Raw genomic sequence first — 72,089 nt, 5'->3', positions numbered from 1 at the left:
GGTCAAACAGGAGATGGCAAGAGTGAATGTCGACATTTTAGGAATCAGCAAACTAAAATGGACTGGAGTGGGTGAATTAAACTCAGATGACCATTATATCTACTACTGTGGGCAAGAATCCCTTAGAAGAAATGGAGTAGCCATTGTAGTCAACAAAAGAGTCCAAAATGCAGTACTTGGATGCAATCTCAAAAATGATAGAATGATCTCTGTTCATTTCTAAGGCAAACCATTCAATATTACAGTAATCCAAGTCTAGACTCCTGCCAGAAATGCTGAAGAAGCTGAAGTTGAATGGTTCTATGAAGATCTACAAGACCTTCCAGAATTAACACCCTAAAAAGATGACCTTTTCATTACAGGGGACTGGAATGCAAAAGTAGGAAGTCAAGAAACACCTGGAGTAACAGGCAAATTTGGCCTTGGAGTACAGAATGAAGCAGGGCAAAGGCTAATAGAGTTCTGCCAAGAGAATGCACTGGTCATAGCAAACACCCTCTTCCAACAACACAAGAGAAGACTCTACACATGGACATCACCAGATGGTCAACACTGAAATCAGATTGATTATATTCTTTGCAGCCAAAGATGGAGAAGCTCTATACAGTCAGCAAAAACAAAATCAGGAGCTGACTGTGGCTCAGATCATGAACTCCTTATTGCCAAATTCAGACTTACATTGAAGAAAGTAGGGAAAACCACTAGACCATTCAGATATGACCTAAATCAAAGTTCAGTACACTGTTTATATTTTGAAGTTGATTTATAGGCACATAGCTTCTGAAACAAATCAGAATGAATATCAGCTTTATATTTCATTTCTAGCTCTACCACCTCTGTTAGACCTGAGCCTCAAGGATGCCAAGTTCTTCCCAGTGGTGATGTAGATGTGAATCTTCCCAAACGCAGGTCCAAGCTTTTCTACTGCCTGCCACTTGGCCACTGAAGGCTGGTAGCTGTAGTTGACTCTCTCAGTTCCACTAGCAAAATCTTCTACATTTAGGTCTTCCCCAGACCTGTATTCTGGAGCAAGTATCTTAAGTTTGCTTCCTGCTTGGATTAGTGTTATTTCAAGGTTTGAAAGACATTGCTTCCCTGACTCCAAATCTCCAAGGAGATTTCTGAGAATCTCCTTGTTTTGTTCTAATAGTGTCACCTCATGAGAAGTAATCCCTCTTCTGGTTTGATCAGCTTTCTCAAATATGAATCAATAGTAACAAGGTGTCTGCATTTATAATAAGAACTGTTCTAGCCTCCATGAAAAATTTAGCATATAATTGAGAAAGAATGTATAACTAATAAATGTATGTATTTAATGGACATGAATTTGAGCAAACTCTGGGAGACAGCAAAGGTAAGGGAAGCCTGGTGTGCTGTGGTCCATGAGGTCACAAAGAGTAAGACACAACTTAGCGAATAAACAACAACAACAAAAAGCTATCTATTGAAAAGCAGAGGACTTTGCTGACAAAGGTCCGTATAGTCAAAGCTATGGTTTTTCCAGTAGTCACATATAGTTGTGAGAGTTGGACCGTAAAGCAGCCTGAGCACTGAAGAATTGATGCTTTTGAACTATGGTGTTAGATAAGACTCTTGAGAGTCCCTGGGACTGCAAAGAGGTCAAATCATTCAATCCTAATGGAGATCAACCCTGAATATTCATTGGATGGATTGATGTTGAAGCTGAAGCTCCAATACTTTGGCCACCTGCTGTGAAAAACTGACTCATTGGAAAAGACCCTGATGCTGGGAAAGATTGAGGACAAGAGAAAAAGTGGGGGTGGGGTGGGGGGACAGTGGATTAGATGATTGGATGGCACCACTGACTCAATGGACAATGGAGTTAGAGCAAACTCAAGGAGGTAGTGAAAGACAGGGAAGCCTGGCATGCTGCAGTTCATAGGGTCACAAAGAGTCAGACATGACTTAGTGATTGAACAGTAACATTTACCAAATATTTATTATGTAATTCAGATAGATGTTGAGGATACTATGGTTGGCGAGAAAGAGAGAAACAAACCAAAACCATGATCTCCAGGCTCATGAAGCTTGCAGTCAGAGAATCATATAAGAATTGAATCACAAGGGAATTCCCTGGTAGTCCAGTAGTTAAGACTCTGCACTTCCACTGGGTTCAATCCCTGGTTGGGGAACTAAGATCCCGTAAGCTGCATAATGTAGCCAAAACAACCCCCCAAAAACCATAATCACAAATTTGAGCAGTGATGTTAAAGAGCACACAAGTATGTTGAGAGCATGAAGGTGGATCTGACCAATCCAGCGGCGGGAAAGTAGTGGTAAGGCCAGCTGCCCTAACACCGTCCCTTCCTTACAGTGCTTTTTCTGAGTTTGGTTGGAACCAGGGAGTCTAGGGTTTTCAAACTCTGGTTCAGTGCCATTTTCCACTCCATCATGTGAACTTGACCCTCATTTTCTTATCTAAATGTAAGAGGCTGGTCTAGCAGAACTCTGAAGTCCCCTCTAACTGCCATGTCCTTAATGGTCCTCTTTCTTACGGAGACATGTGGTCACTTGCCATTAGCATTACCTCCATCCAACTCCATCCATTCAACACAGACTTATTGAGCTACTATTATGTGCAAGGCACAATACCAGGGCTGGAAACACAGCAGAACACAAACATTATACTGTCTGCCCTTGCGGGAGTGGCCAGACCTGGAATACCAGTTTGGGTTAATATCGTCTTCCTCTTGTTTCTTTGGCCAAATTGATGCATTTAGAATTTATATATTGTGAACTAAACAAAACTGGGAACTCCTGATGTTTCCTGAAGGGCCCAGGGCACCGGTTTACATTTTCCCACTATGTACCATGCCCTTGGTGATTCCCTACCTCTTTGGTGTTGATGCCCTGTGTACTTAAAGGCTTGTAAGCTGAAAGGCATAAATGGTACTAGGACCACTCATTCAGTAAAAGGACGTCCATAGCACAGTGGCCTTGTACTCCCAAGACATTTGCAGAACTTTGGTTGCAGTCCTGGATGGACGTGGGAAATCATACAGTTTTGGGTACAGAGTAGACATTCAATAACCTCCCACTGATTTAGTGTGAAGAATATTGTCCCAATCTGAGATGTCCTGTAGTGAGCAACACGGTGAGACAGACCTGATGATGGGTCTGTCTTTGGGGAAATTGCATTCTGTTAGGACCATGAGGCCATATCCCAGTAATTATATTATTGTATTCAGGGAGGACTTCTTTTTTTTAAGTTAATTTATTTATTTTTAATTGAGGATAATTGCTTCACAATACTGTGTTTTTTCAGCCAAACCTTAACGTGAATCAGCCATAGGTATACCTATTCCCTTCCCTCTTAAACCTCCCTCCCAACTCCCTCCCCATCCCACCCCTCTGGGTTTTTACAGAGCCCCTGTTTGAGTTTCATGAGCCATACAGCAAATTCCCATTGGCTATCTATTTTACTTACAGTAGTGTAAATATTTCCATGGTACTCTCTCGATACATCCCACTCTCTCCTTCCTCCCTCACTCTGTGTCCTTAAGTCTGTCCTCTATGCCTGTGTCTCCATTGCTGCCCTGCAAATAGGTTCATCAGTACTGTCTCTCTAGATTCCGTATATCTGCATTAATATATGATATTTGTTTTTTTTTTCTTTCTGACTTACTTCACTCTGTATAATAGGTTCTAGGCTCATCCACTTCATTAGAACTATCTGAAATGTGTTCCTTTATATGGCTGAGTAATACTTCATTGTATATATGTACCACAACTTCTTTATCCATTCATCTGTCAGTGGACAGATAGATTGCATCCATAGATTGCTTCCAATCTAGATAGATTGCTTTCATGTCCTAGCTATTGTAAACCGTACTGCAAAGAACACTGGCGTACGTGTGTCTTTTTCAGTTTTGGTTTCCTCAGGGTATATGCCTAATAGTGAGATTGCTGGCTCATATGGTGTTAGGAGGACTTCTTGATGGGCAAACACACTGAACTGGGAACTCAGAGCTGATATAGTCCATTCATTTCTGGCTGGATGATTAGGAAATGATTCTTGGACCATGTGTTAAAATATAAGAGGAATATTAGAAAATATTATAGAAACAAAAGAGGTCTCTTTCCAGAGGGGAGTTTCCTCCAGGTCTCTGACCTCATTATCTTGCAGTTGAAACAATGAAAAGTCAAGTTAACTCAGAAGGAGGAGGAGCTCCGTCAACCCTGGGAGGGGTGGGTCTCTTCCACCAGTGGGGGTCTCTCCCACTTGTTTTCTATGTGTTCTGCAGGGATGAGGGCAGTCTGTGCCATGGGCAACAAAATGAAAAAGAGGGCCCCAGGGTGGTTCTGTGAGGGTCTTTGACATTTTGAGCGTCTTTTAGTTAGAGGCATGGAAGATGGGACTTCATTAAGCCCAAATAGCTTTAAAAATGAATTTTTAATTAAATGTTACGCTAACAGAACTAAGAAAGAAACATCTTTCTTTTTCCAAGTCTCCACTCTTTGTCCACACCTGTCCCCCCTCCCAGGGCGCCTCCACCAGCCCTTGCAACATGCCAGGCTGGGCACCAGGCACGTCTTTCTTAGATGAAATCCAGGCTGCCAGGTCACCCCGCCTACCACTGTCCCCCGAGCCGGAGGCCCCACCCTGGCCTCTCCTGGGAGATACAAAGGGCTTCTGTGACTCAGGCTGGAGTTCACAATCCTCCTCTTTCTTTCTAACAACGCAGAGTGAGGCCGTGGGGCGCATCTCGTGGTGGTAACCCTGCCTCTCTCACTCTGTCACGAACGGCACGGAGCTTTTCACTCCTCGGTCCCTGGGGCCACCCCTCTAGATCTCCATACTTATTCACTCCTGTATAGACATTTTTGCAGGAATTTCAGGGATCCCTGTTTGTTTCCAGCTGAAGAGGAGGGAAGCGGGATCAGGGCTGGTTTGGAGGGGAACTAGTACTTATAAAATAGTTATGAAACACCTGTACCGGGTATGGTGTGAGCTATTTTGCATATAGATTTCACACAGATTCTCACGGAGGTCTTTGAAGGAGGTGTTCTTAATCTAGTTTTATACGAGTGACCGAGGCTCAGTGAAGTCAGGAAACTTGTTCAGGATCATGCTATTGTTCAGTAGTTGTTTCAAGATTTGAGTCTAAAACGGGCTGATGCCAAAAGCCTTTGGTTTTTCTGTTACAATTCTTTGCTTAGGGTTTGAATTTACTGGCTCTGCTTTTACTGGATCAAAAGAGTTGAGAAATGTCGCCTCCTGCTCCTTCCTGTCTCCCATCCCCAAGCATTCTAGCGTGCTCATATCAAAATCCCTCTTCACCTTGGACACGTGTGTGGTCTGGTTTTGGAGACACTGGGGGCATCAGAGGACAGAGTTCTAGTCCAGCCTCTGTCACTAGCTGGGCCACTTTTTCCAGTCTCTAGACCTTAATTCCTCCACCTATAAAAGGCCACAGCTTAGTGGTTAAGCACACAGACACAGAACAGACGTCTGGTTTGAATTTCAGCTCTGTTGCTCATCAGCTGCACGACTTTGAACAAATAGCTTGATTTTTCTGTGTTTCACTTTCTCACACCTGAAACAAAGGTCCTAATAGTATCTACCGTATGGGATTGGGCTGAGAGTGAAAGAAACTCTTAGAGAGTATCCAGCATAAGCATTTTACAAGTACTGCTATGACTATTATTGTTCTTAGATGTACAAATTTCCAAAACAACACAGAATTGAAAGCTGAGTGCCACCACCTTGGATTTTTCTTCTCTCCTTTTTCACTTGTGTGTGTGTGTGTGTGTGTGTGTGTGATAGAGAAATGGAAAAGCTGAAGCTAGATGGTGGGCTTTATTCATCTCTCTGCAGAGCTGGCTTAGCACAGGGCCTGGCTTAGTAGGTACGGCTCTAAAGGAACAGAGCAGGGAGTATAGGGAATGACGAGTTCCTGAGCTGTGAAAATCCAGCGGAGCCTTGGCCAGCTCTGTCCAATAGAAATATAATGCGAGTCACATTTGTGGTTTTCAGTTTTCCAATAACCACACTTAAGCAAATAAGAAACGTGCAGAATGAATTTTAGTTGTTTTTTAAAGTCTAAAATGTCTAAGGTACTATTTCAACAACCAATGTGAAAAAATATTAGTGAGATATCTTATATTCCTTTTTTATTTTTTAAAATAATTTTATTTTTTATTTTTGGCTGGTCTGAGTCTTTACTGCTGCTCTGGCTTTTCTCTAAGTTGCAGCAAGCAGGGCCAGTTGCATGCGGTGTGCAGGCTTCTCATTGCAGCGGCTTCCCTCGTGGAGCACAGACTCTAGGGCACTCGGGCTTCAGGAGCTGGGGCATGTGGACTCATTATTTGTGGTTTCCGGGCCCTAGAGCACAGGCTCAGTAGTTGAGGCACATGGGCTTAGCTGCTGTGCGGCATGTGGGCTCTTCCTGGATCAGGGATTGAACCTGTGTCTCCTGCACCGGCAGGTGGATTCTTTACCACTGAGCCACCAGGGAAGCCCCTCACATTCTTTTTTTGTTCATGCTAAGTCTTTGAATCCAAGTATGTATGTTACAGTGAGAACACATCTCAGTTCAAATTAGCCATATCTAGAGTGCTCAGTAGCTTCATGTGGCAGGTAGCTCCTATAGTAAACAGCCTAGACCCAAACCCTGGGGAGCTTCTCTCTGCTAAACCAGCCAGGACATATTTGCTTCCTGGATGTCTGGAGTGGAAGGAGGGTAAGAGGGAAGTCATTCTTCCTGGGCACCAGGCAGGGGACGAGAGTCCTCCTGAGGCCAGGGCCGCCTCCTTCTATCCCAAATCGGCATCATTGTACTCTTTCATGGAGATCACAGTCTCCCTCTGGACCTTCCCCTAGAATCTACAACTCCCAGGCATGTTTATTTCTCCTGAGCCATGAGTATAAAATGTGCACACCAGAGAATGCGCCTGGTCATCCCCGCTGTGGCAGCCCTGCATATGGCTCTGTGACTCTGTCCTTGCCCTCCCTTTTGCTGTTAATTCTTTCAATGTGATGAAAATATTCTATGTGGGAGAAAAAATGGGGTGGCGAATGATGCCAATTTATGGTTCTGGCAGTGAAAGTAAAATGTATGTGATGGGTTCAAAGCAAATTCTTCATACTAAGATGGCGATTTTACAGGAAAAACTGCATCACATATGGGTGTTCACACATTTCAGGATTCAAGAGTGGCTGTTGTGTGTGCAGGATGCTGAGTTTTCACCCTGTGAGTGAGTCTTCTGGAACTGCCAGCATCACAGGGAAGCTGTTTCCTGCTTTCCATAGTGGACACTGCTGTGCCTGGCTGCTTGGCATACCTCTTTCTTTCTTTGGTAACAGTCCCTCAGTTTTCCTTCTAGGATCATCCCTACCCTACTGTAACACGAGCTTGACCATCATTTTCTCTCTTCTGGCATGCTGACTTTTTAAGGCAGTGATGTAAGGATGGAAAACAATTGGAGCCATTTCAATGCATAACAGGTGCCTTTGAGTTGTGCCTCCTTCCAGCATGGCTTTCATCTTGGGGTCTGCTTGTCCAGTTTTTCCTTTTATTCTCCGAGCAATTTCACAGCCTTCCAATAGATTCCATTTCCCTCTCTTTTAAGTTGGCTGGTATCTGTTTCTGTTGTTGGTTGCCAAATGTACACCTTGAGCCACAGGTGGGCTGTAATCTGGCCCAGGATCTGCAGCCAAGGGGAGCAAACAGAAAAGGAAAAGGGGAGAGGAGAGATTGAGTGGTCAGACCAGAGATTCCGTTTTGAGCCTCCAGGGATGGCAATGGTGGGATCACTGTTCACAGAGCGTTTTCTCACCTCTTACTTCTTTCTTTTCATATCCTGGGCAAGTACAATCCCCATGTTCTGAAGTGGTGCAGACTAGCTGTGGTTCAGAGGGGCAGAGAAAGCCCTCTATTCACATCTTATGGTGCTGCTGCCTTCTAGTCCTAAAAAAGAAGTCAGAGAGATGGGCACTGTTGGGCTACATTTCTTTAATCTAGTCCTTTAGAATCTGAGGACTTTTTCTTTTCTCTTTTTTTAAAAGATTGTAAGGCATCTTCAAACAACCCAATCAAAAAGTGGGCAGAAGACCTAAACAAACGTATCTCAAAGGAGACATACAGATGACCCATAAACACATGAAAAGGTGCTCAATTTTGCTCTTTAATAGAGAAATGCAAATAGAAACTACAGTGGGATCACCTCACACCAGTCAGAATGGCCATCATAAAAAAAAAAAAAATCTACAAACAATAAATGCTGGAGAGGTTATGGAGAGAAGGGAACCCTCTAGCATTGTTGATATTGTTGATAGGAAATGTAAATTGATACAGCCACTGTGGAAGGCAATATGGAGATTCCTTTAAAATGTAGGAATAAAACTACCATATGACCCAACAATCCCACTATTGGGCATATACCCTGAGAAAAACATATTGAAAGAGATACGTACCCCAATGTTCATTTCAGCACTATTTACAATAGCTAGGACATGGAAGCAACGTAGATGTCCACTGACAGATAAATAGATAAAGAAGTTGTGGTACGTGTATACAAAGGAATATTACTTAGCCATAAAAAAGGAACATATCTGAATCATTTCTAATGAGTTGGATGAACCTAGAGCCTATTATACAGAGTGAAGTAAGTCAAAAAGAAAAAAACAAATATTGTGTATTAATGCATGTATATGGAATCTAGAAAGATGGCACTGATGAACCTATTTGCAGGGCAGAAACAGAAACACAGACAGAGAACAGGCTTATGGACATGGATGGGTGAGGGAGGAAGGAGAGGGTGAGACTAATGAAGAGAGTAGATGGAAGCATACATTATCAAATGTAAAATAGATAGCCAGGAGGAATTTGCTATATGACTCAAGTAGCTTGGCACTCCATGACAACACAGAGGGGTGGGATGGGGTGGGAGGCGGGAGGGAGGGAGGTTCAAGAAGGAGGGGACATACGTATACCTATGGGTGATTCACACTGGTGTATGACAGAAACCAACAAACATTGTAAAGCAATTATCCTTCAATTAAAAATAAGGAATTAAAAAGAAAAAAGAATTGCAAGACATCTTAGAGAGAACTCCAGAGAGGGACAATGAATTACTGTGGAAGCTTGGGCAGAGCTGACCTGGATCTGCCCTTTGAGCTCTTTAATGGAAGGTTCTCGATCTCTTCATTACTCTCAGTGTGGTCCCTGAACCATCAGTGTCAGAGCCACCTCGGAGCATCTTAGAAATGCAGAATTTCAGGCCCATTCTGGACCAACTGAATTGGAATCTGCATTTCATCAGATTGATTCCAGGTGTTTCTGTGCATGTGGAAGTTTCAGAAGCATTTCATATCCCTCATGTGATGTTGTTCTTCCGTGTTCCTGAAGGAAACAGGAAGTTGATAAATCAAGGTCCAGCTTCTAGTCCCTCTGAGATGCTCTCCCTCCTTCGGAGCTCCTATAGTTTCCCTTGTGGCTCAGCTGGTGAAGAATCCAACTGCAATGCAGGAGACCCTGGTTTGATTCCTGGGTCAGGAAGATCTGCTAGAGAAGGGATAGGCTACCCACTCTAGTGTTCTTGGGTTTCCCATGTATCTCAGCTGGTAGAGAATTTGCCTGCAATGTGGGAGACCTGGGTTCAATCCCTGGGTTGGGAAGATCCCCTGGAGAAGGGAAAGGCTACCCACTCCAGTATTCTGGCCTGGAGAATTCCATGGACTGTATAGTCCACGGAGTCACAAAGAGTCAGACACGACTGAGCTACTTTCACTTTTGGGAATGGTCCCTGCAAATTGTGAAATACAAGCTCTTTATATGTCTTTTCGATAAAAACCACCTGCATGTTAGACCTAAGACTTTATAACTGGTTAATTACAGAGATACTTGCTTGCTGCTAATGGAAGAAATAAACATGATCCTAATCAGTGAGTTTATTAATCCATCCTCAGTCCTTTTCATTGACATCCTTGCTCAGATTATATTTTTCACAACATATTGTATTAGGAGTTGGATTCATGGATTTATTTCACAAGAAACAAGGGCTGGTGTATCCTGATGGGATCCTTCTGCCCCTCACTTGGGGATGACTTGGCTCCTGCTCCCAGGAGTTCACAGTCTCATTGGAGAGATAAGATCATCCTCAATGCCTTTATTTTATGAGAGAACAAAATAAGCCACAGGGAGATGTAGCACTTCCTGATCTCAAGGCCTGACCTGTGCAAAGGGATGGGAGAGATTGGAGGCTCTAGGTCACGATGGGAATCCAGAACTCTCTGGGGAGCGAGGGGTACTTGGGAATCCACAGGTGTGCTATCCGGAGACTAAGGCAGGAAGCAGGGTCATGAGTTGGGCCAGATGACACAATGATGTTTAAAACGCCAGTAGAAAGGGAGAGAGGTGTGGGTGGCCAACTCAATTCAAGGTCTATAGCTTATAGTATTTTATATTCTGACAAGCCCCCTGTATGGTTAATATTATGTCCAATGTTTTATAAATGAGGAAGATGGAAAATCTACCTAAGATCACCTGCCTGGTAGAATTATTGCCCATCTGCTTTAGCCTACCCACAAGCTGCCCAGAGAGGCCTGGGCAGGCTTGGTCCCTGACGTCAGGCTTGGTTCCAGCAATGGTAAAGCTGGGCCTGAGGAAGAGATGAGATGGCCCCAGCAGCAGGAGCAGATGGGTGCAAAGGCTTGAAATAAGGCAGGATTGAGAGATGGATCAAGATCACAATGTGGGAGGAGTTAGAGCTGACGGCACCCAGACTTGTCAGGGTTCAGTCCTGAACCTTCCCCCGGGGCTGTGCTTCGTGGAGAGAATTGTCACTTGACCACTTCTGGGACCCTGAGCTGAGGGCAGGTATGGCTGCTGGGCTCAAGTCAGGGAGAAGCCTCACGCTGGGACTGAGGGATGGCTGGAGAGGGAGGGCAGCTTGGGGGCCCGGAAGTGAAGAGAGGTTCTCTTGAAGCTCAATAACCAGCTTCCTCACACATCAGCCTGTGAGGTGGACAGGCCTGGTGACCAGGACCTGGTACTCCTAGAGGTTTGGTTCTTCCCCTGGGAGAGCCTGGGAGGGCCTGGTGCATGAAGACTCAGATTGCAGAGCCAGGCTGTGCCGTCCTCTGGCTGACCCTGACAGCTGAGCCCCAGGCCTTGTTGTCTGACTTGCAGCGACTACCCTGGGGCGCACAGAGTTCCCTTCCAGCTGCAGCTGCTGGGCCTTCATTTCCTCACACGGCCCTGAGCAGTTCTCCAGAACTTCCTGTTTGCCTGCGGTGCACAGACCCAGCCGGCCCCAGCCGGGGTGATCTGGCCAGGCCCGAGGAGAGAGGTGGGAGTCAGCCCGGTTCTCTCCTAGCTCCTCTGGGCTCTCTCCACCCACACATACATCCTCAAGGACCACTCCCACAAGACCCCGACACCAATGGAGCCGAGGCCCCGAATCCAAGTTAGCTCACCAAAAGGTCAAGGTGACCCACAGGGCTTGTGGTCAAAATCTTTAATTTTTTTTTTTTTTAATTTTTTTAATTTTTGACTTTCCAAAAAGGCCACGTTAAGTGATGACCTAAGGACATGGCGTTCCAGAGAAAACTGGAGAGAGGAACAAATTCCCGTCGGTGAGGGAGATGGAGAAAAAGCACACGGGGGTGAGGTCTTGGAGTGTCACAAGCCCCCCGTGCCCGTCCCCTCTGGGCGCCTGCCTCGTGGGGGCTGGGCCGGCAGGAGCTGTCAACAGGCAGCCAGAATGAACGTTCCTGGAGGGCAGCGACTAAGTCAACACCAGAGCTGGAAAACGTCCAGCCTGCGGGCCTGGAAAATGTTCTTGCTGCAAAACAGAGTTTTCCGGGTGACTGCCAATCCTTCCGCACCTGTCTAAGAGGGCAAAGAGAAGTCACCAGGCAAGGGTCTAGCCGCCCTGACCAGCCTTGAGCTGTTGAGTTCTGCCTGCCCGTCCTAATCACCAGTTAACATTGTCTTAGAACATTTTGTGTGGGAATAGTACTGTCCTGCCAATGACATGAGCACATGCTTTTTTAAAAAAAAAAATTTTTTTTTTAAATCTATTTTTTGGCTAGGCTGGTCTTCGTTGTTGCTTGCAGGCTTTCTCTAGTTGTGGCAAGTGGGGACTACTCTCTACTTGGGGAGCATGGACTTTGCACTGTGGTGGCTTCTCTTGTTGTGAACTCTAGAGCTGAGCTCATGAACTCAGAAGTTGTGAACTCATGGACTCTATCTAGAGCACTTGAGCTTCAGGCTTCAGTAGTTGCGGCTCATGGGCTCCGTAGTTGAGGTGCGTGGGTCTTGTTGCATGTGGAATCTTCCCAGGCCAGGGGTCGAACCTGTGTTGCCTGCATTGGCAGGCAGATTCTTAACCACTGAACCACCAGGGAAATCCTGAACACAAGCTTTTGAGTCGAGGGTGCAGGAAACCTGAGCAACGTGGTTTGAGGGTCTCTCTACTGGTCACTTCTGAAGGGCCTTTGTGACAAGAAATGAGAGAAGGCAGATGGGATGTTAAGGTGACAGGCTATTAGAAGTCTAATGAAGAGATTTTGCATCCCAGGCTGTGCCAGCTGTCACCGTTGGTTTTTCAGAGCTATTCTTCAGCATCCTCTGCCCCTGGATGGCCTGCATCATGTGGGGTCCTTAACCTGCTGCCTTTTGGTTGAGAAAGAGAAACATTAGGGTACCACTGAGATGAGCAGTGGCTGTGCCCCTCCCCAATACTGTCTTTACCCAGAGGTCCATCTGCCACCCTCTTGACCAAATACACAGCTTTGGATCTCACAGGGTTCCTGCAACACTGTTCCATCCCTTTGCCTCTGCAGAGCCATCATTGCCAGGCTCTAGAGGTCTTGTCTCTGTGAATCCTCTTCATCTGAGTGAAGTCTCTTCATTTGAGTTCCTTCCAGGATCTGCTTTCCTGAAAGGATCCTGATGGACCTGGGAATAATATTTCATGGTTAACATGGGAAACAATATTCCTGTATAAGAAATAATGTTTCTTGAGGGAAGCACATTTCACACTGCTTTGTGGTTCTATTGACTCTTCCCTAGGTTGTCTCTGCACAGCTTGGAAATCAGAAAGATGGCAGAGAAAAGGCAAAACGGGGAGCACGGAGCGAGGGCTGAGCTATGCGTGAAAGCATTTGAAGGCTCCCAGGACACAGTCTGAGCAGGGAGTGGCATGGGCAAAAATTGGGGAGAAGAAGTTGGGAAGGCATGCAGGTTATCAGAGAGCCAGCGGAAGAGACAAAGATGTGTGGTCCCGACCGTGTTGCATGAGGTCCCACAAAAAGCCTCCTGACTTCAGGGTCTGCCTCGGCACAGAGGAATTCCTGGCCTGAGGTCACTCTTGCCTGAGCAGCCTGCTGGGCAGGCGGGGATATAAAGGCTTCGCTATTTCGGCCCCATGTGGGAATTCTAACTGGCTGCACTCCCTGATGGCTGATGAATGAGAAGAATTTATTGCCAGAGCAGCAAAAGCTTGACATTAAAATAACTGGATTTTGTGTGTTTGCAAGGAGCTTTTGGCGTTCTTTACATGGAGGCAGAGGAGCTCCCAAAGGACCCAAGAGAATGTGAGAACTGCTCAATTCTGATTAGGGATTTCAGTTGAGCTTTGTGGGGTCAAGCTGTGGACAAACATCTATTTGGGAATCATCTGAGTCTGAGTCTGGTTTGAAAAACAGGGACAAAGGAATATTTAAGAGGTAAAACTGTAGAAGAGGAGGGTTGTGAAGGGAGTATTTTTTTCTATTCCCTCTTTACAAAAATGGAAACTGAAAACATTTGGAGGGAAACACAAGTTTAATGAATTTTGAAGAGTCTGGATGCCTGATGCTAACTTAGCTCAGAAGCAGTGTGAGCATTCTCTAGGGCTAGGAGGAAAGCAGGGCAACCTGGAGCATCTTTACTCTTGTTCTGACCTAGGTTTTTCTCATCCTTTCCTGCTACACTGCTAGAATCTGACCCACAGGTGCAGTACTTATTCCCATCCCCACATCCCAGTACCTACACCTCCATGTGGCTCTAAGTAGATGGTCTCATTGAAAATGTGTGGAGCTCTGCAGAAAAGGAGGCTCTCTTTTCTTTTCTTTGTCCCCTGGCCTGGTCCCTCATCTCACAGCACCCTGCCCCTTGCCCCGATCCATGTAGGAAACTTCATGAATGACCTCATGCTCCTCTCATTCCTTCCGGCTTATATCCTCTCCTGGTTGCTTCCCCAGAATCCAAGTGGGTGGCTTGGTTCTGTGGGTGGCTTGGTTTAATGAGTCTCAGTTCCTCTCTGTGCTGCCCTGGTACTGCCTCAGAGGCAACAGGAAGCACTCATTAAGAAAAATATTGCCCCCTCCTGAGCAGTGGATGCTGAGAGGAGGTGTCAGATCCCTGGCCGGAGATGAACCCAAAGTCAAGGTAAAGTGAGGGTGACAGTGAAGGACAGTTCTTCCTTGTGAGTAAGGTCCATCCAGAATGAGTTTCATTTATGACATCAGAGTCACACCATCTGTCTTGAATTTAATCTTCCTTGCCATACTACTTCCGATCTTGTCCATTTAAAACTCATCCTAGCCCATCTCAGACCCACATTGTCCTCTGCCTAGAACGTGTCCCCATCTTTAAACAACTGCTGGTCATGCCCACACAATCAGATTAGAAGCACTGAGGGAGAAAGTTTATCTCATGGTTTGAATTTAGGAGATCATGGTTTTAAGCCTCTTGACAAAACCAGCTTGCCACCTTTGGTTCATAACTGGCACTCTGATGGAGAGGAAGACAGTACATTGAGACCACTAAGACCTATATATGGTGATGGTGCATGGTCAGAGTGCACACAGATGAGAGAGTTGTTAAATACAAATTACAATGTATCATCCAAACCACATTTAATAGTTTCATAGATTTCCTACCTGCTAATTCTTCCCCCTAAGCCTGCCCAGCTCAGGAACCCATTTTCCAACCAAAAGATCAAATGACACTGAAATTCAGCTTTCAAAATTTTTATTGAGATGTTGGGGAGAAACAGCCAACATATACATTCCTCATTTTGTCATGATTGGCCTTTTATCCACATGATAAGTTCTTCTCTGGCTTTGGTCTAACTTCAGGTCTCCTTGGCAGTCCCCCTTCTGTTCCGTTGCTGCCTGGTGTCGTTCAAAGTCCACCAGGGCAGAGCCCACTGGTGGAGTCACACGTGGGAGCGGAAATTGCGATTGGCTGTAGGGAAAGGACAAGTATGCAACAGGAACACCAGTTAGAACATTCACTGAAGATTCATGAACCCCATTCATCCTCTTCCTGCCCAGATGGGAACCTAGTTGAGAACGAAATTCTCAGGCTGAGGTTCCAGGGTCCTGTGAGAGCTAACTCCAAGAAGAAAGGCCCTCAGGACAACAATGTCCCCCCTGTTTGACTGCTCTCCCTCTTATCCCTCACTCACCATCATCACACCGTTTTCTACTCTTCAGGCTGCTCTTCCGGTATTTTCTTTTGCTGCCACCTCTCTTGACTCCCTTGTGAGGAGTTCTGTTCTTGCCCCTCCTCATGCCCTGACTCTTTAATTTGCGGCTGGTCGACATTGTACTTTCTGCCAAGATGAGGGGCTTTGCAGGACTCAGGGGCCAGAGTCTGGATATTTAAGGCCTTACCCATTATGACTGTGAAGAGGGCGGGGCTTAGCAGATGGGCAGGGCTCCATTGTGACGTCACTAGGCTTTGTTACACTTAGGTAATATATGTGAAATTAGGTGATCCCTCTAATACAGCTCAAGGCTACCCTCAATGTTGTAGTCTTTTTTTTTTTTTAAATGATAAATGAGGTTTTCCAGATAGGTGTACCTAAATTCCAGCCCTGTGTTGGGCACCTGGAGAATACAAGAGGCATTAAAAGAGCTATCTCCTGCCAGTAGGAAATTTAATAGTTGGTGTGTATATGCATCATATTTAAGTGTCTCTTATGGCGTTGGGAAATGACAAATGTTTGTCTGTAAGGACTTGACTCTAGGAAATCCAATTCAATATGACTAAAACATAAATATTCTTTCTCTTTCATCTAAATCAAATTTTCTCAACCTGAGCACTGCTGAGACTGTGGGCTAAATATGTGGGACTATCATTACTAAAAAACAAAATTTCACTGAATAAATTTGAAGATCTAATTAGCTTTATTGAATGATTCATGAATCAGGCAGCATCTCACCTGGGGGACAGAGAGACACTCCCCAAGGGCTACACCACATGGAAGGCTTTCATAGTAGGGAGAGCTGGACAAGGAAAGGAAGTCATCAGTAAGGAAATAATGAGGGTTCAATGGAGAAAAGTAAAAGTTCAGGTGATGAAGGCTTCTCACTGGCTAAGCTGAGGCCCTTTTCATTGGCTGGGCTTGTTGCTGGGTGATGGAAGTCTTCCCTCCTCCTGCTGGGGTAGTAGAGTAGCTGCACTTCCTGATGGGGTTAGTACCTGATGTCTTCCTGTTGAGGTCAGTAACTAATTTCTTCCTTTTGGGGGTATTTGACCATACTTGATAGGGTGTGAGAGCTCCCTCTATGGGTCCTTTCAACTCCAATCTTAGTTGAGGTTTTCTTTTACTAATTTTCACAATGTCTTGTGTGCTGTAGAACCTTTGGCAGCATTCCCAGCCTGTACCAATTAGATGCCAGTAGAGATCCTATAGCTGTGACAACCAAAAATATTTCCAAATATTCCCTGGGAGAGAGGGCCAAAAATCACTGCTGATTGAGAACCATTGACTCAACCATTAAACAAAATTCAATGCACAAATATGTGCATGGGCAGCAATGGAGAAACAGACATTGAGAACAGACTTATGGACATGGAGAGAGGGGAGGAGAGGGTGAGATGTATGGAAAGAGTAACATGGAAGCTTACATTACCATGTGTAAATAGATAGCCAACAGGAATTTGCGGTCTGGCTCAGGAAACTCAAACAGGAGCTCTGTATCAACCTAGAGGGGCGGGATGGGGAGGGAGATGGGAGGGAGGTTCAGAGGGGAGGGGATATATGTATACCTATGACTGATTGATGTCGACGTTTGACAGAAAACAACAAAATTCTGTAAAGCAATTATCCTTCAATAAAAAAAATAATTAAAAAAAGAAAAAACATTCAATGCACAAATATTTATTGATCATATTGCATGTGCCAGCACTTAGGTGCTGTGAAAATAGTAGTGGGTAAAAACAGACCTAGACTCTGTGTTCACAGAACTTTCAGCCTAGTGGGAGAGAAAGCTTATTCATCAGACATCTACACTAATCAGTGAATAATGGCTTCTCAATATGGTGTAAACTGAGGTTGGAGAGAGGGGCAGATACCAGACAAGCTCAAGTACTTTGGGAAGCCATGGAAAAATGTTTAAGAGGATGATGTGATAAGATTAGATGGGGGGATGGATTGACGGGGAAGTGAATAAAAGGAAGGGCTATTACCAATAGTGGGAATTCAGAACAGAAATATTTGAAAATGAAAAGCTATTTGAAGCCTGGCCCAGTATTGATTAGGATGTAATGTGGCTTGGAGACAAAGACTTGGTGATGGATTGGATTTGGTTAGTGAGAGCAGAGAGTGTCAAAGGTGTGGATTTTTTTTCTTCTATGTGTTGCAGCTATCTAGATGTTAGAGTTACACACTGGGGTAAAGGCTAAGCAAGAAGGCAGTGATGATCATGATTTTGGTCTAAGACGTTTTGGGTTTGAGGTGTCTTTGAGAGTTCCAGATAGAGATACTGAATGATTGTTGGGTATATGGGTCTGGAGCTCAGAGTAAAATCTGAGCAGCAGATATCCACTATCCCTAAATTGCCTGATAATGGACTCATCATTCAACCTTTTCTTTTTTCTCCTTTACACTTTATATTAAAAAACTCTCAGTAGAGCTTGATAACCATACATTCTGTCCCTCCTTCTCTCTCCCTTGTTTTCAGCTTCATTTAAGAACCAAGCACTTTGCATGTAGGAGGTTATTAGCAAATGCTGATTGAATGGAAGATAAAATAAAGTTCAAGGACCACTCTTTGTATTTCTAATGTCTGTAGATAAGATGGCAAATAATGTTTTAAAACACAGCTTCCTTGAACAGCCATTATAAGTGATAACTTGCACTTTTGCTGTTTCTAGACAGTTCTCTCTAGAGACCTTCTGTTGGACACTTCTATTCACTCAAAGGAGTGATTAGAGCTCTATGAAACAGGCTGTTACCTTGCCTCCTTGTATCTTGGGAACCTTTCTGTCTACTCCAGCTTAGCTGATCTTCCGACAAACAAGCTCCATGAAAGTAGGAATCTGAAAATTATGTTCAATGCTCTATATTTCCAGGGCATTGAATAGTCCAGCCACAGGGTAGGAGCCCAATAAGGATTTGTGGAATCTTGGCTGAAGCGAAAAGTCTTATTTTCCTGACTGTCTGATCCCCCCTCCCCTCCCCATTTTGTCCCATGTTCTCCAAGGAAGACTTCTCTGACTCCAAATTTTTATTGTCTTTTGAAATTTGTTCCTAGTCTATGGTCCTATAATCTCAGTCTAGAGAACCAACTCTAATTGTTTGAAACCTTGTTTTGTGCCCACATTGTTGTATCATGGAGGTGAGTGTGACCTCAACAGAAGCCAATGTGTCTTGTTTCTAGTCTAGATTGTGCCACAAACATCACTTCTCTGGACTTCAGCTCTCTTATTTTGTAAATAAGCTGGTTGGAGTAAATGATCTCTGAGCTGAGCTGATTTTTGTAGTAAGCTCCTAGTAGTTTGTTGTTATTGTTGTTCAGTCGCTAAGTCATGTCTGACTCTGTGACCCAATGGACTGCAGCATGCCAGTCTCATCTCCTCTGTCCTCCACTATCTTCCAGAGTTTGCTCAAATTCATGTCCATTGGGTCAGTGATGCTGTCTAAACATCCTCTGCCGCCCCTTCTCCTTTTGCCTTCTAGCTTTCCCAGCATCAGGGTCTTTTCCAATGAGTTGGCTCTTCTCATCAGGTGGCCAAAATATTGGAGTTTCAGCTTCAGCATCAGTCCTTCCAATGAATAGTCAGGGTTGACTTCCTTTAGCATTGACTGGTTTGATCTCCTTGCACTTCAAAGGACTCCCCAGAGTCTTCTCCAGCACCACAGGTAGTTAAGGACTATATTTTTTATTCAACTGCATTTCCCACAGGAACTGACGCGGTCCATAGTTTGTAGTCATAAACACTTGTTCATTCCAGCAATTTTTGTGTTATGAGCATGGACAGTACAATGTTAAGTGACTTTGTATACTAAATGGAAGCATTTCTAGAGAAGGAAGGGAAAAAATTCCAGTGTCCTGATAACAGGTGCTCGGGTGCTCCGTGCTGGCCTCTCAGGCCTGGCCCTGCTGGTGAGCATGTTTGCAGAGGAATCTGACCTCTTTAGTTTAGGAAACAGTTTTTGGATGGTCCTGGAGACTGGATAATATTTCTCTCCTCCAATATTTCCCATCCCCTAAAAACTCAGTCTGCCAAGGAGAAGCTGAGATCACAGAGAAGAAAGCAGCCAGACTTAAGAATGGATGAAAAACAGAGAAGTCCCCTTTGCATACGGCTAAGGACACATTCTGGTTTCAGACACCCATGCTGAGAAGCTCCAGCAGCAGAAAGTGCAGTGTCAGTGGAGGCAATTCACAAGCCAGAGAGTGATATGGCTTTGGGGGTGGTTGTGTTGGCCTCTGTGTCAGATCTCCAAGCAGGGGTGAGCACTGGGTCCTGCTATCCATCTCAACTTCTATTTCTTCCCGTGTTGTTTGGGCCAATGCAATTGAGGTAGAGCACAGTGAATTTGCCCCTGACTCTTAGTGGACCTGGAGATGGCCTTTGTTGAGAGTCATTCATTAATCCAGTCTGTTGTCTCCTCATCTTCAGCTCTCTGCTTTTCATTTCTCCTTTTGTATGAAGAAACTGAGGCACCGACTGGCTACATGTTATTGTTGTTGCTCAGTTGCCGAGTCATGTCTGACTCTTTGTGACCCCATGGACTGCAGCATGCCAGGCCTCCCTGTCCCTCACCATCTCTTGGAGTTTGCCCAAGTTCATGTTCTTTGCATCAGTGATGACATCCAGCCATCTCATACTCTGATGCCCTCTTTTCCTTTTGCCCTCGATCTTTCCCAGCATCACGGACTTTTCCAATGAGTCATCTGTGCACATCAGATGACCAAAATACTACATGAGCTACTTCAGATAACCTAGCACAGGAACAGCAGAGATACCCTCAATAAACCTATTTCCTCCATATCTCAGTTTCCTACTGAGTCTTGGTTTTTGTTTCTCTTGATAGAAGTAAACAGATATTTCCTGATAGCTATAGGAACATGGAAAGAGAACTGAATTCCTGGCCTTTTTAGAGGAGCTATCAGTTCCTCCCATTTTGGAGCTGAGAGTTATCTTGCCCAGAACAGGTGGATAGGCAAAATGGTGTCTTTATCTCCTAGAACATAGAACAGGGAAGCCTGGCGTGCTGCAGTCCACCAGGTCATAGTCAGACATGACTGAGCGACTGAACTGATTGATCCCCTAGAAAGATGGAAAATTGGCCCTGCAGGGAAGGTCTTAGAGGCTGGCACTCCTGCTGGCCCCTTTCTTAGGTTAGGAAGAGGGAGGCTTTGGTTATTACTGTTTTGGAAATCAGACTTTTAGTTGGGTCCCATCTCACCTCTTCAATTCAGACTTACTCCATTATTTTTCCTGGGAGTTCAATGGATGCCTTCCTAGGGCTGGAACTTCCCAGCAGCCCAGGAACTGGGCTGAACATGAAAAAGGGAGGGAACATGAAAAAGTTGTGACAACCCTCACACATATTGATGACTCAGTCTGAACGCCTGTCTGAAACTTAATCTCTGCAGATGTTGACCTCAGCTGGGAAGTAGGGACCTTCTACCCTGTTTGCAAGCACTCCCAGTCTTCTCTGTTTTTGCTACTGTTGCTAGTGCTGTTCAAGCAGGCAAAGGGGGCTCATGGCAGGCTGGAGTGGGGGAAAGCTGCTGAGAAAGGGGTCTTACCAAGGGACTGAGCTCTCTGAGCCCAGAACTTGTATCTCCACTAGGAAATGCAGAGAAACCAGAGCCCAAGCCCAAGGGGTGGTCTTCAGAGAAGAAGGAAGGAGGGACCTCAATTCCATTTACCTCTTCCCATCCAGTGTGGGAAACAAGGGGGTGTTTTGGCTCTGAGGATGGTATGCATTCTGCCTGAAGATTTGTCAGAATTTTTTCCCCCATTTTTTTCTTCAGGCTCCTCTCTCATCCTTTCTGACTGCATCCCCAAACTCTTTTCCCATAAGAAATTTCTGTTTTCAGGAATAGAGAAATCGGGCAGCTAAAAGATGGGAAGCATATTAGAAGAGCAGTGATTCTAGGGGTTCAGCTGGAGCCACCTTCCCCTGCCCCCTCTTTGGGGAACAAAGAAGCTTGTTTAAGGGCAGGATCTGGGCAGTTCAAGAGCCAAGGCTAGACTCAGATTGCTGATTTTCAAGCCAATGACTGCCCACCGCTCCATACTACCTTCTCTACTTGCCTTAGAAATAGATTTGATCTTGACTCTCTGCTCCCTTGGCCTTTTCCCTCCCACCTGCGCTGCTTTAATAGAACCACAATGAAGGAATCTAATTGTGAAGGTCGGAGGAGAACTGGGGGAAAGTTGTGAGTTCTTCTTAGAGGCAAGGTATGAATCTGGAATTCCTCTGGACAAATTAAAAATTCTTGTTTGGAGAGAACATCATTAGTTTTTGTTGTTGTTGTTAATTTTGGACTTATGAAAAATTATTTGACAATTTTTTATTTCTTTTGCTACCACCAACCCTATGATCGCATGGTTCAGTACTATACAAAGAAAATCCAAACTTTATGCTTCAGAAGGCTCCAAATAATGTTTTCACATTAATTACTTCCTTACCCTCACTGACTTTCAGTTCAGTTCAGCACTGACTTTAATCCCTGGCTATAAAAGAGTGAAGAAGTTGCCCCTTCCCAGAATATACTGGGAATAGAGTGCCCTGCACCCATAAGACAAAAATAAAGCTGCACCCTAGGGTTTAGAACGGATGTGATATGGTGTGAAAATGTCATGCATGTTAAATCATTTGGCCTCATATGGTCCTTAGGAGCGAATGAATTTTAATCCACTTAACAACTGGAGTAAGGAATTTTGAGTTGCAAGGGTTTCTAGAGAACAGTTGCATAATAAATAGGTCTGGGGATGAAGGGTAGCTTGGCCAAAGTTACAAATTATAGGCAAAGTTGGATCTCAAGCCCAGATCTCCTAATCCCCAGTCCAGGCTTCTTGCCACTTTTCCATGAGACACACTATAGAGAGATTTTGGGCCTCTTTTTTCCTGTGCCTTTTCTCTATTTGAGTTCACCTTTCATATTCTGGGAGCCATGAGCCAGAGATTCTTGCCCTCTTGCAATCATTCTACCTGCCAAAGGCCATCTTGTCATTGAGTTTGAGGACATTTGGCCCTGTGAGAGGGGGGAAGAGCTGTCACCAAAAGGGGACCAGAGAGATAGGCTTAAGTTGCCACACTGAGGGTCAATGCGTTCATAATTGATGACTTCAAAGCATTATGACCAACGTGCTGCTGAAGGGTACACTGACCAGGGGAGGCATTCAATATTTCTGGATTATTTTTGAACACAAATGCCTATTATCATTCTACTGATCAAGGTTGGGCCAAGAGAGATCCTCACCATCCCGTCATCTCTCTTGGACCTGATTTGCTAAAACTCTACTTCTTATTCTCAGAAGTGATCAATTGAGGGTGAAGAAGATGAGATGGATTGGAAGCCTAAGTTCATTTTGCCTCTTGAGGCTCTTAAAAAATGGAATTGACAAAGTATTTCTTGGCAGTATTATTGCCTATTTGCTTTACTCACTGTTACCTTGGGCAGAATTCTCATATTTGGAGAGCTAGATTTAGTTATATTTATACCAGAGAAAAGGAAAAAAGGAGCTCCCTTGCTATTCCCTAGAATACTAGAATTCTTAGGTCCAAAGCACAAAGTCTTAGTGACACTTTGCCCTCCACACACCCTATGCTAGGACAGCAGGGAAGACTTGCCTAGTGAAATCTTTAAAACGAAGACTTCTTTTTCAGTAAAGACCAAAGAAAGAGCCAGATTTGTCAAGTGTTGCAGTGATCATATTTTATTGGTCAGTAAATTCCAAATGCCAAACATCCTGATTGCTGTTCTGGAAGGAAATGTGGAATGTCATACTGCTGAGATGCCCTAGAGTTCTGCTAAAGACAGGGTCTCCACGCAGAAGTATTTGTTTCCTCAGTAGATCACTGCTATCCAGTGGTGATGATGGTACTTTCTTCATGCTGCAAGGAAGCTAAAACAAAAGTAAAGTTATAAAGGTCCCTGGTTAGGGTGTGAGAGTCTCAGAATTTCTTCAGGTTGGGCACACAAGGCCAATTTCCCATATTTTCCTTTATGATTTTGTTACCCCTTTAGCTATGGTTTGGCCTGGCTTACTTTTGGGTCAGTCAAGTGTCCCCAGAACCAGCTATACATGGGGCCCAGTATACAATGAGTACGTTGAACTTTTGTTAAAAAAATAACATCAAGGTGGTGACAGCAGAGCATAAATCAAGCCTGAGATCCCCTGGACAAAAGATTGGTTGTGACTGCACAGGTCCTGTTCTCCTGAAGCCCACCTTGTCCTTCCGGATTTAAGGTACTTCTTATGGTAAAATCCCGGATAACACATTGAACTATCCCTATCTCATTTATCTCTATAGTCCAGGAGAGCTGGTCGAATGTTTTATTCATAAGAGGGGCTTGATGAATACTTATAAATGGCCTGCTTCTCACTGAGGCCGTGACAGTTTCCCCAGAATGAATGGAGTCTCTTGGGTAATGGCTCCATCATCACCTCCTGAGTCTATTTATGCAAACTATTACCCTAAAGAAAGGGTACCTAAACTATTTAGTCTTTCTAAAGCGAGGCTCATCACGTCACTCTTCCATTGAGAATGTGTGGGAAACTTCTTTCTGTCTACAAGGTCTGGTTCCTTTTTAAGTTTTCATATCATCCTCCCAATCCCAACTTCATTTTTAAACTGTGTCTTTTATTCTTTCCTTTAGGCAACCTCTGCTTGTTCTGGTCAAATTCGGTTATTTCAAAAGCATAAAAAGTATAGATGTTTATGGGAAATTCAATGTCTTACTTGCACTGTTATTTTTTCTAGCATTTTAATCTATTAAATTCCTAGGGAACTTTAAAAACTTAAAATAAAGCTCCTCTAATTGTATGATTACTTCTTTAGTAAACTCCCATTATTTATCTTTTGAATACATTTTGTATCATTTACCAGATTATGTCTAGAATTTTTTATTTCTATGCATTTCTTCTCAGACATTGAACTTCTTGAGGTTGGAGTTGTATCTCTGTGAGTTTCTGGGGAATGGGGCAGGGATAGTAGATGAAGAAGATGAGTTGGACCAAGGCCTTGAATTCCACATTTTTGGGAATTTGAGTGGGGTCTAGGAAAGGACTGGGGGAGATGACATGGGTGCCGAGAGAAGCTTTTGTGAATGTAGAATATGCTCACTATTTTGATTTATGGTGATATGTTAAAACTTACCAAATTGAACACTTGAAATATGTACAGCTTTGTTGTATATCAATTATAATTTAATAGATTCATTACAAATTCGATATCATTGAGGTCCTCACTTAAGAGTTGTTTCTAGAAATGAGAAGATGGAACTAAGAATGCATACCTAAATGTGCCAGTGAATGGAGACTTTGATGATGCTAGACTTGTGTCTACAAGGCAGGGAGAATTTTAGTTGGTTTGTATCATTGAGGGTGGTTCCTATGGGCTATACTGATGCAAAACCAGCTGGTTCTAGCAGTCCTGATAGGTACTTTCTTGATTTTATCCAAATGCCTCAGTATTCCCCCAAATCCAATCAAGCTCTCTTGTTAAATCTCAGTCATTGTGACAATCATCAATCACAGGTCCTTTTACCAAGAGGGCCCATGTCATGGCCACATGTCTCCATATATAAAAGGGAGTGATGAGTGGGCTGCTTTGGACAAATAGAGATGGAGTGAGGGAGGGGGAGCTGACCGAGGCTGGTGTTTCAACAAGAAACCCACTGCTGGCCAGAGTTGGGAAATGTAACAAGATGGTGAAATCCCATAGATGTAAATGTTCAAGATGCCATCGAAAGGACTTACCACAGAGACAGAAAGCAATGAAGTTATGTCAGGAAAAAACCAAGAAGACAAGGCACTGATGACATTTTCTGATTCAGAAAGGGAACTCTCAGATAACGAGAATTATCATCCTAGCTTGACAGGTGTTCCAAAATGTCAAGCCCTTATCAAAGCAGAGCTCTCTATTCATCTCCCCCAAACTCTTCAACACTTCCCTAGCATTCTTCTCTCCTCCACCCAACACACACTCCTCCCTTTGTCTCCCTCCAACCTCGATTCCTCAGCAGCCCTGCAAAGGACCAGACTTTATGTGCTCATTGCTCTTCTTCTTTATGCTGTAGAGCCTCCCTCTAATCTTGCCCATTACCTCCAGGCCTACTGTTGAAGGTAGGCTTCTCCAACTGTTAGAAACCTTATGTCTGATGGAATCTCTGGCAAACTGACTGGGGAGGTCCTTATACGAAAAACAAATGGTATAACTGAGTATGCTGCTGCTGCTGCTAAGTCGCTTCAGTTGTGTCCAAGTCAGTGCGACCCCATAGACAGCAGCCCATGAGGCTCCACCATCCCTGGGATTCTCCAGGCAAGAACACTGGAGTGGGCTGCCATTTCCTTCTCCAATGAGGGAGAGTGAAAAATGAAAGTGAAGTCGCTCAGCTGTGTCCGACTCTTCTCGACCCCATGGACTGCAGCCTACCAGGCTCCTCTGTCCATGGGATTTTCCAGGCAAGAGTACTGGAGTGGGGTGCCATTGCCTTCTCCAATAACTGAGTATACCTGAGTATAATTCTTAAATTTTCTTATTCTTGTCTGTCAGTCAGCTACATATGTCATTGTCCTGGTTGAAGAAGATGATTGAACCTGTGTCTTTCAATGTCATGCTTTCTATCAAGGCTGGCAAAAAGAAAAACGTCTTTCACTTCAAGCCCAAGACCACCATCATCATCATTGACTCCTCCTCTCTGCCCCAGGGTCTCTAAATAAACTTTCTCTCCTTTCACTGACAAATGGTGTTTTGTTTAGCTGGAGAGTGACCTGTGGCAATCTGGAAAACTGCCCCCCTCCGCCCCTTTTTAATGTTGTAGAGCAAGCGGAATGTGATGAATAGAGGCATAATCAAGCGAGTCAGGAGGAAAGATGCAGTTTTCTCCATTGTTCCTGTTTAAGAGATTCGCTAATGAAATGTGTGTTTGGGTTGTGGTTTGGGATAGGTTGTGATGGTTTCTGGCTATGAAAACAGCCTACTCATTGTTTAATGGACCTTCTAAACTGGCTGGGCTGGAGGGTACAACAACCAGAAAGCTTGTAACCAGATCAACATTAGCTCATACTTCTAGTTTCACTGGTTGGTAACTAGTTATGAAGATACCCATTTTTCTAGAAACAGACCCATATCATGCAAACATGAAACACATTGTAAACACAGGCAAGGGCAAAAACATAACCTGGTCTTAGAATGGCATAGGTGTATTTGGAACTTTTTAAAAGTATACTTGTTTTTTATTTTTATTTGCGTCATTTCTTGACAGTGTTGTGCTAGTCTCTGCTGTACAATGACGTGAATCAGCTTTATGTATGCAAACTGCCCCCTCCCCAGCGCTCCCCTCTGGATCATCCCAGAGCACCAAGCTGAGCTCCCTGGGCTATGCAGTGGCTTCTCACCAGCTATCCGTTTTACATGGTAGTGTATATACGGGCTTCCCAGGTGGCACTAGGGGTAAAGAATCCGCCTGCCAATGCAGGAGACGCAACAGACACGTGATCGACCCCTGGGCCAGGAAGATCCCCTGGAGGAGGGCATGGCAACCCACTCCAGCATTCTTGTGTGGGGAATCCCTGGACAGAGGAGCCTGGTCTGCTGTGGTCCCTAGGGTTTCAAAGAGTCGGACACAACTGAAACGACTTGGCATGCAGTCAGTGTATATATGTCAACCCTAATCTTCCAATTTGTCTCACCCTCCCCTTCCCCACTGTGTCCACACATCTGTTCTCTATGTCTGCGTGTCTATTCCTGCCTTGCAAACTACCTCATCCACACCATCTTTCTAGATTCTTTGCATTTGCATTAATATATAACATATGTTTTTCTCTTTCTGACTTACTTTACTCTCAAGCTTCTTCCAATAGTGTACTTCAGATTCCATAAAGTTTTGGGGCTCTTTGGAATCAAATAATTCTGATAGCTGGGTAGGATCCCTTGTGTAAATGAACCTGAACTTTGTGTACCAGGTCATCTCCTTCCTCCTTCCTCATTACTATTAACCTGCAAAATTTCTGGGAAGCACACCTTGCCTCCCCCCAAGGATCATAAATGCAATCTGAAAAAAATCACAGACCAGAAAGGCTTTAGTTACTCTATAAGGTTGAGACCTCAAAATTTAATTCTTCTAACTCTGGAATGTGAAAGATGCAGAAACTGGAAAACGAGATGGGGACTGCTGACTTAGGTCCCAGGGTTTTGTCCTATTTCCTAAATGTGAGTGAGTTTTGTGTTCCCAGTGGAACAAGGGTTTCTTTGATGTCTGGTTTTCCTCTGAGGTGATCACATTTGGTCCTAGTGTGGGGCGGGGAGAGATGATGATTTGAAGATGTTATGGCTGCTGTCCTTAGGTCCCATGGCATCTTCCAATAATATGTTATGGTTATGCCATTAGACACAAGTATATCTTGCAGGGCTATGCTGCAGTAATATTTTGTAGTTTTGTCACTTGGTGTAAGTGTATCTTGTGGTAGTAAGTTGTAGGAATATACTGGAGTATCTCTTGGTGTAGTACGTTGTAGTAAAATGCTATTCCTAGTGCTAGTATGTTACAGTAATACGGTTTGTATACACTGGGGTCGCCTGGAGGAGAGGGCAAAAGCCAAGGAGGTCAGTAGCCTTCTCTGCTTCATTCGGGTATCAGTTGGTTGCACTTGTTTTTCAGTCATTAAGTTGTGTCTGCCCCTTTGTGATCCCATAGACTGCAGCACGCCAGGCTTTCCTGATCGTCACCATCTCCCAGAGTTTGTTCAAATTCATGTCCTTTGAGTCAATAATGCACTACACTCACCATTTTGGCCAGATTTACACAGAATTGAACCTGTTCACATTTATGCATCCTCCAAGAACTTACAGTCTAGAATCAAAGTAATAGTGCAGGGAGACCTACCTACCTGGTACCCAGAGCTTGACAATAAGCGTGTTCAGTGTCTAAGACATCTGATTGTTCTTGATTAAAATCTTACACGAAGCAAAAAATAGTGACAACTGACACTTCAATAACAGCTTTTTTGAGTCATGTCTGGTGATAGGGCTACCAGTGAGGGGCCACATGTAGGGCCAGCCAGGATGTATTTTAATCTTTGCAGGTGAAAGGAGCATTTACTAGTGAATGGCCATGGCCACGTTCTAATGGGACTTTATAAAAATGTTTAGAGCGTGTTCGAACCTTGATTTTTCTGATCTCAATTGTACTATCGAAGTAACCAGTCTTAATTTTACAGTTGAAACAGTCTGAATGATCAACTTGAAAAAAAAAATCACAGAGAGACAGAGGTAATAGAGTATCCTTTCACTCCATTAAGTACCATCACGGGGGAGATTTTCTGGCTCTTCTAGGACCTTCCTTCTTTGGGTCTTAAGCTTCAACCATATTCTTTCTTTTCTGAAGCATTTCACCAGTTCTTATGGTACCTGGTTCCTTCTGTTCATGGGCCTGTGCCTCTTTTTGGATATCTTTATGCACAGGGCCATCTTTCTACTTGTCTTGGTGGTAGTCTTAGAGTTCTTGTAAAGGGTCATTTTGGGAGAGGTAAGAATAGGGAAGTGGGCACCGAACCAACTAGTCCTGAACTAGATATTAAGTCAGTGAAAGGAGGAAGGAAGCTAAGTGGCTCTTCATAGGGTCAGGGCCTTATTGACACAATGTGGTCATAATAAGTCCAGTCCTTTATGTCCTACTGGCAGATGTGAAACTGGTTCCAAATTCAAGTTCATGGGCTTAAGAATTTGAGAGCAGACCCATTTGTCCTTTTATGATTCATTCTCTAAGAGTCTTATTCCATTCTTCCTGTGTATTTTGTCTTGGGGGTGACTTAATTTTATTTATTTATATTTGTTTATTTTTAAAGTTAATTATATTGGAGTATAGTTGCTTCCCTGGTGGCTCAGATGGTGAAGAATCTGCCTGCAATGCAGGAAACCCAGGTTTGATCCCTGGGTCAGAAAGATCCCCAGGTGAAGAGAATGGCAACTCATCCCAGTATTCTTGTCTGGGAAACCCCATGGACAGAGGAGCCTGTCGGACTGCAGTTGATGGAGTTGTAGACTTGGACACATTGAGTGACTAACACTTCCATTTTCAGAGTTGCTTTGCAATGTTGTGTTAGTTTTTGCTGTATAGCAAAGCCAATCAGTTTTATGTATACCTATGTCCTCTCTGTTTTAGATTCCCTTCCCATCTAAGTCAGGGAGTGACTTGATTTTACTCACCCTCTGACAGAGCCGGAGTTAGATACCTGGGTGCAGGTTTTATGCTGGGAAGCAGATCTGAGAAAACAGGAGGGAGAAGATGGAGTGTGTGGGACAGAGGAGGAAGAGTAAAGAGTGAGCTGCTGTTCCTTTAATTACCTGTCAAGGGGTTTTACATTTTTGTTTATTTAGAGCTTTGTAAACAATTAGACTATAGAATTCTACTATATAGAATTTAGTAATGAAAACTTAAAAACTGTTAAAAAAAAAGAGTGCACTAGTGAGGTGATCACTGTTTCATAGGCAACAGGGGTTCAATCCCCCCAGAGGCCATCTGAGGAGCAGTGTGAAATGCCCTCAGAATTGTCCCTCCAGGTCCCGTGAGGCCGGGACATTCATCCGTTGACTTCCATCCCCTACTAGTTGAAGGTCCTGGGAATGTTAACTGCCCCCTTACTAGGCTGCCTAGCATCTTTGGTTGTGGAAATACTTACTCCCTGTTACTTCACTCTCTGCTCTTGAGGGTCTCAGACAAAAATGAGATAGAAAGTGCTTCATTTTAACATTTAACCTTTCTGATTGTGTGTATGTACACTTGTGTGTGTGTGTGTGTATGTGTGTGTGTGTGTATATGTGTGTCTCTGTGTATATATATATATGTGTCTGTGTGTGTGTGTATGTGTGTGTGTGTGTGTGTGTGTGTGTGTGTGTTAGCTGCTCAATCGTGTCCGTTTCTTTTCGACTCCATGGACTGGAGCCCACCAGGTTCCTCTGTCCAAGGGATTCTCCAGACAAGAATACTGGAGTAGGTTGCCATGCCTTCCTCCAGGGATCTTCCCGACTCAGAGACTGAACCCACATGTCCTGCATTGCAGGCAGATCCTTTACTCACTGAGCCACCCGGGAAGCCCATGTATATACACGTTTGCATTTTATTGTTGTTCAGTTGCCAAGTCGTGTCTGACTTTTGCAACCCCATGGACTGCAGCACACCAGGCTTCCCTGTCCCTCACCGTCTGCTGCAGTTTGCCCAAGTTCATGTCCACTGAATCAGAGATACCATCTAACCATCCCATCCTCTGTTGCCTCCTTCTCCTATATGTCTGCGTAATATTCCATTATTTGGATTTGCCTAGTCTATTTAACTAACATTTTATATTTAGTGCATTTATATTTTCATTTTATCTATTAATAAAAAATGTATATAAAATCTATTTATCCAATATTTGTTAGTACTTTTTATATTTTCTTTTTACATTATATTTAGGATACATCTACAGAAGTGAAATTACAGCACCAAGAAGGATGGCATCCTTAAGAATTAATAATTTTTTCCAAATTGTTTTCTAGAGAGGTTTGATTGACCTATAGTCCCATCAACAGTGTGAAAGAGCATTTAGCATGAACTTTGGCAATGACCTGGGAGCAGGTGACTAAGAGAGGCTGTAAAATCTTATTACTTAGAGAACCTTTAGCATAGTGGAGGCTTCTGTTTATTTAGGATAGGTTAAGGGCAATTCTACTTGAATAGAAAAGCGATGGATGACATTCATCCTGGATTCCCTGTCTCCCTTATTCTTAAAATGCTTCTTTACACAGGCACACCTTGGAGATACTGTAGGTTCAGTTCCAGACCACTGCAATAAAGCAAATACCACAATGAAGCGAGTCACATGAATTTTTTGGTTGCCAGTGCATATGAAAGTTAAGCTTACACTGTATTGTAGTCTACTAAGTGTGCAATAGCTTTATGTCTAAAAATGTACATGCTTTAATTAAACAAAACTTTATTGCTAAAAGATGCTAACCATCATCTGAGCCCTCAGTGAGTCATAGAGGTAACATCAAATATCACTGATCACAGATCATCATAACAAATGCAATAATAATGAAAAAAGTTTGAAACATTGCAATAATTATTAAAACACAAAGACAGAAAGTGAGGAAAGCTATTGGGAAAATGGTGCCAATAGACTTGTTCAATGTAGGGTTGCCACAAACCTTCAATTTCTTAAAAAACATGCAGTCTCTGCAGAGCACAATAAAGTGAAATGCAATAAAATGAGATGTATGACTATAGCTGAAAAAAACACATATACACGCATGTGCACATGTGTGCACACACAAGACACATAGAACAGATTCTTAGAAAAGCAATATCTAACTGAGTTTTCAAAGGTTCTGAATTTATTTTCACTTGTTTACTCTTATTTTCTGTTTATCTATGTAGTTAATGAATTACCAGTTTTCCTGTATTTGAATTTCTGTGACTATGTGTGAAAGGGTAAACCAATTAAGTGTTAGGATTCTTGAAATTTCAATTATTACCAAATGCTTTAAAGAAAATCTGACCAAAAAAAGGCTTGAGTTATGAATCAACAGAATTGGAAAGGACTTAATGTTCCTTCATCTTTTCTGTTTCCCAAGAATGAAACTAGTAATCAGAAAAGGGATTAAAAAAATGGAGATCAATATAAAGAAGGAAAATTGAAGATAAAGTTCATAAAAATTTCAGTCCAACCATGGGATGAATGAGCATGAATCATTTTTTTTTTTTAAAATTAGAACTCAGGTGAAGGTAAACTGCAGCCACATCAATATTTTCCAGTGCTTCCCTGTCTTTCTTTTTGACCTCCTTGCCTTGCTTATATTTTAGGCTCAGAGCACATTCATATCTGTCACCAACAAAAAATGGGCCTGGGTATCATTAGAAACAAGAAGAATAGAACTTAAGAAGTCTTAACCCCCAGATGAACTCTGACCTCTCCATCTCCTCTGATCCCCACCAGATCTTAAAAAGATAATTTGCTATTTTCGTGGAGAATTAGGCAAACTTCTGATTTACCATCCTTGTTGGGCTCCATTAGCGTCCATTCCTCTAGATCACCAGGGAGAGCTCTTTTGCTGCCTGGTCCCAGCATCAAAACTGTTTCAAATCACGTGTGGATGTAGACATACATATCCAAACCATCAGGACATCACTTACTTAGGATACCCTAGTCACAGGTTGCAGCATGTCTGAAATTGGGACAAACTTGGAGTTTCCAGAAATATGGTGGTCAGTGCCCTTGGGGGGAAATGTACTTTCTAGGGTACCCGGGTTTGGTTTCTGGGTTGGAAAGATCCCCTGGAGAGAAAGAAATGGTAACCCACTCCAGTATTCTTGCCTGGAGAATTCTACGGACAGAGCCTGGTGCGCTACTGTCCATGAGTCGCAAAGAGTCGGACACGACTGAGTGACTCACACTTTCACCATCAAATCTATATTCTGGTACCTCCCCAAACTTCCCATTAACCACAGCCTCTCTCTGTGTTTTGTTTCATGATGAAATCTACAGAAAAAATAAATGAGACATGAAGCCTCCTCCAAAGTAATAAAAAACAGTGTGTCTTGGGGAGAAGAGATGCAGACAAAAACATCTCCGCCTCGGTATAGCTTGCATTCCATGTCTCTGAATTCTTGGATTGCTTTATTCATTGACATTTTCCACAGGTCTAGACCTGGGGCTGAAACAGTAGATGCTCAAAAAGTACTTATTGTCTGAAAGAAGCAATCCAGTTCCAGGGCTCATCTTGACACTTTCTGATCGCTTGATCCTTCTGGGATGGTGTCCTCATCTTCTAGTGGGTGCTCGTGGGTGGGTGGAAAAGTGAGGTTGTACTTGCTAATCCCTGGATCCCTCTCTATTTGGGATGTTCTATAGTTTCCGTATTCTGGGACCTGGTTAGTTAAACATCTTAAGTAGCGATCTTCTTTACTGTCTCAGGATAAACTAACCTAGATATGAAACAGAAACAGTCTTGCTCCTGAGCACACATGGGCATGTTGAATCCAAACAAAAGATCTCTTTCCCCGTTTTGGCTCTTTCCTCTGTTCATGTCAAGTTGTCCCCGGAACTCATATACACTGCAGGTAATGCGATTCTAAAGTTTCTGTAGGTGAATGAATTTAATCCCTCTCTGTGAGGCAGTCCCTAGTTTGGCTCGGCCAGGGCTCCTGCCTGTTTACTCGGTTCTCTCTGCATTTCCTGCCCCTTTTGGTATCACTTAGCGATGTTTTTTTCACGTTGGCAGTTCCTTGCTGTTGCGGCTGGTGTTCCAGTTGTAGTTTTTTCCAACACTTAGAGAACCAGGCCCATCGTTTCTCTTCAGAAATACCCTTATCGGTTGGCTGGCACCCTTTCTCAGGGTGTGGGTCCCAGCTCCATGGGTCTCCTCTTCCAGCAAATCAGCAGCTTCTTCCACTGAGCTGAATTCCCAGCCCGTGGGCTCTTCCTTCAAGCTTTTAAGGTTTTTTTCTTTAAAATTTTAATTGGAGGATAATTGCTTTACAACATTGTGTTGGCTACTGTTGTATAACAACATGAATCAGCTCTATGTATACATATATCTGCTTCTACTGGAAACTTCCTCCCATTCCCCCTCCACCCCACCCCCCTAGGTCATCACAGAACACTGGTCTGAGCTCCCTGTCTATAGAGCAGCTTCTGTTTTACACATGGCAGTGTATATATATCAGTGCTACTCTCTCAATTTGCCCCACCCTCTTCTTCTCCCTCTGTGTTCATAAGTCCATTCTCTTATGCCTGCATCTCTTTTCCTGACTTGCAAACAGGCTCATCAGTATCATTTTTGTAGATTCCATATATATGCATTAACATATGATATTTGTTTTTCTCTTTCTGCCTTACTTCACTATATGATAGATTCTTGGGTCATCCCACATCACTACAACTGACCCACACTTGTTCCTTTTTTATGGCTAATATTCCACTGTATTAATACATATGTACCACAGCTTCTTTATCCATTCATCTCTATTGATGGACATCTAGATTGCTTTCATGTACTGGCTATTGTAAATAATGCTGTAATGAACATTGGGGTACACGTATCTTTTTAAATTATAGTTTTCTCAGAGTATATAACCAGTCGTGGGGTTGCTCAGTCATGTGGTAGTTTCATTCCTAGTTTCTTAAGGAATCTCTGTACTGTTCTCCGTAAGCTTTTAAGTTTAAATAATTCTAATGCCCACTTTTGTTCCGCCAGACTAAGACTGTTAGATGCTTCTTGTAACTACTTCCTCCTCTTAATATGTATTCCCTTTGGCCTTTCTGTCCTTAGTATTGAGTTAATAATTCTTTATATTAAAGTCTCTATTTTAAAATAACTGATGCGGGTTTCTGTCACCTGAGGCTAGATCCTTGCTCCAAACCAGAAGAACTAGAGGTTACCCTGTGAGTGACCCCAGGCAAGTCACGCTCTCTGCTCATGTGCATATGATGTCTCCAGGGGGCTAAAGCCAGGCCTCCATGGGAGAGTCACCTGTAGGGGACCCTGGGGAAGAAAAAGCACATCAGAGCTAGAGGAGCATACATAGAACCAGTACTAGGGGTCTGAGAGGATCCACATGGCATCCTAGTAGTTTCTGCAGTGTGGACATGGGAAAAAGTCAGCTTATGATACAAGAGGCTCAGGGGCCAGATGGATGAGTTAGGCAACGGGTGCTCTGGGAGCTCAAGGGAGGGGAACATCAGTCAAGACAAGGAGAATCAGAATGTTTCTTGGAGAGACGGACATACAGAGGAGGACAGGGCTTTCAGGCTGGAAAACCGGTGACAAGAACGGTCAAGGATAGTCTAGGAGCACAGACGCTACTTTAGAGAGAGCTTATATATGAGTTCAAGGAGCTTTCTTGAGGCTTTGCTTCTGTGTATTGGCATCATTTTCCAATGTCATCCTCAAAGTCAGGTACCTATGACTCAGCCACTGTGTATCCCACCTAGCAGGTCCCAGGAACAAGTTGGGATTGAAACAAAGATTTGCTTGTTCGAGGAAAGAACTCCTTTTCCCCTGGTCTAGCTTTAGATCATTCTGGGATGGCATCCTGTCTGCAGGCACCTCCTGGAAAAGACCTTCAACCTGGTTTAGGGAAATCTGTATTTGATGATAGAATGTTGGATGGTAGGAGGAATTTTAATGTGTGATCTGCAGCATAGTGTGTCCAACTCTTTGCAACTGCATGGACTGTAGTCCTCCAGGCTGCTCTGTCCATGGGATTCTCCAGGCAAGAATACTGGGGTGGGTTGCCATTTCTCCAGGGCATCTTCCCGACCCAGGGATTGAACCCGGGTTTCCTGTACCGCCGGCTGATTCTTTACTATCTGAGCTACCAGGGAAGCCCTTGTTCTGCAGCATAGGCTCCTTCAAATTTCCACTCCATGTTGTCTTGACTTCCTTAGCCAAACAACTAAGCACTTGGACACACCTGGTCTGAACTATTATTTCATATCTCTCCCAAAGCCAGTTGGGGATAGTATACATAATCTCCATACGTAACAGATTTTCCAGGATGGCCTCAAGCGCAAATATGGTTGCTGAGGGAAGTGTGGCTACAGTGATCTTGAACCACACTGTCAAAAGGCACAGGTCCTTCTCTCAGGAAGCATCTCAGGTTTAGTGCGTGAAGTTGCCTTGTCTGATAACTTGGTGCTTTTGCCGCCAACACATGTGGCTACCATAGAGGTACCATCACAGGGGTGATTTTCCTCTGTTTTTGGTGAAGGAAAAAGGGATGGAAAAAGGCAAATGAGGTGTGCATGGTGGTGGGGGGCAGCTTGGGAAAATGGGGGTTGTTCAGCTCTCTGAGGGTGGTCATCGGGAGGGTGGGCATGCTTCCTTGGGGGAAAGGAGGCTTGGAGAAGCAGCCTTCATTCTGTTACCATCATCTTCTCCAGCTCCTCCTGATTTCCTGTCTTATGGGAGAGATAGCAGGAGGGAGGCTGCAGAATCACTTGGGCAAAGTGAAGCCCCCATGGGTGCTCCCAACTCCCAGCCCTGCTGGGCATGGATGGGGCTCAGGACCAGGACCCACATTTGACCTTGATTGGGTGGCCATGGGATGTGGAAGCATAAAGAGGGTGGGGGCAAGGGGGGGTAAGAAAAGTTCCAAAGAAGAAAAAGAAGGACATAAAGAGGGAGACAGAAAAAGATGAGCCAAGGAACAAAAACAGGACTGCGCGGGGGAGAGGCCAAGGGCGGGAGACCCGGAGGAAAGTGAGAAGGGAAGGCGGGAGGTGGCACCGGGACCTGCTCTCTGTCTGCTGCGGGCAAAGGAGGCTGAGGCTGGCACAGCAGGGACTCCTCAACCATGAGACTTCCCAGCCCCGGGGTGGTCAGGAAAGGAGGCTTGGGGAGGGAAAGGCAGGGAGCTTCACCCCAGGCTGCCTCTGGAGTCTGGAATCCCTCCAGGCTGGGGAGAGAGGTGCTCTGAACCCCTTCCCACCTTTGGATCCGCCTCCTGCCAGCCCTGCATGCCTGCAGGCAGATCTGCCTCTCCTTCCCACACGCCTACTTGCGAGCCAGCTGTCTGCCTTTCTTTCCCCTCCCCTCTAGCTGCCCCCCTTCTAATTCTCAGAACTCATTCCCACTGGGTTCCAGGAAATGGCTGGTGCAACTTTGTAACCAAACCCCCTGAATCCCTTTGTGTATGGTTCACGCTCCTGTGCCCCTCTGTGGTGTCCTTCCAGCTGGGTCTGGTTACAGAGGGCCTGACCAAGCCAGGCTGGCCCGGGACTCTCCAGGGATCATGGAGCCTCCGGGAGCTCTTTCTGCCTGGTGCCTGCGGGCCAGCCATCCTGAGGGAGATGGGCTTGCCTGCAGCACCAGAGCTCATACCTATCTCCCCCGTGTGACAGTGACGACGGTGGCAATGACGAGGATGGCAATGATGATGGTGATGATGGTCTGCTCTTCCTCCAGGACTGGCTCGCTGCACCTGGCTTGTCCTACCCTCCCGCCTTTCTCTCCATCCTGCGTCCCAACACAGCCCGCATCTCCAGGCTGACCCTTTCCTGGGGGTTGCAAGGCTCTGGAATAGACAGAAGCCATGTTTTCACCTTCCTTGGAGAAATCTTTGGTGTCTAACTTGGCTGACAGCTGCAGTTTCCTTTTTCTGTACCTTCATTGTCTAGATCCTGTGTGAATGAGTTGAAGAAGACAGGATGTTTCTCAGGCCTTGAACTCATTCATTCCCCTTCATGGAACATTGGAGGGGTTCTTCCTCCCTCCCTCCACCCCAGCACCTCCCATGTGGGCACATACAGTCAGATGGGAGTCAGGTGACAACCCCACGGGCCACCTCGCTGTGGTGGAAAGTGTAAGTTCAAGTCCAGGAGGCCTGGGCTCTCTTCTGAACCCCACTAAGAATCAGCTGTGCAGTGTGGAGTAAGACACTTCTCCAAGGATCACAGCCTTGTGCACCTGCAGCTCTGGAAGAGTGTGCCTGGGGTTGGCTTCACAACTTACTGGTGACCGTCTGGTGAGAGAAAGCACATGTGTCTGGCAGGGTCTCTGCTGAACAGGAGGGATTAGCACCAAGCAACTTTCGCTTGGAGACGCACAGACCCAAATCCAGCCCAGGTAGGGGTCTGTCATCATCCTGCCTATCTCTCCCCAGTGGGTGCTGAGGTTCAGAATTACTATTCAAATTCTCTGAGTTCCTTTCCAGATTTCATGGAAGAGAAAGGGAGCAGCATCAGAGAGAGAGGAGAATATGGGTTGATGGAGAGAGGAGTAAGGAGTCCTTTGCTCTGTGGCAGTCACTTGAAAGCATGAACAGGGATGGGGTATGGGGTATCCCGGGCTTCCCAGGCAGCGCAGAGGTAAAGAACCTGCCTGCCAATGCAGGAGATGCAGGAGACAAGGGTTTGATCCCCGGGTCAGGAAGATTCCCTTGAACAGAAAATGGCAACCCACTCCAGTATTCTTGCCTGGAAGAGTCCATGGACAGAGGAACCTGGCAGGCTATAGTCCATGGGGTTGCAAAAAGTCTGACACGACTGAGGAACTGAGTATGCATGCACACATGTGGGGTATCTGGCTATAATCATTGCTCTGTAGGGACAGCTGTGGACTTGTGCAAGGCCTTGGTGTGAGAGCCAGAAATCTTACTGGCGAATCAGAGGGCAGGAATTAGGTTGCCAGGTGTCCTTTCTGGGTTTCAGGTTGAGGTTGGTCCTGGGGTAGCAGGTAGCTTCTGATATAGCCTAGGTGATTAACAGTAGCTGAGGCAACATCAGTCATCACTATGGGTGGACAAGGTTCTATTCTAACAGGGTGCCAAGCAGGGGAGAGGTCCCAGGTGAAAGGAAGCAAGCTGATTTTTAGAAATGGATTGACCATCTTTATCATCAGAACAAACATTCTGCTCAGATCCTAAGTCTTGGGAAGACAGCAAAGAGAAGGGCATATAGAGGTGGAAAGTGTGGAGGCGGGGGAGAGCTGACAAGGAGTAAAATTTTCAGACAGGTACTTAGGGGTTTGGAGTGAGTGCATGAAAGGTGTAGGAGCTGGTTGTTCAAGAGGAAGTCCTGGTCTATTGAATACAATTCCAGTTCAATGGAGAGAACAGAGTGGCCCTAGCAAATATGCAGGTGAAGCTGGGTATGCCGTGTTTCAGGGACTTGGGGAGCTTTTAGGACGTGGGGAGGGGCTTGCTTAAACACTACTTTGTCCAACATCCTCACTCCATAGTTGGGGAAGGGGAGGCCCAGGGAGGTCCCACATCTCATCAACAACACCTTTGTGCTGAGGTGGCCTTTGACTACAGGGACAGAGATGGTGGTCCCTCCCCGGTCAGGGGCTTTCCTGGGTGTACCCTCTCTGATGATCTTTGTTTCCTGGGAGCAGAGAGGGAGACGGATCTGAAGGATGACTGAAGGTAGGGGCTGGGGTGGGGCTGGGCCCATCGCAGCAGTTCTCTGAGAGTGGTCAGCAGCATCAACATCACCTGGAAACTTCATGTGCGTGTGTGCTAAGTCACTTCAGTTGTCTCCAACTCTTTGCGACACTATGGACCATAGCCCACCAGGCTCCTCTGTCCATGGGCTTCTCCAGGTAAGAATACTGGAGTGGGTTGCCATGCCCTCCTCCAGGGGATCTTCCCAACCCAGGGATCGAACCCAGGTCTCTCGGATTGTGGGCAGATTCTTTACCATCTGAGCCACCAGGAAAGCCCGGTGGAAACTTGGTAAACATGCAAATTCTCAGTGCCTCCCTGGTCTACTGAGTCAGAATCTCTGGAGAATGGGGCTCTAGGTAGCTGATATGCCTGAGGGATGGAGAGTGGCTGGCTAAAAGCATTCTGGTGGGGTAAGGGAGGCCCAGTGCCCCACACTAACCGGAAACCACTTGAGACCCCCAGCCAAGCCAAAAGGAAGCTCTTGAGAGAACTCTTTCTGTTCCTCTTTGCCCTCCCCAGCATCCACAGTGCTCCTCAGGTCTGCTTTCCCCAGGCACATCCCACAGTCACCCCTCTGGGCCTGCAGCCTTATCTGCGGGTCCCAGATAAAGACTGAGTTGACTTAATCAGTCCGGCTCGACTGGCTGGCTCCAGGGAGGTCTGCATGTGGTGCCACTGCCAGAAATGGAGCAGATCACATGGCCGACCCCCTCCCTCCACCCCATGGGCCCCCTGGCCGCCACCATCTCTCCTCCAGGAAACGCCAGGCCTTGGCTGGTGGACCCTCCCTCCTTCCCAATCAGTCGCAGCAACTTTATTCCTAAGAAAGATAAGGGGCGACTCTCTTCAGGCTTCTGTGAAAAGCACAGTGGCAGAAGCTTCAATGTCAAGGGCGGGCTGGCTGCTGGGGGAGAGAAAGAGGAATGGGACTGAAAAGATCTCAGCCTGCCACACAAGAGAACAATATGTCATTGTATCTTTCAACAGTGTTGCAAGACAACTGACACTTTGAATGACTGTAAATTCTCTGCCTTCACTTCCAATATAGTCTGGATTTGGACTATATTGGAAGCCACGTCTTTGCTCATTATTATGCCTACTTAAGTCAATTGATAGGCTAGGGTCTCCCCACATTGCGAAAAACTGGAATCCGGCTCAGAGACATCTGTTGACTTTCTCCCGGCATGAGTAAGCTCTTGGCTGGAGCAGGGACCCCGAGCCCCACTCCTGGTATCGTGGCAGGCACCAGGGCTAATGCCCATAAAGCTCCATCTGTAAGGGAGGTCGGCCGACAGGCCAGATGCCTGTCTCCCAGATGTTCTTCCCAGGCTCAGCCTGTGTGGCATGACGGCTTTACTAAGGGATTTTTAATCCTGGGGAAAATGGTTGTCATTCAGGGTTGACCCCAAAATGGGCAAAGTCTGCTGTGAGTCAAACCGAGAAGTAAGGCCAAAAAAAAAAAAAGCAAAGAAGGGTTTCCATGAGACCAGCAATTTGGGGGCGAGGTGGTGTTGTGGCCAGGAGCAAGGGAGGGCAGGGGCTCTCAGGTTCATGTAGAGGCAGACAGAGTGCTTGTCCCAGTGGCGGGGATGGGGGTGGGAGTCCTTCCTCTGCTGCTGACTGAAATTTCCTCTCTCTGGGTCAGTGTTCCCTTCCCTCTGCCTTCTTGCTCCAGACCTGGCAGATGGATAGACCCCGGAATACCTGGGGAAGGAATATCTGATCGACTGTCAAATTCATGGTGAAGGCAGAGGATGGATGGTAGAAGATGAGTTTAGGAGGGGGCTGTCTGGATGTCTGGAGAGACCAGAGGCAAAGCCTGGAGCCCATGAGTTTGAGTATGTTCCGGGAGTTGATGATGGACAGGGAAGCCTGGCATGCTGCAGTCCATAGGGTCACAAAGAGTCAGTCACTACTGAACCACTGAACTGAACTGGAGCCCTGGGTGTGTTGGATATATGTTTTTCTTTCTGGGTCAGCCAAGTCTTGTGCAGAGTCTCAATTTGGCATAGCGGGGTCTTTTGTGGTCGAGACACGGAGACGCTTGAAGCCCCATCCCTTCAGCTCCTCCATCGCCTCTCTCAGTGACTTCTAAGCCACCTTGGAGGATCCTGGGGGTGCCATGGAACCCAGTTTAGGCACCACCACATGCTTGTGTGTGCTAAGTTGCTCCAGTCCTGTCTGACTCTTTGTGACCATAGCCCACCAGGCTCCTTTGTCCATGGGATTCAGGCAAGAATACTGGAGTGGGTTGCCGTGCTTTCCTCCAGGGGATCTTCCCCACCCAGTGATGGAACCCAAGTCTCCTGTCTTCTGCACTGGCAGGAGGGTTCCTTACCACTAGCGCCACCTGGGAAGCCCCAGGAACCACTGGAGAAGCCTAAGTCATTTGGCAAATCATTAAGCAAACTTCTAAGACTCAGTATGAGCTCTAAGGTGGCTCCAACTGCTTCCTCAGGAGTCCAGCCAAGTTTGAGAGGTTGGGAGGCCTTTCGATTTGCCAACCTAGGCCTGTTGCACCACACACAGGGGCAGGCCCTGCTGCTAGAAAGACAGAGGTTGGGGCATCTAGCTAGGGCAGGTGCCACCAGTGGCTGGGGGCTCCATTTCCCCTGGAGGCCAGGGTTGTGTGGGGAGTGGTAAGGACAGAGTAGAGAAGCAGGTGCTAAGACAGAAAGAGCAGCTACTTCTCCGGATCAGTCTTTCCTCTCCTCTGATGTCTCCTTGCTTGGTTCTCCACAACCCAGATGGTGAACATCAGACCCAGGGCTCTTCACACAAGGATCCACTTTCCCCCTCTTCCATCCATGATGCAAGTTTGGCAAACATTTCATCCCTTAAGTCCCTCACAGCCCCCAAGAGCCAGGAGCCTGAGAACCCCTTCAGGAAGGACACTCTTCCTTGCAGAACCACACCTGTCCATCTCCTAGGTTTCAAATTCTGTGTCAGATTCTTCCTTCCATTGAAGTCAAGTCTGTTTACTCAAAGCATTCTCCACCACGGGGGGCTCTTCTGTGCTGTGTATTCAGTCTCTGTCCTAATGGAATTCAGTCTCTGCCAGAGCAGGGACTTTGTTCAGCTGAGAACAGTGCTTAGCGTACATGGAATAATTAGTGACTGTCGAATGGGAGGATCACAGTGGTCTGGGTGTCAGGGAAGGCAGCTGCCTGTGCTGTGCCTTTAGCTGTGCTGTGCCTTCTGCTGGGAACACCCTCTCTGTCCTCTGTCCTTTGCTCTCCCCATTCCATGCTGATCGCTTCTCTCTCATCTCTGACTCACCCCGGCGATAGAATCTTCCTGGCTACCCACCACCTGCCACCATACGTCTTTGGCCACAGTCCCTTAGGACACCTGTTCTGCTTTATCAGACCTTGCTTACTTGGCTTTCCTCTCTGGGTAAATTAAGGAGAGCAGGTTCAATTCAGGGAGCACCTTGAAGACTGAACTGTGACGATGTGGGCCAGTCTGGGATGGCTACTGAAGATAGAATCAATCATAGGCTCTGTGCGTGGGGACTGACTGTCCAGGGTGAGGTCAGTCTTACTATGTTCTCAGTGTCACTTGTTAAATTTTCAGGGATTTTCCTGGTGTTTCAACACAACCTTTTGCTAAACCATGGTTGAACTGCAGCCGTAGCCTTACCACAGATACAAGAGTTTGGCAAAAATTTGTTGTTGTTGTTGTTCAGCTGCTAAGTCATGTTTGACTCTTTGCGACTCCATGGACTGCAGCATGCCACACTTCTCTGTCCTTCACTATCTCCCAGAGTTTGCTCAAACTCATGTCCATTGAGTCGGTGATGCACCATCCAACCATCTCATCCTTTGTTGTCCCCCTTCTCCAATCCTGCCCTCCATCTTTCCCCAACATCAGGGTTTTTTCCAATGAATCAGCTCTTTGTATTAGTCGGGCAAATTATTGGAGCTTCAGCTTCAGCATCAGCCCTTCCAATGAATATTCAGGGTTGATTTCCTTTAGGACTGATTGACAACAATCTAGGAATGCATTCTTTGAGAATCATTTGGGTAGATGGAATTTACAATAAAGAGTACTGTGTATGTTGCTAGTTATTTGTAAATTGTGTGCTTTGTATCAGCAAAATTTATTTTATTCATGTTTTCTGGAGAGCCTATTAAGCCTTTGCCAGCACCCCACATTGGGACTGTTCCATGTTCAAGTGTTTCGTTAGAGGAGGATCAGGTGCTGTGAAATCAAGGGGAAGAGAAGTTTGCTTGGTCCTGTGGGGTTGGAAAACTCTAAAATGAACTTAGGGAACTGGTACTAAGAAGCCCCCAACTCTGCTCGCAGTCACAGACTTCGTGTGTGCATGCTAAGTCACTTCAGTCATGTCAAACTCTTTGCAACTCTATGAACTGTAGCCTACCAGGCTCCTCTGTCCATGGGATTCTCCAGGCAAGAATACTAGAGTGGGATGCCATGCCCTTCTCCAGGGGTGTCTTCCTGACCCAGGGGTCGAAATTACATTTCTTATGTCTTTTGCATCGGCAGGTGGGTTCTTTACCACTAGCACCACCTGGGAAAACCTCACCAGTGGAGATATGAGGTCTAGATGCCTGTTTCCCAGTACTTCATCCTCTAGCATGCCGACCCAGCTCTTTCCTGGTTCTCAGGGGCTGCACAGATGTCCCCAGCCTCCCTTGGCCTTTCCCAGGCTGGGGACGGCGGGGAAGGTGGGGAAGGGGCCTCCCTTGGAGGCATTCTGAGGCACATCTGCCATGCTGTGCCCCTGGCCGTCCAGACATCCTTCAGTCACGCTCTGACAGATGCATCCAAATAAATCAGTCCACAGCAGGAAAGGGCTTGGAGAGTTCCAAGTCTAGTGAAATCAGATCTGGTCTGGAGGGACACAGAGGAGCCACGTCTGAGGGTGCCAGGAGGCCCAGGCCCAGGGCCAGACCTAGCTGCTGGTGCTCAGATGGGAGCCGGAGAGGCCCCTCCCCGGTGGGGGTCTTTCTGAGCCTTCTCCTGGCCCCAGGGGGCTGCATGTCCTCTCCCCCCTCAACTGGACTTTTGATCCATGAATCGGATGGGCCCCATGTGTGAGACCACGCAGCTGACCAGCCAGTGCTCACCCAGATTCTCAGACCTCTGGGCCCAGGTTAGTCCCTGGGTCCCGGAGGATGCATGCCTGGCCTGGGATGCTCACCAGTTAAGTTCACCTAACCCTAATCCCAACTTCTTGACTGGTCAGAGGGATTGGAAGCCCGCTGTTTTCCAATCACCGGAGTTGAGTGAGAAGACCTGCTGTGTTCAAGGATGTACCTGTAGATCCTTGTGTTCAAAGCAGACATAACAGATAAGCACTGGTCTATTTTCATGGTGCAAAGAATCACAAATTTTCCCTCCCCAGGAACTTCCTTCTGGGCCATCACATCCTTTTATTTTTGCCCCCCAGGTCATGCACATGAGGGCTTGCATAACCTCCTTTAGTGATGGGTCCCAGCACCTCTGGTCTATGTGTACACACCTGGAGGGCAGTGAATGAGCCTCTGCCTGTGGTCTATCTTTCAAAACTCTTTAGCCCTGGCACATTCCTTCTGACTGTAAGCTAAAGAGAGTTGTGCCTAGGGTAGCTTGCCCTGGTTCATGGGAGCTTGACTTCTTAGATTCAGAGGAAAACGAAGCCTTGTTTTTCCTCCACTTGGAAACTGTCACTTGTGCTGGTGGGGCAGCGACAGCAGCAGAGCGGCGTGTCGTTTGGGCTCACGGGCATCTCAGAAGGGGCAGCTGAATCCTGGGTCCAGAAGACAGGGTCCAGGGTCCTGGAGTCCAAAGTGATGGCTAGAGCGGTCCCAGAGAGTCAGCTTGGGAACACTTGTTCCAGGGCAGCGCCAGCTCGCTGTCTGTCTTCTTACTGATGTAGGGAATCCAGGCCGCTACTTTCTAGCCAGGAGCCACAGGAAGCAGACCTGTGTTGTTTCCCACACCCTAGCCAGCCTGCAGGGAACTGATGGCCGCCAGAGAGAGGCCAGGAGCCAGCAGGTGAAGGGTGCCCCCGACGGACGCTTACCTCACCCGCCTGGCATCAAGGCTGACTCAGAGGACAGGGTCTCGTATCGCTGCCTGCTCCCGGGCTCCCCTTGGCAGTTACCTCTCCGCAGTCAGAGCAGGCCAGCTCTTCTGCGCTTCCATAACAGGGCCTGACTGCGCCTGGCGTGCCCGCGCTGACAAAGTCCCAAAATAAATGCAATCGACCAATAAAGATTTGAAATGCGACTAGTGGGGAGATGAAAAATGGGCAAGCCTGATGGCCGTAGGTCTGCAAGGCCAGCAAGGGATAAGAACCATGCAAAGACCACAGGAGGCCGCTTCTTTCCCTTACCCAGTGTCCCTCATACCAGCGGTCCCCAACCTTTTTTGGCACAAGGAACCAGGGAGATAATTTTTCCACAGACCCGGGAGGGGGATGATTTCAGGATGATCCAAGCACATTACATTTATTGTGCACTTTATCCTGGTGGCTCAGATAATAAAGAGTCTGCCTGCAATGCAGGCGACCTGGGTTTGATCCCTGGGTCGGGAAGAACCCTGGGAGAAGGGGATAGCTTCCCACTCCAGTGTTCTTGCCTGGAGAATCCCATGGACAGAGGAGCCTAGTGGGCTATAGTCCATGGGGTCACAAAGAGTCGGACATGACTGAAACAACTAACACTTATTTCTATTATGATTATATTGTGATATATCATGAAATAATCATACAACTTACCATAATGCATATATGCATATTATTATTATGCATAATGCATAATCAGATAATCAGGCATTAGATTCTCATAAGGAGCATGCAGCCTAGATTCTTTGCATGCACAGTTTGTAGTAACTTGTAAGGTTTGAGCTCCTATGAGAATCTAATGCTGCTGATCTGACAGGAGGCAGAGCTCAGGCAGTAACGTGAATGATGGGAAGTTGCTATAAATACAGATGAAGGTTTGCTCATTAGCCCACCGCTCACCTCCCGTTGTGCAGCCCCGTTCCTAACAGGCCATGACTGGTACCAGTCTGCGGCCCAGGGATTGGGCACTCCTGTCCTGCACAACAGCTCCCTTCCATCACTTCCTGTTGTTGCTGCTGTTTAGTCACTAAGTTGTGTCTGACTCTTTGCGACCCCATGGACTATAGCCTTCCAGGCTGATCTGTCCATGGGATTTTCCAGGCAAGAACACTGCAGTGGGTTGCCGTTTTCTCCTCCAGGGGATCTTCCCGAGCCAGGGATCGAACCTGTGCCTCCTGCTTGGCAGGCGAATTCTTTACCACTGAGCCACCTGGGAAGCTCCTATCACTTCTCGCAAATAACAATAAATCTGCGACCAGGTGGGCACATATTCCTATGTGGTTTTCTGATAAGGGCCTACAGAAAGCTGTGCTGAGAGGCATCAGAGAGTGTGGGAGGGGTTTGTTGTCTCCACTTTATATACTGAGAAGCTAAGAGAGAGGTTCAGTGACAGGTCCAGCTTGTACAAGACAGGGCTGATTCTAGGAGAGAATATTCTGGTTCCTAACTGGTAGCTCCTTCCTCTGCAGCAGATTTTCTCCCCACCACTCCTCTGTCTGGTGACCCGTGCTTTATCAAGCACCTGCTGCTTTAGGTTAATGCCTCTTAGACCTAACAAGGACTTCCCGGTGGTGCTAGTGGCAAAGCGCCTGCCTGCCAATGCAGGTTAGACGTAGGAGGCACAGGTTCGATCCCTGGGTTGGGAAGATCTCCTGGAGGAGGGCATGGCAACCCACTCCAGTATTCTTGCCTGGAGAATCCCATGGACAGAGGAGCTTGCTAAGCTACAGTCCACAAGGTCACAAAGACTTGGACACGACTGAAGTGACTTAGCATGCACACACAGACCTGATAAATTAAACTATGACAAAACTTCTTCAGATATAGGCAATGTGGATGGTCAGAAAGGAGATACTTTTGAGTGGGTTACATGGTGGCTTTTAATGTAGAACTGTCAGATTTAGCAAACAAAAATATGGATACCCAGTTCAATGTAAACTTCAGATAAACAATGACATTTTTAGTCTAAATATGTCCTAAATATTGCTCAAGACTCACCTTATACTAAAAATCTGATATCTAGATTGAACTAGGTATTCTTTTATCTGGAAAGCCTATTTTAATGGCACCTAAAACTGTGGGAACATCATTTTCATTATTGCCAGACAAGCTTTATATTAGAATATAGTGATTTCTTAGTCAAGGAGGATATCTTAGAAAAAGGTTAAGTTTCTGGGTGGATTTGAAATTAGTTTTGTGGAATTAACTAGGTGATAGGCAGGGATGGGTTTAACCAAAAATCCTAGAATCTGTCCAATTTGTACAATCTTCACATTTCCAGCCATTGGTTTTCATGGCCCCATAGCTCTTGGATGCTGTGTATGTTATTGTTTCATTTTTGTTGTGTTTTCCACTCTTTTTGCCTTTGTGTTTCCATTCATTTAATTTCCATTGACTTGTCTTCAAGTTCACTAAATCTTTCCTTAACTGTTTCGAGACTATGGATGAGTCAGCTGTTGGGTTTCAGCAGTAAGAACCAACTTTCCAGAAATAGACAAGGTTGTAGCTGTGAGTGACTGACCATAAGAAAGAACTTTCTATAGTGGAGGATGTGGAGTCCTGGAAGGGAAGGTTGAAGGAATCTGATCTCCAACACAGCTTATGTGGCATCCTGTGGGGAGGGCGTGAGGCTCCAGCCTTGTCAAGTCTTTCCTTAACACAAGCATTGCGTCTGCTGTGGTTTAAAGGTGCAGGGAGAGGTTTTCCTGGTGTTTTTCCTAGGGTGCCAAGGCTAATTCCACATGGAAACTGGGCAAAGACTTGAGCCCAATAAAAGGTAAGTGGGAAATGAAAAACATCAGGGAGAGAGTCAAGGTGAGAAGATTTCCACCCTTAAGAAAAGGCCAGCTAAATTTGCAGGCTTGAGGTCTCTAAGCCCATAGCCTTGTAGTGGGTATTGTACTGGGTCAGTGAGCCTTGCAAGGTGAGAACATGCTGGATAGTTCCTGGAGATAACTATACACATTCTAAAGATCATAAGCACCTGGTTTGGGACCATAGTAGATGTGCTTTGCCCACATTTATGAGTGCCTGTGATTATTGGGGTAACACCCTGTGGTGCTAACTCTGGAAACTATAACGATAAATAGGGCTCAGTTTAGTTCAGTCACTCAGTCGTGTCTGACTCTTTGCGACCCCATGAACAGCACATGCCAGGCCTCCCTGTCCATTACAACTCCCAGAGTCCACCCAAACCCATGTCCATCGAGTCGGTGATGCCATCCAACCATCTCATCCTCTGTCATCCCCTTCTCCTCCTGCCCTCAATCTTTCCCAGCATCAGGGTCTTTTCCAATGAGTCAGCTCTTAGCATCAGGTGGCCAAAGTATTGGAGTTTCAGCTTCAACATCGGTCCCTCCAGTGAATAGCCAGGACTGATCTCCTTTAGGACGGACTGGTTGGATCTCTTTGCAGTCCAAGGGACTCTCAAGAGTCTTCTCCAACACCACAGTTCAAAAGCATCAATTCTTCAGCGCTCAGCTTTCTTTATAGTCCAACTCTCACATCCGTACATGACTACTGGAAAAACCATTGCCTTGTTGGCTATGTAATGTCTTTATTGGCAAAGTAATGTCTCTGCTTTTTAATATGCTGTCTAGGTTGGTCATAACTTTCCTTCCAAGGAGTAAGCATCTTTTAATTTCATGGCTGCAGTCACCATCTGCAGTGATTTTGGAGCCCAGAAAAATAAAGTCAGCCACTGTTTCCACTGTTTCCCCACCTATCTGCCATGACTTGATGGGACCTAATGGCATGATTGTAGTTTTCTGAATGTTGAGCTTTAACCCAACTTTTTCACTCTCCTCTCTCACCCTCATCAAGAGGCTCTTTAGTTCTTCTTCACTTTCTGCCATAAGGGTGGTGTCATCTGCATATCTGAGGTTATTGATATTTCTCCCTGCCATCTTGATTCCAGCTTGTGCTTCCTCCAGCCCAGCGTTTCTCATGATGTACTCTGCATATAAGTTAAATAAGCAGGGTGATGTTATACAGTCTTGACGTACTCCTTTTCCTATTTGGAACCAGTCTGTTGTTCCATGTCCAGTTCTAACTGTTGCTTCCTGACCTGCATACAGGTTTCTCAAGAGGCAGGTCAGGTGGTCTGGTATTCCCATCTCTTTCAGAATTTTCAACAGTGTATTGTGATCCACACAGTTAAAGGCTTTGGCATAGTCAATAAAGCAGAAATAGATGTTTTTCTGGAACTCTCTTGCTTTTTCAATGATGCAGCAGATGTTGGCAATTTGATCTCTGGTTCTTCTGCCTTTTCTAGAACCAGCTTGAACATCTGGAAGTTCATGGTTCACGTATTGCTGAAGCCTGGCTTGGAGAATTTTAAGCATTATTTTACTAGGGGGTGAGATGAATGCAATTGTGCGGTAGTGTGAGCATTCTTTGGGATTGCTTTTCTTTGGGATTGGAGTGAAAACTGACCTTTTCCAGTCCTGTGGCCATTGCCGAGTTTTCCATATTTGCTGGCACATTGAGTGCAGCACTTTCACAGGGTCATCTTTCAGAATTTGAAATAGGGCTCAGTCCCAGCTTTATGGAGCGTTTACTTAAGAAATGCCTGGAATCTTAGATTTCCCTTAGATCTTAGGTTTTTATTTTTATTTTATTTATTTATTTATTTATTTATTTTTTTATTAGTTGGAGGCTAATTACTTCACAAGGTCTTAGGTTTTTAAAATTTTTTTTTTTGTTTGACTTTCAGCTTAAATATCAATGACTTCAACGTATCTTTCCTACAAGTCTAATCTAATGTTCCCCTTCCCTCATTTCACATTCCTGTAATCATCAAGATCTAGTATTTTCTTGTTTATTTATTGCCTTATTTACTCATTGGCTATCTTTCCCTTCTAGAATATAAGCTCAGCAAGGATCTGTAACAGGTTTCCTCCTCCCATTCCCTGTTGTATTTCCTTTGTCTGACAAACAATAGGTATTCAATACAGTTTATTTAATGAATGAAGAAAAGGAAAATTCTTTGGTCATAGTTTTTGCTGCTATATGATGAATTAGTATTGGACCTAAAGAGGATTCCAGAACTCCTTTTAACATTCAGCTGTGTTTTTGTCCAGTTTCTTGTTTAACAGCCTAACAAGCATTATGCAAAAACGGAAGGCAGAATAGTCTCAGATTATGAGATTTTAGAAGACCGTGTCTATGTAACTCTTCTCTCACAGTGATGAATTAAGGGACAGAAGGAGTTAATGGATGTTTTGCTGACTGAGAGATTAATTAAAGTTTAAGCTGGGGAGGATCTGAGACTGTGTGCCATTCCCTTGTGAGCTGCTGTTCCTCTCCTCCAGTTGTTCTGAAGACCCATTCTGTGCGGTAGACGAGTGCTTAGGTCCTAGAAACCTTGAAGAACAAAGAGCATGGATTCACACAATCCATATACAAAGGAATATACTTATCTGATTGAAAAACTACAACTTCATATTTAAATAAGGCAATTTACAGCAGTGCTTTGTGAAGCATATCTCTTATAGGAAATGACTTTGAGTTTAGACCCCCAAACACATAATAAAATCCAGCAATGGGTTGTCAGTTCTGTTAAGTCTGTCTCTGGGTGCCTGGCTGAGCTGCCTAAGGAAGCAGAGTCCTTTGCAGCTTTAAGGTCAAAGGTCTTGTGTCAACAGGTGCTAGGGTCACAACAGAATTTGACCTCAGATCTTGCTAAGCTAAACAGACCTGACTTTCTGCTCAAAAGTAACAGGACAAAGGAGTGTGGTGGGGGAAGCAGGAGAGAGGAGACAGAGAGTGATGATAGAGATACAAAGAGAGGCAGAGAGAAGGAGAGATAGGGACAGAGACAGGTGGGCAGACAGAGGTAATTGGTTAATTCATTCAGTTATTTTTTTCTATCACATTTATTAACCTCTTACAAGGGCTGGACATGTTACTAAGCCTTGCTAGTCTTGGCAAGATGAAACAGATAAGGCCTCTGACCCTGCACGATGGTGTTGAAAAGGGAAAGGACACAGGTGTTGGAGTTGGTTTGGAGGAAGACAACTGGCTTGGATTGAGATATATTGGTCTCGAGAGGCCAGCAGGACATTAAATTGGAAGATTCCAGTCATCATTTTGCCTCTGTATGCATGCATGCTGTCGCTTCAGTTGTGTCCAACTCTTTGCGACCCTGTGGACCATAGACTGCCAGGCTCCTCTGTCCATGGGATCCTCCAGGCAAGAATACTGGAGTGGGTTGCCATGCCCTTCTCCATGGGATCTTCCCGACCCCGGGATTGAACCCGTGTCTCTTAGGTCTCCTGTGCTGCAGGTGGGTTCTTTATCACTAGCGCCACCTGGGAAGCCCAGTTTGGCCTCTAGACCCACAATTCAACTGCCTAGACCCACAATTCCTAGCTGGCATTTCCTCTTGGACATTTTGAATTCAACACACCCTAAGCTGAATTTCATCCCCACACGTATTTCTACATGTTCCCTGCCCTCTGAATAGCACTGCCTCCAGCCCAAGCTGGAAGCCTAGGAGCCCCTCTGATTAATCCACATCCCTCATTCTCCATTTCCCACCTCCCCGATCTGAACTCCTGTCAATTTCATCTCCAGAATATCTCTTGAATCCTCATCTTCCCTATCTCTGATTTAAGTCCCAGTTTGGACTTCTGCCATGTTCCGTCTGGCCTCCTACAACAGTCCTTCTTCTCACTGGTCTGCTTAACCCCCTCTGGCCCCTTCTCTCAATCCGTCTCCATCAAACAGCAGCTAGAGTGACATTTCAAAATGCCAGTCCATTTCACCAGTGCCCTGGGTAACATGTCTCGGTGGCAAATCCTCTTGCTCTCAGGAAGATGACAAATGTCTGACACAGCTTCAAAGTGTTACCCATCAGGGTTCTTGGTATCCTTAATCTATAGAAACTAATCAGAGGCCAGACAAGAAATTCAGGCAAGGCTTTATTGTGGCCCCTGCTGCAGCAGTGGGGAACGAGAACAAACAACAGGTTCCCTTGCTCCCCCCTGAGTGGGGGCAAGTTGGTTCCTTATATGGGGTGAGGGTAGGGGGCTGTCAGAGGTTGGACCAGAGCGGTGACTTTGGTTGTTTGCTCACCTCTTTGGTTGTGTTGTGTACAGGGGGCAAGTGTAATACTCTGCTATTTCTCCTGACCCCCTGCTTTTGCTCCCAGCTCTTCAAAAGTGGCAGTTGGTCTTTTTGGTCTTCTTGTATTTTGTTGTCTATAATTTGCCCCAACTACGTATGCAGGACATTTTTAGTCCTTCATAGTTTCTTTGTATTTTGCTGCTCAAGGGACATCTTTGTCCAGGGGCAGGCACTGCAGAAAAGTGCCCCAGGTCCCAGCCTATCTCACAAGGAACACCATGTCTGACCCTCGAGCCTTGTCCCCTGTCTGTGTCTTCATTTGCTCTGTTTCAACTACATGGACTTTCTTCAGCCCTGTGCTTGCCTTTGGTCTTCTGAAGAGCTTTTGCATATACTGTAGGCAGAATAATGACTCCCCAAAGATGCCAGTCTATTAATTCCCAGAACCTGTGAATGTATCATACTCCATGGCAGAAAAGGGAAGTAAAGTTCTAGATGGAATGAAGGTGGTTAATGAGCTGGTCTTAACACAGGGAGATCATCACGAATTATCTGCATCAGTTCAGTTCACTCAGTTGTGTCCAACTCTTTGCGACCCCATGAATCTCAGCATGCTAGGCCTACCTGTCCATCACCAACTCCCAGAGTCCACCCAAACCCATGTCCATCGAGTCGGTGATGCCATCCAACCATCTCATCCTCTGTCGTCCCCTTCTCCTCCTGCCCCCAATCTTTCCCAGCATCAGGGTCTTTTCCAATGAGTCAGCTCTTAGCATCAGGTGGCCAAAGTATTGGAGTTTCAGCTTCAATATTGGTCCCTCCAGTGAATAGCCAGGACTGATCTCCTTTAGGACGGACTGGTTGAATCTCCTTGCAGTCCAAGGGACTCTCAAGAGTCTTCTCCAACACCACAGTTCAAAAGCATCAATTCTTCAGCGCTCAGCTTTCTTTATAGTCCAACTCTCACATCCATACATGACTACTGGAAAAACCATTGCCTTGTTGGCTATGTAATGTCTTTATTGGCAAAGTAATGTCTCTGCTTTTTAATATGCTGTCTAGGTTGGTCATAACTTTCCTTCCAAGGAGTAAGCATCTTTTAATTTCATGGCTGCAGTCACCATCTGCAGTGATTTTGGAGCCCAGAAAAATAAAGTCAGCCACTGTTTCCACTGTTTCCCCACCTATCTGCCATGACTTGATGGGACCTAATGGCATGATCGTAGTTTTCTGAATGTTGAGCTTTAACCCAACTTTCCCATTCTCCTCTTTCACTTTCATCAAGAGGCTCTTTAGTTCTTCACTTTCTGCCATAAGGGTGGTGTCATCTGCATATCTGAGGTTATTGATATTTCTCCCTGCCATCTTGATTCCAGCTTGTGCTTCCTCCAGCCCAGCGTTTCTCATGATGTACTTTGCATATAAGTTAAATAAGCAGGGTGATGTTATACAGTCTTGACGTAATCCTTTTCCTATTTGGAACCAGTCTGTTGTTCCATGTCCAGTTCTAACTGTTGCTTCCTGACCTGCATACAGGTTTCTCAAGAGGCAGGTCAGGTGGTCTGGTATTTCCATCTCTTTCAGAATTTTCAACAGTTTATTGTGATCCACACAGTTAAAGGCTTTGGCATAGTCAATAAAGCAGAAATAGATGTTTTTCTGGAACTCTCTTGCTTTTTCAATGATGCAGCAGATGTTGGCAATTTGATCTCTGGTTCTTCTGCCTTTTCTAAAACCAGTTTGAACATCTGGAAGTTCACGGTTCACGTATTGCTGAAGCCTGGCTTGGAGAATTTTGAGCATTACTTTACTAGCATGTGAGATGAGTGCAATTGTGCGGTAGTGTGAGCATTCTTTGGGATTGCTTTTCTTTGGGATTGGAATGAAAACTGACCTTTCCCAGTCCTGTGGCCACTGCTGAGTTTTCCATATTTGCTGACATATTGAGTGCAGCCCTTTCATCACATCATCTTTTAGGATTTGAAATAGCTCAACTGGAATTCCATCACCTCCACTAGTTTTGTTTGTAGTGATGCTTGCTAGGCCTGCTTGACTTTGCACTCCAGGATGTCTGGCTCTAGGTGAGTGATCGCGCCATAGTGATTATCTTGGTCGTGAAGATCTTTTTTCTACAGTTCTTCTGTGTATTCTTGCCCCTTCTTTTTAATATCTTCTGCTTCTCTTAGGCCCTTTTTTGAGCCCATCTTTGCATGAAATGTTCCCTTGGTATCTCTAATTTTCTTGAAGAGATCTCTAGTGTTTCCCATTCTATTGTTTTAGTTGGACCATAAAGAAGGCTGAGCACTGAAGAACTTATGCTTTTGAACTGTGGTGTTGGAGAGGACTCTTGAGAGTCCCTTCAACAGCATGGAGATCAAACTAGTCAATTCTAAAGGAAATCAGTCCTGAATATTTGTTGGAAGGACTGATGCTGATGTTGAAGGTCCAATACTTTGGCCACCTGATGAGAAGGGCTGAATTATTAGAGAAGACCCTGATGCTGGGAAAGATTGAAGGTGGGAGGAGAAGGGGACTACAGAAGATGAGATGGTTGAATGGCATCACCGACTCAATAGGCATGAGTTTGAGCAAACTCCAGGAGATGGTGAAGGACAGGGACGCCTGACCTGCTGCAGTGCACAGGGTTGCAGAGTGTTGGCTGTGACTGAGTGACTGGACAACAACAAAGTCTTGATTCACTCGATGCAAGTAGCAGACCCTCCACACCACTTGGAACGACCGAAAATGCATCCAGACATTTCCATATGTGTGCTGGCGGACAGGATCATCCCAGCTTGAGAACCCTTGCTCTAAGGGTGTAACCACCACCCAAGCAGCAAATGTGAGTTGGGAGCCTGTGAGTACAGTGTTGCTCTGTGCCTGGCAGGACTCCCAGAATATCTACTGCACAAACCCCAGTGGCTTATCTGTACTAGCTCAGCTTCTTGAGGTCTCGGAATATAAGGGAGAAATTTGGAGTGAGAAGGATGGTGAGACTGCCCTTCTTAAAGCCACAACAATCATTTACTGAAAACAGTAAGGGTTTATCTCAAAGCAGATTGGTTTTGAACTTTTCAGAAGACAGATTTCCATGCTAATCTAAATGCCAGAAAGATGTGAATAAATTAGATAACATTTTGGCTAAACAGCTGAACATTACCTTTGGCTTCCTTCATTATCAGCTTGAAAATGAAAGGAATCCCTCCCCCTTTTTTCCCCCTAAAAGTGGCACTCTTCAAATTCTGTTTATTCTCAGGAAAGGGTTACATGGGTAAATCCTGGCAGATAAACATATGAATTTCCTGTATTGATGGCAGAAATAGATAACTGGAGGAGGTGATGAGAATCTCCTCTACAGAGAGTTTCACAAAAGGGTTAGAGTTGATAGAGGTGGAGAAAAACAGGTGGAATAAATTCCAAGCATCCTTCTGTCTGGGGGTTCTCTCTGTGTATTTGGGTGGGTGGTGAAGGTCAGCGGGACAGGGCAGTGGCCAGCCCTTAGGGACGGAGGATCCACATTCCTCTCCATAGCACTCCTTAGGCTTGACCTGCAGGCCCTCACTCAATAGAGAAGAAAACTGGGAACTGAGCACTTAAGTGAGAAGCAAGATAATTCTGACCTCTCCTCTAAAAGGGTCCAGAGAATGAATCAAAGGCAAGGTCAAGGGGCCCCAAAGAACATCAGGAAAAACTAGTTTCTCCACTTTCTCAGGCAGCTGAAAGGATGGGGAAGATAAGCTGAAGTTGCCCAGGCAGCTTGGAAGGAAAGGAGCCCACAAATAGGACAGAATCTATTTTTAAAGCGGAGGCGGAGCCAAGTTAGCACAGCAGGTCCTGTACTCCCATGAGAGGCCTGGTGACAGGTCACTGTCCTCGGGGACCAATCTCCCAGACTGCATTTATGACTTTCCCGAGGAATCCAGTGGAAGTCAGCAATATAGGACTGATCTCATGCCCAGTTATAGATGGTCTGTGTTATATATGTCCTTTCATGTGACAATGCCAGTTGTTAATGCAGTTTCTTTGTCCTTTCAAGTTGGTGTGTTGTGGGTGAGGAGAACTTATATGCAAGCCATAGATTGGTTCCAGGAAGAAAATGAAATGAAAAAGCTAGATCCAGAGAGTGCGGGTCCTGGTAGGAAGGTGAACGGAATCTCAAAAGGTAAGACTGAGGAGACAAAGGTGATTATAAAGGCCATGGGATGTTTTGGGAAGGGAAATTATGGCCAGGTTGATCACGTGCATAAAACAGAACTTAGAGATCACAGAATCCAACAGGCTCATTTTGCAGATTAGGAGAGGAAGCCAAGAAGGGATTTAATTTGCTCAAGGCCAAATAGCTGAGTCGATACAGTGATAGATGTCATAGGAGCCAACTGCTTATTGTAGCCGTCATCTACTACACTCTCTAGCCTCACTGATATTCCACCCACTTAATCTAATGAACTATGCAAGATATATAGGGAGTAAGTAATAATTTTAGTTTTTGCTTTTTCTGTGGATAGTAATTTATTGATAGAAGTTGCCAAGAAATTGTAGGATGTTTTGCAATCAATAATTTACACATTATTTTTCTCATGTAGCTAGTTTTCTTTTCAAAAAAGCGGCTTGTTTAAAAATATATAAAGACATTTATCTCTATAACATATTATAATATTAAGATTTTGTACTTAGATAAGCTTGACTTGGAGAAAGGGGGCTTAGATAAATTTTTTTGTACAGAGTTTTCAATATGTGGGGCAGAAACTCTGACACTCTTCTCTCTAGTTCTCCCTGCATTTAAATTCTTTCTTTCTTAGAGTGTCAACCAGAGTGATGATGATTATTTCCATTATACTTGCCCTTGTTCAGACCTCACATGGGTTATAGCATAGTCACTATACCATTGACCTCTGGGTACCATATTTTAAGAGAGATCCATTTAGACATTTCAAATGTTGTTGAAAGAAGAGATGAGGAGGAGGAGATTGAACTGTTGTCAGGGATATGGGAGGAGATCCAGAGTATGTAGACCACCCCCCTTCTCCTCAAAGCCTATTTATTTTGATTGATTGTTTGGTTGATTGATTTAGTGACACAAAAGTTAGATGTTGCCAAAAAGTTAGTTGGAAGTTCTGGGCATTGTCTTTGGACTTTTGAGGTTGGGAGGACATGTGAATTTAGAACTTTCAGTAGAAAGGAGATGAAAGGATTGGGGAGAACAGAAACCAAGGTGGAGTCTATAGAGGGGTATACAAGAAGAGTGGAAGAAGTTCAAGTAAATGCTATGATCCTTTCCAAATCAGTATATTTATTCTATGTTCTCACAATAATTTATTTGCACTTTTACTTACCTAATTATTTACTTCTTTTACTTATTTACTTGTAAAAGTACTCTTCAAATACTCTTCAGCATTTGCTTTGGTCAGGAAGATGTCACAGCATCATGGCCTGTATCCCTTTCTTTCCCTCCATATGGGTTGATCTTGAACCAACTTGCTTAGTATGGATTCAGGTTATCATGAGATCATCCAGTTTTGTTCTCTGAAATACTCTTCCAAGAATTCAGTTCAATTCAGTTGCTCAGTCATGTTCAACTCTTGGCGACCCCATGGACTGCAGCACGCCAGGCCTCCCTGTCCATCACCAACTCCCAGAGTTTACTCAAACTCATGTCCATTGAGTCAGTGATGCCATCTAACCATCTCATCCTCTGTCATCCCCTTCTCCTCCTGCCTCCAATCTTTCCTAGCATCCTTGCAATCAAGTCCCCAGGTTATTTCCAGTCACATTAAAATTTCAGAAGTGCTTCTACTATAGATCAGTAGCATTCAAACATTTTGGATTGTGCAATTCCATCTGCAAAAAAGATTGAGTATATATATATATCTTTAATATTTATATATTTGAATTATATGCATTTTTTATCAATATTAAACATCAGTAAGTCTTCCTACAAGCAATGCATATTTAAGTCTTGTTTTTTAATTCAACTTTGACAGCTTCTGTCTTTTACATGGTATATTTAGACTAGTTACATTTAAAGTGGTTATTGATATAGTTAATATCTACTTATTTATAACTGTTTTCCTTTTATCCCTTTCTGTTCGTTTGTTTTTTTTTTTTTACTTTTTTCTGCCTTTTTAAATTTTAACTGAGCTTTTAGTATGATTCAATTTTTCTCTCTTCTCTTAGTGTATCAATTATAATTTTTAAAGCATTTTTTTTTCTTTAGTGATTGCCCTAGAATTTGTGGTATATATTTATAAATAAATTTCAAAGGAAACTATTCCACATCATGGGTAGGGCAAGGGCTTACTTGATAATGACAGAGTATTTCCAATTCTTCCTTCCATCACTTAAAACATTGCTGTCATTAATTTAAATTATCCATAAGCTATAATTATTGAATATAGTATTGGTATGACTATGTTGAACATGTTGCTATTTGTTAGGTCAATTAAGATCTAAAAGTAAAGATTTTGTCTTCCTTTATTTCTTCTCTAGTACTCTTCCTTCCTTTCAGATATATGTGAGTTTCTGACCTATACAGTTCTCCTCTCTGAAGAACTTTTTATAGTCCTTGTGAAGCAGATCTTGGTAACAAATTCCCTCCATTTTTGTTTGTCTAAGAAAGTCTAGTCTTAATTTCTCCTTATTTTGGAAGTATAATTTTGCTGGATACAGAATTTGAGATTGGTGATTTTTTCTTTCAACATTTTATTCCACTACATTCTCTTTGCACTTGAACTGTTTCTTCAGAGAAGTCCAAGCAATTTTTACTTCATACTCCTCTGTAGGTAAGGTGTTTCATTTTGTGTGTTTTTCTCTCTGGATTCTTTCAAGATTTCCTTTGTGTCTTTGATTTTCCACAGTTTGAATCTGATGTTCCTAGGTGTATCTTTTTTTTTTTTTTTTTTGGTATTTATGTTGCTTGATGGCTCCAACTGTAGGCTTCTGTTCCTAAGCATCGGCACCTCTTAAGCTACGATTCTCTGTATGCCCTTGTCTCTCCAGATTGAGCCAGTGGTTTACACTGTGACTTCAATTCTCTGATAGATTTAAGAAAATTGGTTGGTTTTTGGTTTGTTCTGATTTTTCTTGTTGTGAAGATGGTAGTGACAACATCCAGGTCTTTACATGTCAGATCAGAAACTAGAAGTTAAAGTCTTCTTTCTCTATATTTTTACATTAAAAAATACATTTTTATTGATGCTTAGAGGTTTTCTTCTCACATTTACATATATTGTCATCCACATAGCTTTGGGGTGAACACAGGACACCTTGTAGATCACCGTTAATGACCAGGTTATTTTTTTCTAGTTTCATGCTGTTGTGGCCAGAAAAGATGTTTGAAATAATTCTTATCCTCTTAAATTTGTTAAAGCTTGTTTTGTGTCATAGTAGGTGATCTTTTCTGGAGAATATTCCATGTGAACTTGAAAAGAATGTGTATTCTGGTTTTTTTGGACATAATATCCTGAAAGTACAATTAAATCTAACAGTTTTATTGTTTCAGTTAGGATCTATGTTACCTTATTGATTTCCTGTCTGGAAGATCTGTCCATTGATGTCAGTGGGGTGGTAAATTCTCCCACTGTTATTTTGTTCACTTCAATTTCTCCCTTTATGTCTAGTAGTAATTGTTTTATGTATTTAGGTGCTCCTACATTGCATGCATATATGTTAATGAGGGTAATATCCTCTTCTTGTATTGATCCTTTTATCATTGTATAGTATCCTTCTTTATTGCTTTTGTTTTAAAGCCTGTTTTATCTGATATGAGTATTGCTATCCCTGCTTTCTTGTCATTTCTGTTTGCATTAAATATATGTTTCCATCCTCTCACTTTCAATCTATGTGTGTCCTTAGCCCTAAAGTGTGCTTCTTATAAGCAGCATATTGTAGGCTCTTTTTTTTTTTTAAATCCAATCTGACACTCTATGTCTTTTGATTGCTGCATTTAGTCCATTGACATTTAAGATAATTATGGATATATATGCATTTGTTGCCATTTTAAACCTTGTTATCTGGTTGATTTTGCTTTTCTACTTTGTTCCTTTCTTTTTGTTTTTCCTTTTGTGGTTTGATGACTTTTTTTGTATTATACTGTGTTCTCTTCTTTTTGGTTTTTGTGAATCTATTGTATGTTTTTAATTTGTGGTTACCCTGTTTTTCAAATATGTTAACCCATTACTGTATCTATTTGCTTTAGGCTGGTAGTCATATAAGCTCAAATACATTCTTAAGAATAAACAAAACTACACTGTCTTACTCACCTCCCCCTCATTTTGAGATTTTGATATCCTCTTTTACATCTTCATATTTGTCTTTTTGTTGTTCATTGTAGTTATAATCACTTTCACAAAGTTTTTAAAATTAAAAAAAATCTGCAATGGCTTATTTAGGTGATTTATTTTGCAGTTGTTATTTTCTCTTTCCTGCAGATTCTTGTTTCTTTTCTGCTTAGAGAATACCTTTCAATATTTCTCTTAAGATAGGTTTGGTATTTCCCTATTCTTTTAGTTTTTGCCTGTCTGAGAAATCCTTTATCCCTCCTTCTAGTCTAAGCAATAATCTTGCTGGGTATCTTATGCTTCAGGTCTTTGAATATATCTTGCTACTTTCTTCTGATCAGGCATTTTTAACTTGACTTCACACTAGAGAATTCTGAGAAGTTAAAAGGAAAGGGGGAAAAAGAACAACAGTAAATCCTTCTTGTTACAGTTATAAGATTATAACAGAAGACAGAGGTGCATTACAAGTTATTAAGAAAAGGACACATTATTCAAAACTAGTGCTGGAACAGTTTGCAAGCTGGAAAAAAAATAGCTTCTCACCAGAAAACACATACCAAATTAATTTTTAATGGATTAAAGATTCAAATGTAAAAAATAAATAATAAAAAATCCTCACCGCCCCCCCCCCCCCCACTCCAAACAAGGACAAAAACAAATGCCTAGGTCCTACTCAAGACCAATTAAATCAAGATCTCTGGGAGAGAATTTTTTGTTTCAAAATCTCCCTAGATGATTCTAGCATGTAGGCAAGGTCTAGAACATCTGTTCTTCTAGATCTGGATTTTAGAATATACACCAGAGGCAATTTTCTGCTTCTAATATTCTAGCATGGGGCTATCTATGACACAACAAGAAAATACTAAGACCAAGCAGAACAAGCTCTTCTCTTTCTGTGCTAGGCTTGCATTCTTTGTGACTACGTCTCCTATAACCGCAGCTCAAGGGAGGTAGTGAGGTAAGCAGAATTCTAAGGTGGCCCTACGATCCTTGTCCCTGGTGTTCATGCCCTGTATAATCTTCTTTCCTAGGGAATGGGTGAACTTGTGAGTTGCTCCTACCCAAGAGAGTGTAGCAGACTTAATTAAGATCCTATTCAGCTGATTTTGAGTTAATCCAAAGTCAAGATTATTCTTGACTTAATCAGGCAAGATCTCTTAAAAGAGGGACTGGACACTACCTAAAGTGGGAGGAGCTCCTTGCTACTTTGATGGAGTTCCCTAGTCAACCTTGTGGATGAGAACACTGTCTGGTCAATATATTGCATGCAGCTTAGTGAGACCCTGAACAGAGGGTCCAGCTAGGCTATGTCCAGGATCCTGACCCATGGAAACTGGGAGAAAATGTGTACTGTTTTAAGATCCTCAGTTTGTGATATTTTGTTACGCAGGGACAGCAAACTAATATAAGTAGTTTGGCTTAATGGAGAACAAATTTTGCAGTCAGATTCATTTGGGCCCAATTCGTAGCGCTGCTACTAGAGGTGTCACTTCTGATACATTCTGTAGGATTACTGGAGCTTCAGTTTTCTCACGGGTAGAACAGAAAAAAATAATTCCTGCCTTGCACACACAGGAAGGGGATTGTGAGGAATTCAGATATATGAATGCATGCATGGTAAGTTGCTTCAGTCTTGTCCGACTGTGTGACCCTAGGATTACAGCCCACCAGACTCCTCTGTCCATGGGATTCTCCAGGCAAGAATACTAGAGTGGGTTGCATGCCCTCCTCCAAGGGATCTTCCCGACCCAGGGATCAAACCCACGTCTCTTATGTCTTTTGCATTGACAGGTGCATTCTTTACCACTAGTGCCACCTGGGAAGCCCAGATAAATGCATAAAGTCTTGCTAATCAAGATGCTCAATGTAGGAAGTTCCTGATAGCTGGAAGTTGTTACTCTTATGGTCAGTATAGTTATTAGTGTCAAATGGATGAGACCAGTGGTATTGCTGAATTGACCTGGAAATTTTCACTTTGTCTATCTTGTTTCCAAAGAGATGGTTCAGCTCTTCTTTACCCCCTTAAGAGTGGGATGATCTCATGCAAAGAAAGTTCTCCTGAGAAGGAGTTTTGATAACCTTTCACCAGCCAGTATTCTAGTTTTCAGCAGGCCTTACTGGAATGGAGATGGCAGGGAGGTTTTTTGAAGACCAGTGTGGATCTCTTTTGCTTACAGTGGAAACTCGTTCATTCACATTTGTTTTATAGTATAAACAGAAAGTTGTTATCACTTTTCAGATTACAACCTGACAGAGGTTTGGAGTTTTAGCCATTAGAATATCTATCTAGCAATTTATAGCACACAAGCTGCTTTCCATAAACATAATTTCATTTCATCCTCACCGCAGTGCTGTGAAGTAGGCATTATTTTCTTAACTTTGCAAGTAAAGGAATGAAAGTTCAGAGAGTGTAAATAACTTACCCAAAGTCCCCAAACTAAGGAGGGGCAGAAAGGAAAATTATTTTCAGGTCTGTACCTCCAGTGTGCTGTGTTTTCCACTCCATCAGACAGCTTGGCTTTCTAAGTTTATGAACTAATTTCCGTTTTTTCCCTGAGATAACTAGCCCATTTGGGTCTGTGCCTCTGAGGGGCTTAACACCAGCATTACTCCTATGTCTTTCAAACTAAAGAGGTAGTTAAAACTATTACCAGTCCATTAAACTGGCCACCTGGTCAACAAGTTGCTTGGATCATATCTCACTTCAGATCATGGAAACAGATGAGCCATCAGCATGAAGATTTTGGTATTTTTTAATTATCCAAATTTGTTATTGACACTCTCGATCTTTCTTAGTTGTGGGTGTGTATGTGTGTGTCTGAATGAGTGTGTAAATGTGCAAATGTTTCCTTTAAGAGGAAGGCAAATTTTCTGAAACACATGAAAAACAGAGTCAGGAAATCTGCTAATTTACTATTAAGGAATTTAAAGACTTGAGTAAAAATAAGTAGAGTGTGGGGCTCTGAGGTCAAAAGACAATCCACAAAGGACTAAGTAATGACTGAATATACTCACTGAGATAAAACATGGCACCCTTCTCTAGTGCTCTGTCTTTGCTAAAGACATTTTTACACATCTTCACAGTACTGTATATCCATTTAATTTCCATTTCTCTCCCTTGTTTGCTATAACTTTTTCAGGATTTTTCTCCCCTGCTGTTTTCATGACAGGCTCAACAATCATTTTGCTTTGCTGCTGACAATGAGCGTGCTAAGAGGCACTTTCTCTGCATCTGCTCTCCACGCAAATGGCCAATGTGATCTTACCGCTGGGGACGTTAATGCAGTTCTCCGGAAACACAGAGGGCCAGGGAGGACTGGAGAGGTGGAACATTTGAGTGCTTCAGTTAACGTGTACTGAACTTCTTTAGAAGAGGTAAGTGGGCTTTCTCAAGTCTGCTCAACACAAGGGATTTCAGAGCCTTGGCTCTGTCTGCACTCTGCTCATCAGTTCCCTTCCTCCTAACACTCTCTTTAGGAGATTTTTGTTCTCAATAGACATAAAGTTTCCTTTAAGCAAGAATGCCTTTTAGAGGTCCATTGTACAATGTCATGCCTATAATGAATAACACTGGACTGTACACTTCATGTTTTAAGAGGGTGCATCTTTTAAGTTCTGTTACTAAAATAAAATTTGCCCTCAGCCTCTTCTCTCTTTTCTATGATTTCAATGTAAAATACTCAACTTTGCTGTAACAATTTCACATCCTTTATTTATTTCTCACTAAAACTAAACACTTTTCTTTCTGATTATCCTTGATGAGGAAATCACAGTGCGTGATCACTGGAACTCAAGACCTCATGCGTGAGAAAAACCTGGATCATAAAAAGATCCATGTACCATGAATTCAAATATTGCATTAAAGGGAACTGGAGGTTCACACATAATTAGGTTGTTTGGTCAGTTACAAAGAACATTCAGAATTTGGTAAAATGTTGTAATTTCTTTATGATTTAGACATTTTTAACAGATTTCTATACCTCTATAACTAGTTTAAGTAAAATTATTGTTGAAATGCATCTCACTACAATATTTAGTTACTACTTACAATAATATAATATTTGATATTTGTAAAGATTCTAAATAAAGATGTGCTACTTTGAATAGAGATTAAATGAATAAGTTCATGGTTGACTTTATTTTGATGTTTATATATCTTATTGATAAGAAGTGGGAGAGAACAGAGTGCAAAGCACAGTACTGGGCTGGATGACTCAGGCTCCACCAGCTGAACCTCATGGGTCAGGTCCTTGGAGCATCTCTGGCATCAGGTTACTCACTTGCAGAAGAAGAGGGTCAGACACCGTGATAACTTGAGTCCGTCAGACTCCAAGACTTCCCTGGTGCTCAAATAGTATAGAATCTGTCTGCAATTCAGGAGACCCAGATTCGATTCCCTGGGTTGAAAACATCCCTGGAGAAGGAAATGGCAACCCATTCCAGTATTCTTGCCTGGAGAATCCCATGGACAAAGAAGCCTGGCAGGGTCCAGTCTATGGGGTCGCAAAGAGTCGGACATGACTGAGCAAGTAACACAGGCAAGAGCTTGGATTTGGGGGAAGAATTCCTTCGTGGTTCAGTTGGTAAAGAATCTGCCTGCAGTGCAGGAGACCTGGGTTTGATTCCTGGGTTTGGAAGATCCCCTGGAGGAGGGCATGGATGGCAACCCACTCAAGCATTCTTGCCTGGAGAATCCCATGGACAGAGGAGCCTGGTGGGCTACAGTCCATGTTGTTGCAAAAAGTCGTATACGACTGAGCGACTTTCCCTTTCACTTTGGACCAAGCTTAATGGTGGGTTCTCTACCCTCTGGTCCTTCTTGCTTTTCTCTCACTTGCCACCTCTGAGAGGCAGCATCATTAAACACCAGGATCTGGACCGGCTAAAGTGGAGGTTGAATTTATATTTAGAGTCCTTTTCGTCTTCCTGAGCTGCCAGATTGTTTTCATGCTGCAGGACCTGAGCTCCTTCCTCTGTCCAGCTCCTGAGCTAGGCCCGCTCTTCGGCACCTACTCACACACACCCCCATCTCACGTGAGCACCGTTTTGGCCCAGGGCCCCTGGAGCAGCTGCTGCCCAGGCGAGCTCTGCTCATGCCCTAAGCTGACACATGACAACTTCTATTAGGCTGAGGTCCTCCATGGGAAGCCAGTGGGCCCTACCAGCCAGTCTCCCTTCTGTTTCTCCATCTGCTGGCTCCCAGGGAGGTGGTGGCAGGGCTTAGGTTAAGAGTGTATCTAAAGCGAGGACACGGCTGAGAGCTGGAGTGCTTGCATTCTCCCTCTTTGTCACCTGCTGCCTGGCAGGGGCGGGACCTGTCCCTTAGGAGGAGATGGGGTGACTCAGGCTAGCCCCGTCCCTGCTGAGGGTGTCCAGTCTGCCTCCTACCACTCCTGCCAGGAGTCTCATGCGGAAATCAGATTTTCGGGCTGGGTTAAACATGACCAGGTGTTTCACAGAAGGCAGTGCCAGAGGATTCTTGGCATATCCTTTGCACTTGTTTGAATGTTGTGGCTTTTAATATTTGTTAGGATTCTGAAGCGTGTGTGTGTGTGCGTATGGCAGTTCTTTTCCCAGGGTCTCCGAGTATGTTCCTAGACACCAGATAGGAAGAGCAACAACATGTGGAGAGTGGGCTGGAGCAGTCTGGGTGAGGACGGGGCCTGGGGGTCCTGAGAGGGGCCAGGCCATGTGTTCTGCTGGTTAGTGCATTGGGCTGGCAAGGGGGGAGGCTGCTGTGCTGGGACCCCCTTTCTCAGCCAGAGGTCCCACCGACTCCTAGACACTACAGCTTGAAGGGAGGGGTCTCAGACATGGTGTGACTCAACTTTTTCATTTTATGAAGATGGAAAAGGAGGCCCAGAGAGAGGCAGTGGCCTGTGAAAGGCATATCTAGTTGGTAGTAGGAGCCGAACCACCAAAAATCTAGTCTGTATGTGTGTGTAGCTCTTACCTATTTGTCACAATCCTGGTGTCCAGGAATAAACCTTCTTAAAAAAGAAACAAAAAAAAAACCCCTGTTTTGAAACCCTTTGCTGGGCTGACTCCAGTCTTGGTTAACCTGCTTCAGGCATGTGTCCACCAGGTCTCCCTCTATCTGCTCCAGAAACTCGTCAGAGCCTCTGTGAAGCTTTCAGCTGGTACTTTTAGTGAATTCAATTCATTGATCTAAATGAATGAGCCAGCCCAGGGCTTCTGCAACCCTGCTCTGTGCTTACATGATGCTTCCACCAAGAAAGACCCGAAAATCTCTTATGGGATTTTGTCCCCATTTTTCCTGGTTTGTCCTTATCCTTATCCCTCTCAAAAGTCTACCTGTTTAGATAGTAAATCGTATGAGCTCTTTGCTTAGAATCTTCTATCTTTGTAGAATGCTTTCTCTTCAAACACAAATATTCTCAGATCAAAGAGCTGCCACTGAAAACGCCAACTCAAAGCTTCACAGAGGCTCTGATGAGTTTCTGGGTGCATATAGAGGGAGACCTGGTGGACACATGGCTGAAGAAGGCTAACCAGGGCTGAACTCAGCCCAACAAACGGTTTCAAAACAGTTTTTTTTTAAAAGACAATTTACCTATTTATTTTATTTTTTTGACTGTATTGGGTCTTTGTTGCTGTGCGAGGGCTTTCTCTAGTTGCCCTGCACAGGCTTCTCATTGCAGTGACTTCTTTTGTTGCAGAGCTTGGGCTCTAGAGTCCAGGGTCAGTAGTTATGGCGTGTGGGCTTAGTTGTTTCATGGCATGTGAGATATTCCTGGAGCAGGGATCGAACCCATGTCCCCTGCACTGGCAGGTGGATCCTTAACTACTGGACCACCAGGGAAGCCCTCAAAAGTGATTCTTCATAATTAATATTCCTCATGTGAAAAATGAAAATTTGTACTGTGTCATCTCTGAGGCTCCTGACAGCTCAGCACTCTGCATGGATAAGTTAATTTCAGAAGCATCCTCCTCCTCCACATTTGCCCTCTTCACTGGCTTCTGCACTTTTGTGACTAAGACCACATCAAACGGCACCTTAGAGACTGGAGAGTCCAGATGTCCCACTTGAGAGATAGTAGCTTCACAGCCAAGAGTGCAGATGCCTGTCCTTCCACTTCCTTCTGGTTCTCAAGCCACAGTCTCTGAGCACTGGGTTTAAGGAAGACCTGAGGAGAGGTGGAGGTGCTGGACTCCCATTTCCAAGCAGGAAACTCCTGAGTTTTTACCTCTGTTGTCAACCTGCATGGAAAGAAAAATTGGGGACTTCCCAAAAGCAAGGGCATGGGCTGTGGGAGGGAATTGCTGACTTTCCTGCAGAAAGCTGTTTCCTAGTGATGCTACCCCAGAAAGTGGGGTGGCGAAGGGATCCTCATCTCTTAGGCCCTTAGACTGGTTTGATGCCTAACCTTGGGAAAGCTAGGAAAAACCTAGACAGCGATTAAAAAGCAGAGACACTACTTTGCCGACAAAAGTTCATATAGTCAAAGCTATGGTTTTTCCAGTAGTCTTGTACAGGTGTGAAAGTTGGACTATAAAGAAGGCTGAGCTTTTGAAGAACCGATGCTTTCGAACTGTGGTGTTGGAGAAGACTCGAGTCCCTTGGACAGCTAGGAGATCAAACCAGTCAGTCCTAAAGGATATCAACCTTGAATACTCATTGAAAGGACTGATGCTAGACCTGAAGCTCCAATACTTTGGCCACCTGATGTGAAGAGCTTACTCATTGGAAAAGACCTTGATGCTGGCCAAGATTGAAGGCAAAAGGAGAAGAGGTGGCAGAGCCCATGGTGTCGCAGAGAGCCGGACATGACTTAGCAACTGAACACCAATAACACCAATAACTTGGGAGAACACAGACTCCTTGGGGGAGCTTGTTCTTAAAGATATACATTTGTACTCAATCATATCTAACTCTTTGGGACCCCATGGACTGTAGCCCACCAGATTCCTCTGTGCATGGAATTTTCCAGGGAAGAATACTGGAGTGGGTTACCAGTTCCTCCTCCAGGGGATCTTCTTGACCCAGGGATCTAACCTGCATCACTTGCATTGCAGGCAGATTCTTTGCCGAGGAGCCATCCGGGAAGCCCTATTCTTAAAGACATCTGATGCATTAGCCACAGCTTTGTTATTCCAAACTGGTATGAATTGCTTCCAGCCATGAGCCATGGAATATCTTATGAACCTCACTGAGAGGCAGTTGAGAGGGTCAGCCTGCCTGGATCTAAATCCTAACCCAAATCCAAACCCGAGTTCAATCAGTCTAGCTGTGTCACTTTAGCAATTTCTTAATCTCCTGGAGCCTCAGTTTTCTCATATGTGAAAGGGTACGGGAAATAAAAAAGAGCCACCCTCCTAGGGCTATTTTGAGGATTAAGGGAGAGAATCCTTGTCACAAGCAGAATATAGTGCCTACAGGGGACAGGGATTTTGTAATCGTAGTGAACACACTGGAGTCCTGGTATTTAAAGTTCTTTGATCCACAGAAAGGGGCCCATGGCTTAACAGATGAGGCATAAACCCATCCGCTGTCCCTGCAGGCAGGGCTGGGGTGCTGAGTCAGCATGGCAGGAGGAAAGAGATTTCTGCAGTCAGCCCTGGGACTGCTCCTCTCATCAATAAGTCATTCTAGTGGGCTTTCAGTGGTCCTGGGTTAGAAAGGAGAGCAAGTGCCTGAGCCTCAAACAAACTTGGCATTGGTGGGTGGTTCTCAGGCTCCTCTTTCAAAGCCAAGGGAAAAAGATTGGAGGAGGCTGTGAGAGACTATCAAATTCTTGCTATTCAGATGTGTTATGGCAGTGAGTAAAATATGTGGGTCATTTATGAACTTTGCCCCATCCTCACAGAGCTAGTCCTCTCTAGCCAGGCTGCTCACAGTTCAGAAAGAATGTGACAAAAGGGAAGGTGTCTTCTCTTCCCACACCTAGGAGCCTCCTAGGTCAAGAGGAAGACAAGAGAGAAGTGGAAGGTGAGGCTACTGGTCTACTTGTCCCAGCTTTAAGTGGCCTGACTGCATTTTCCTCCAGCCCTTGGTGTGGGAGAGGAGGCGGGGGTCAGAACTGACGCCTTCAACTGGGATGAGGGGACGAGGTCCTGAGTCCCAACTACCTCTGGAGTGTCAGTCTTCTCACCTGGTGTGTTTCCCTGATGCATACGCAGTCTAATGAAGTCTGGTTCCTTAAACAGAAACTTTAGTCCACACAGGGCATCAGAAGGATAATTGCCCACAAACTGGAACAAAGGAAGTCATCTCTGGCAGCCCTTGCACATTAAACCTTAAAGGATTCTGATGATGCCTTCTTTTAAAGAAAGGATTTGCTTCAGCCTAAACTAACCTAAGACACCATGTGTATGCATGTGTGCTAAATTGCTTCAGTCACATCTGACTGTGAAACCCTATGGACTGTAGCCCACCAGGCTCCTCTGTCCATGGGGATTCTTCAGGCAAGAATACTGGAGTGGGTTGTCATGCCCTCCTCCGGGGGATCTTCCCAACTCAGGGACTGAACCCATGTCTCTTATATCTCCTGTATTGGCAGGCAGGTTCTTTACCCCTAGCACCACCTGGGAAGTCCCAAGGTACCATTAAGCAAGTCTTAAGAGTGTTTCAAGGCTTACTGTGAAACAGACCTGGGCTTCATCTTGACTCTGACTTCCCAGCTGTGGACACAGAGCTTGAGTCAATGGCCCTCACAGAGGTCTGCTGGGAGATGTCAGTGAGGTGATGTGCTAGCTCCTAAGCGCAGTGTCAGTTTCAGTTCCAAATAAATACTCCCCGCCCTCTGTCTTCTTAACTTTTTGCAGTTGTTTCTGTCTTTTTCAGGACCTTTCTGAACTGAGAGTCCATGGTGATAAAGAACCACAGGACAAGTCAGTAAAAAAAATGAGTCACATGGGAATGGTCAGCCAAACATGATGTCCTCATGTCTGAAGTAAACACCAGTGATCTGCCTGGTTAGAGGGAAGTCATCTCACCCAAGCACCCAAGGGGGTGGGTTCTCCACATTCAAGTTACATGAAGGTTATTAGGTCAACCTGGAAAAGCTATCCTCTGGTCCCCAAAGACCAGACACAGGAAAAAGGAACAAGGCTTCAGATGAAGAAACAGATGAAGGATGGACTGCAGGAAGCTTTCCCTCCAGGGGCAAGGATGAAGTATTGGCATGGATGAGCTTAGGCGAGGTGGTGTCTTCCCCACCTATCGCAGCAGGAGGTTCATTTGCCAGGGCTGAGAAGAGGCTTTTCCATAAGGAGGTGTGGGATGGTTGACTTTCCAAGGCACTCAGTCACCTGAGGAGTCTGTCAACCACTCTTGAGTGGTGCTAAGTTGTGGCGCTTATCAACTGAGAAACCATCTTAACCTGTTTACTTTGCAGATAGAATGAGGTCCCAGAGGCCTCATGCCTGAAAATGGCAGAGGTCGAACCTGCTAGGATGCAAGTCCCCTGACTTTTAACCTCGTGGTATAGGGGAGGCAGCTTCTAGGGTGACTCCCAAGGGTTTCAGTGTCCTATAATTCCTTTGTCTTGAGTGTGGAATTATGGACTTGCTTCTAGTGAATAGAATGTAGCAGAACCAATGGAATGTCACTTCTAAGGTTAGGATGCAGAAGAACTGAGGTTTCTCTTTTGGATACTTTCTCTTCTCTCCTTTCTTCCATCCTCCCTCCCTCCTTCTCTCTCTTTTCCTTTCTCCCTCTCTCTTTCTCTCTCTTCCACCAGGCGTTCAGTAAAGATGTGTTGATACACATAGGAATTGTTCCATCCAAAACTGGGATTTTGGTGTGTGCATGTCCCATTCCTTGTGACCTCAGACTGTAGCCCGCCAGGTTCCTCAGTCTGTGGGATTTTCCTAGCAAGAATACTGGAGCGGGTTGCCATATCCTCCTCCAGGGGATCTTCTTGACCCAGGAATCGAACCTGAGTCTTCTGCATCACCTGCATTGCAGGCAGATTCTTTATCTGCTGAGCCATTGGGGAAGCCCAGAAACTGGTATGAGAGAGAAAAAATGATGCAGGACTAGATCCTATCTGTATTAGGGGTGGCTAGACCTAGATGCTTAGTTAGCAATGAAATTCTCTGGATCTGATCTATGGACATCAACAGTCACTTGCACACAATGCCTTCAGTTTCCCCACTCCCTCCAAGTTCGTGAAGTCATCCAGTATCTTAGCTGCTGTTCTCATTCGTGGTACCTCAATTATTTGCTCAGTAACCAGAATAATCAAAGTAGCACATTCTCTGCCTTGCTGAATGAGGGAGAAAGCCTGGGGCCTCGGTCCACCAGCTGGGAGAGCAATAGTTAGTCCCTGGGCTTTGTGTTCAC

The sequence above is a fragment of the Dama dama genome, chromosome 8, assembly GCF_033118175.1.
Source record: "Dama dama isolate Ldn47 chromosome 8, ASM3311817v1, whole genome shotgun sequence".
NCBI classification, from domain to species: Eukaryota; Metazoa; Chordata; class Mammalia; order Artiodactyla; family Cervidae; genus Dama; species Dama dama.
The sequence above is the reverse complement of the archived record's forward strand: the minus strand, read 5'-3'. Positions refer to the sequence as shown.